The sequence below is a fragment of the Marmota monax genome, unplaced genomic scaffold (genome assembly GCF_021218885.2).
Source record: "Marmota monax isolate L192 unplaced genomic scaffold, Marmota_monax_Labrador192_F-V1.1 WCK01_AAM20220418_F8-fsc00040, whole genome shotgun sequence".
In the NCBI taxonomy this organism is placed as follows: domain Eukaryota; kingdom Metazoa; phylum Chordata; class Mammalia; order Rodentia; family Sciuridae; genus Marmota; species Marmota monax.
Window position 1 is genome coordinate 12543699 of NW_026692782.1, and position 71416 is coordinate 12615114.

General features: G+C 44.9%; 2 protein-coding genes and 1 non-coding gene across 3 annotated transcripts; 1 reads left to right on the plus strand and 2 right to left on the minus strand.

Annotated features, from left to right (window-relative positions):
• Positions 1–10629: 10629 nt before the first annotated feature.
• Nkx3-1 (NK3 homeobox 1) lies at positions 10630–14630 on the minus strand. Its single transcript, XM_046447860.2, has 2 exons — positions 14318–14630; positions 10630–13465 (listed from the first exon to the last, which is right to left on the minus strand). The coding sequence occupies exons 1-2, from the start codon at positions 14628–14630 to the stop codon at positions 13047–13049; spliced, it is 732 nt and encodes a 243-aa protein (XP_046303816.1). The 3' UTR covers positions 10630–13046.
• A 20096-nt stretch (positions 14631–34726) lies between these two features.
• Positions 34727–34830, plus strand: LOC124094889 (small nucleolar RNA U13). Its single transcript, XR_006852366.1, has one exon. It is a non-coding gene; the product is annotated as a small nucleolar RNA U13 (small nucleolar RNA).
• Positions 34831–35952: 1122 nt separating this feature from the next.
• Nkx2-6 (NK2 homeobox 6) lies at positions 35953–40851 on the minus strand. The gene is made up of 2 exons (XM_046447847.2): positions 40443–40851; positions 35953–38080 (listed from the first exon to the last, which is right to left on the minus strand). Exons 1-2 carry the CDS (start codon positions 40708–40710, stop codon positions 37476–37478), a joined length of 873 nt encoding a protein of 290 aa, XP_046303803.1. The 5' UTR covers positions 40711–40851; the 3' UTR covers positions 35953–37475.
• Between the last annotated feature and the right edge of the window lie 30565 nt (positions 40852–71416).

Here is a 71416-nt window from a genome sequence, read left to right on the forward strand (position 1 = left end):
GTCTGTTTAGTTTGGTATTAGAATAGCCACCCTTACTCTCTTGATTACTCTTATTACTCTTTGTATTTGATGTCTTTTCCATCCATTCACTTTTAACCTGTTAGTGTCTCTGGATCTAAAATGAGTCTTATAAACATCACCTTGTTGGATCATGTCTTTTTTTTAAAAATCCATTTGATCAATCTCTGCTTTTTTTTTTAAAGAGAAAGAGAGAGAGAGAGAGAGAATTTTAATATTTATTTTTTTTTTAGTTTTCCGCGGACACAACATCTTTGTTTGTATGTGGTGCTGAGGATTGAACCCGGGCCGCACGCATGCCAGGCGAGGGCGCTACCGCTTGAGCCACATCCCCAGCCCCAATCTCTGCTTTTGATTAGAAAATTCAATCCATTTACATTAAAAGTAATTACTGATCATTTATTTTAACTGTCATTTCCTGTGTTTTCTATGTGCTTCATTTCTTGCATTACTTTCTGCTTTTGTGTTTGGTTGATTTTTTTTTGTACTAAAATTTTAATTCCCTTATTGCCTCTTGTATATTTTTATAACTATTTTCTTTGTAGTCACCGGGGGATTATGATTAACATCCTAAAGTTATAATACTCTAATTTAATTTTAATATCAGATTAACTTTAATAACAAACAAAAATGCTGCTCCTTTTTTAAAAATATTTTTTAGTTATACATGGGCACAATATCTTTATGTTGTTTATTCATTTTTTTATGTGGTGCTGAGGTTAGAACCCAGGGTCTCACACGTGCCAGGCGAGAGCTCTGCTGCTGAGCCACAATCCCAGCCCAGAAACGCTGCTCCTTTACAGCTCCTCCTCCACCCCAATTTTAGCATCACCCAGTCTCTACCCAGTTCCACAATTACTTAGATCACCACCTCCCCTTCTCCTTTACTGCAGTTGTTTTATACATTATTGTGTAATGCAGGTAAGATTCTCCATTCCTTCTTGGATCCTGACCTTTTAAATATTTTTTTCACTCTTTGTGCTATATGGTTCTATGGGTTTTGTTAAATGCATAATATCATATAGCCACTATATCACAGTATCACAGAGAAGTTGCACTGTCCTAAAATTCCCCTGTGCTCCAACTATTCATTCTTTCCTCCCCCAAATCACTGGCAACCACTGATTTATTTTTATTTTATTTTTTTTATTTGTTTGTTTTTAACTGCTACTTTAGTTATGACTTTTCCAGAATATTGTGTAGCTGAAATCACACAGTATGTGCCCTTTGCATTCTGGTTTCTTCACTTAGCGATATGCATTTAGGTTGTATCTCTGTCTTTTCAAGGATTGCTAGCTCATTTCTTTTACTTTTAAATAATACTGAAGACCCTGGCCAAGCCAGCATCTGCAACACCCTAGTAAGGACACCCCTATAGTCACCTAGTTATTCTGACAGCATTGTTTCCTTTGATTCTAACAGTCATGTGAAACAAACCCTTTGTTTAGATTATACAAATTAACTCAACCTACACTGGGCTGGACGTTGTCACAAATTACTGGGCATCTGCTTGAACGATGACTTCCATGCAAATGTTGTTCTTAAATTTTAATGGTTTTGAATTTGGACAGCTACGGAAAGGGTCTGACAGCTCCAAAAACAGACATTGTTAAATATAGACTGGTAGGAGCCGGAAGAGACCCTAGAGATGACTTTATAGACGAGGAAACAAAGACATAGAAAAATGGATCATTTCCCAAGGTTATCAGACCTTTGGACAATAGTCTCATTGAATCAACTAATAGGGGAGGTCTTCTCCTCTGACTTCTCCCTCCGTCCCTCCTAACTCAAGGATCTAACCTGGCCATGAAAAGTCTCTAGTCTTTGGATCCTTTCCTTTCTTTTATAAAGAATGTTGGAATTTGGGTACAGGGGCACACCCCTTAATCCCAGCTATGCTGGAGACTGAGGCAGGAGGATCACAAGGTTGAAGCCTACCTCAGCAACTTAATGAGACCTTGTCTCAAGATAGATTTTAAAAATAGCTGAAGGTGTAACTTAATGGTATAGCATTTGTCTAACATGTTCGAGGCCCTGGGTTCAAATCCTAGTACTGAAAAAATAAAGTTGGGGAAAAAGATATGGTCCACGTGGTCATAAGACACTGAACTTCAGCTTCTGAATTCCTCCCTCTAGTCCAACTTAAGTGGATGAGGCAGTGGCCAAGTGTAAACTGCTTAGGCAGGCTTTTTCCTGCTCCATACCTCTCCCAGGGCTGGGAGAGTCAATGAAAAACCAATCAATATATGTTTCATTTTTGTTTTCTGTATAAATAGTTGTCTTATCTGAAATGACCTTTCTCCAAGAACTAATGGTCATAAATATTTGCGGCTGGGCATGTTTAGAAATGCCTCTTAGCTATTTTTGTTGATTTATTTTCTTTGTACTTGAGCAATCCAGTTTTGGGCAGGGAAGCAAACAGCCCTGTTCTGTGGTCTAGCTCTAAAGATTTAATTCAGAGGACATAGTCCTTCCCCTATAGGAAGCATCTCATATGTATTCTGTGGGATTATAGCTCAGCCCAGGAGAAATTACCGTATCTTGAAGACATAAGTCTTTAATTCTCTTTGTAGTAAGTTTTTCTGCACTTCTCTTTGAGTCTGTTTTCAATCTATTTACCTACTTCAAACTTTTGTGTCCAGTAATATGGTGGTTTATATTATGGAATATTAACCTACTGGCATATTAAGTGGTCACAAAAATGCTAATGCAAATACCGCTTGTGATGTTGCTTCATGGAAAAGCATGTATATATTGAGTGAGTGTTCTGAATATGTATATATTTAATTATAGTTTGTAATTTTATGCATACATTTGGATAAAGTTTAGACAGTTTCTCAAAAAGAGTAAAGTGAACTGGAAATTCTTGATGACCTATTATGGGCTAGATTTATCTCATTTGATTCTTAGAACAACTCTGTAAATAAGGCCTTAATTCGAAGATTATGAATTTGAGTTTCAGTTTTGTCAAATAACTTGTCTAAGGTCTCACAGAACCAACCTGAAGGGACAATCAGGATAACACGTTACACCTGAAGCTAGAATCCATCCTCTTCATCATTGATATCATGCTGCATTTAGAGAATCCTGTGTGATTATTGACTTAGGAGGCAAAGGGCTTAGAACTATGGCATTTTTCAGTTAACAATAAAAATAAGCATGAAGACCTTTTTGTCACCTTCCATATTCCCTAATTTCTGAGTTGAAGGAAAAGAGGCATAAATAATGCACTAGAGAGAAGTCATCAGATATTTATTTCAGGCAATGATGTGCATATTCTGAGATCTAAAGTTGAAAGGGCTCCAAGAGAAGAATGTAATAGCTTAGAATATACGACTAAGCAATAAGACAATCAAAATTATTTGGCTTATAGGCAGGACTAAACTCAAATGATATTTAGCAATAGAAATGTATTTATTTTTCTTCTCAAGCTCCAGCCTTCTTTTGTGTATGTGTGTGTTGGGGGGAGGTGGGGGTGTTCATGCACGCTTCACCCTGATCCATTTTCTGTCTCTACTGAAATCAATAAACTTACTCATATCAGGGATAAATTATTCATTATACTTAGTTCATTACTTCTCCCAGGAATATTCAACTGGAGAGGAATTCTTAAGATTCAAGAATGAATCTCTATGGATGGTATTTCAGATATCAGTCATCAAATATCAATCAATCAATCAAAAAGTCTCCTTTTTTTCCCTTTACACAATGGTTTCCCTTAGGAGTCAGAGACAGGACCTATAGGAATGATTTGATTCCATTTACCACCTAAAGGATTAATTTCCTCATTTAACAAAGAAGTAGCTGAAACTCAGGTGAGCTGGGATGATTTGCTCCCATCTCACAATTAGCAGGTGTTAGCCCAGTCAGAGCCCGATACTTCTCTTTTGAATGGTAGGACCGGAGGGCTGGCAAGGATCTTGGAGTTGAACCATGCACCTCCACCTTCTTCTGACCTCTTTACCAAAGAGTTGTCAGTTTCGAGGAATCTTCCCCATGGCAGAGAACCCGCATCAGAACCCTCCCAATTATGATGCTTAGAACTGAGCCTAGTACTTCTGGTGCAGCCTGGATTCGTTCATTTGTTTGTTTATTCATAATTCACCAGACACAGAGCTGCTCAGTGCCCAACTTCTGTCTGCTCAGTGCAGAGGAAGGAGGGGCTGCTTAGCTCTGCTGCTCAGGACATCATACCCTTCTGGTTGCTGCCCAAGGTCAAATCAGATCTGGGTATTAGGATTCATGATTAATTGTGTCTTCTGAGTCCTTTCTCTCGGCCTCCTGGAGTAAACGGCACCTTGTTCTCCAACACGGCTGCTTCTCTGTGTGTGAAGTGTCCTATCTGTGCAAACCCATCCTGCTCCTCTGGGATGTGTGCCTGAACAGGATCTTATAAAAACTATTTGGGTTGTAATGTGAACACCTTTCCTCAGATCCTGGTCCAGCTTTTGTTCCTTCCTGAAGCCAAAGTTGACATGCCCCCAGTCTGTCTCTCTAATAAAACTTAATTTCCAGGATATTGAGCCATCTCTCCACTCAGGGGTCAATCGGAAGCCATTGAGGGGAGTCGTGAGCTCACGTGCACACAAGGATGCCTCCACAGCCCCTGGGAAACCATCTATCCAGAGTTCTTCCCCTTGAAACTCGTCGTTCCTCCTCTCCCTCTCTCTCTCTCCTTTGTTCTTCCTTTGCAGGTGAACTATCTCCCAAGAAACATCACGACCCTGTGACCGAGAACTCAACTGAGATCCAGGCCTGAAAAGCATTTCTGGAGTCAGGATTCTGGAGCTACAAGGGTGCAGAACTCTGAACTCTACACTACTGCTGTCTTTAATGCGTCTTCCTTGCCAGTGCCACTAGCTCTCACTCCATTCCCTCTCTCTCTCTCTCTCTCTCTCTCTCTCTCTCTCTCTTTTTTTCCTGTTTAAAAACTCTTGGGACCGGGCTTGTGGCTCAGTGGTGGAATTCTTGCCTAGCATGCACGAGGCACTGGGTTGGATCCTCAGCACCACATAAAAATAACTAAACAAAACAAAAAAAAACTCCTTCCAATCCTGGCATGGTGGTGCATGTTCGTAATCCCAGTGACTCGGGAGGCTGAGGCAGGGGGATGGCAGTCCAAGGCCAGCCTCAGTAATGTAGTGAGGCTCTAAGCAATTTAGCAAGACACTGTCTCAAAATAAAAAAATTTAAAAAGGCTGGGGATGTGGCTTAGGGGTGAAGCACCCCTGGGTTCCATCCCCAGTAACATAAATAAATAAACAACTCCTTCCACCAGAATTTCTCGATGCAATTTGCATATTTACGTAGGATCTTGTCTATTCATTTAGCAGATAAGGAAAATGAAAAACCCAGAGTGGTTTTAATTTGCAGGAATCACACTGAGGACCCTGGAACCTTGTCCAATCTTCCATCCTTAATTCACCCTGCCAGTTTGTGCATTTCACTAAAGGGCAACCGGAGAGAATTCTGCAGGCTCTGGAAGTGTCTCACTTCTCTAGTGCAATTCAAAAGTCTGTCCTACTGATGTCTCCATTATTTGTTATGTTATCGCAGGAAGGAGATGTAGGCAGTCTAGCCAGAGCTCTGCTAAAGCTAAATAAGTACCTTGCCTGCATCTTTACCCATGGCAATCCTTGGAATACATGCCACACTCACCACTGTCCATCTTGGCAAGACATGAGAACCTGCAGGAATGGCCTTTGGTGCTTTGGATCTTCCTCAGAGCGGGAAATACCATGAAAGACCTAAGTAGTAGCAAGTTCCCAGCATGGAGTGGGGGAGAGATTCCAAACTTTTCCATGAGAGAATCCCATCCCTTCCTGCCCCCGGGTTCCTGCTGTGACATTCCTCTCCATGGAAGAACTGGGCAGAGGGAACTCCCTTCCATCACCCCATTTCCAAATATTGGTTGGGTCACATGGAAGCTTTTCGGTCATTGGAGTTCTAATGCCAACTCTGAATTTACTGCATGCAAATTTTAGTCAAAAACCTTGTTGCCACAAGGCTTATTCTTTCCCCTCCTTGAATGACTTCCACTCTTATCCATCGCTTCACCCAAGTTTAAAAAAAAAAAAAAGTTTAATATAGCGATTTGGCAGAAGGAAGTGTAAATGTTATGTCAGCGGTAAGACACCATTTAATCCTGACGGATGGTTTGTCAGGGAAGCGTGACGCTAGCCGACAGACGTTAAATAGCACCAGCTGTTCCTAGCGATGCGCAAACAGGACTCTGTGGTTCCAGGCAGGTGAATATCTTCGGCAACTCTAGGATGCCATTTTATTTCCTTTCTTCGTGGGACAGAATATATTGCCAGCCCTGGGGGGTACGGGTTGGAGATGGGTAGTGATTGCTTCTGGATTACCAGGTAAGCAGAACACCTATGCAGGTTGGGTTCCGTAAGCATTGAGTGAGGGATTTGCTGGGATAGGCTGGGTTTTCCCCGATTACAGAGGGCCTTTTGGTGGTGTCAGAAATTCCAAAAAGGGGATGCTTGGGAAGAAAGTAAGAAACGATCGGAAGAGCAAACCAAAGGAGGGGGATGATGGGAAATTCCCAATGCCTCTCTTCCTGGCTGGCACCTCCAGGTGACTCTCTCCTGTCCTGACACCATTGAGGCTGAGATACTAAGGAGGACAACCCCTTGTAAAGAGGCTTAGTGAGTGAATTGCAACCTTGGACATTAGCATTAAAAAATACTGATGTTGGGCTGGGGTTGTGGCTCAGCGGTAGAGCGCTCACCTACCACATGCTAGGCCCTGGGTTCGATCCTCAGCACCACATAAACATATATAAGTAAAATAAAGGTATTGTATCCAACAACAACTAAAAAAATTAAATATTAAAAAAATATATATGCTGATGTCTGAGATTCCCAAGATCTTCATCCAAGGAAATGTTAATGTGTTAAAGTAGACTCAGGGTCATCTTGCAGGTGCTCCTGAGAATGTGGGCACTACTGGTATTTGAGACTAAATGCTGCTGGAATTTCACCTTTAAGAAAGCAAAATCAACATTTTTTTTGTTATTGTTGTTTTTTTCTCCCATGCATCACCACACATTCTAGGCTTTTAAAAAATATATCATGGTTTTTGTCTATATATATATATAACAAAGTACCTGTGGCTGGGTATTTTTATTTTGTCTTATGGTTTTGAAGGCCTAAGAGTATGGCACCAATCTTGGCTGCTGGTGAGGGACTCATGGTAGATGGTATCGCATCGCATGGGAGGAGCACATGTAAGATGTCACATGGCAAAACAGAAAGGAAGAGACTAGGGAGGGGCGGGGCTTGCTCTTCAATAACAACCCGTGAGACACATTAATTGAGTCATGAGAGGGAAGCCCCCGAGACTTAATGACTTCTACCAGGTCCCACTTTTTAATGGCTCCACCACCGTGACACTGCAACACAAGGAAACAGATTTCTAGCACGCTAGCCTTTGGGGGACAAACCTCTTCCAAATGACAGCAGTCATTCCAGTGAGAAAATGGGACTAGTCCCTGTCACTCTTTTCTCTGTCCCCCATCGCCTCTGGTATGGGCTCTCCTGTGACTGAACAGGCTGGCAACTGGAGACTGCCCCATTAAAGGAGGCTACGTCTCTGTCCTAAACCCAAATCTGACCCAGTGACTCTCAGGAAATAAGTCCAGGCCACATCTGGAGGCCCTGAAGAGGTGAGGGAAGGACACTCATGCAAGCTGGGATTCTTTCGCTCTCCCTGCAGACTTAGAGCTGCCTTTTCACAGGCTGCTCTGCCTGGGAAAGTCTGCAGGGAGGCCAAGTCCACGGTTAAACTAGGAGCCCTTCGTGTTCCAGGACTCTCGTTCCTGCCCTTTCTCTTGAGCAGTAAATAACTCAGCTTTGAAAAACATGCCTTGGTGACACGTTCATGATGGCCAAGGGAACGGCAGAGCCTGGATGCCTGAGAGTAGAGCTCAGAGCTCCAGCCCTGGTCTCACTGGCTCACACAGATTTCCTCAGTGCAGAAAATGGTGGTGACCATGGCCCCGAGGGCCACCAAGGAAGGGGTCCTATGTCTTATAGTGGTGTCCACCAAGTCCCCCTGAACAGAGTGGACATAATCCCACCAGCTGGTGGCAATACTGGTGCAAAGACTTGTCACTGTATTCCTTGATGGCCACAGCCCTACACCCAAAGAAACTGCAATTCCCAAGTTTCCTTCCACTTTCAAGAGGCAGTTAATGCTGGAATTAAATGCCCATCTCACTTCTCTCGGTGTGGGACATCTTGGTTTTGCAGCTTCAAGTACTGGGTGAGGCCTCAGTCACAGCTGTGTTATTGGTCGATTATGCCCTCTCCTCAAACCTGCCTTCCTCACGGCCTTCCAGGTGTGTTTCTCTCAAAAAGGTTTTGCATGCCGCTCTTCATCACATGGTCTATTTCCAGGACACCTAAGTTATGTGACTTTCTCTTCTTGGTCACTGTTCCCTCTGAGGGCAGTTTCAAGATGCATGATATTAACATCATCCTAGAAAAATGATTTGCTAAAATTACACTAAGATTTAATCTCACTCTGGTTAGAATGGCAGTCATGAAGAACACAAATAATAATAAATTCTGGTAAGAATGTAGGGGAGGGAAGTATACTTACACACCATTGGTGAGAATGTGAATTAGTACAAACGCTATGGGAAATCAGACTGGAGGTTTCTCAAAAGACTAGAAACGGATCCACCATAAGACCCAGCTATACTGTTCCTCAGTATTTCTCCCAAAAAAATTAAAGTCAGAATACTGTTGTGCTACCTGCATACCTATTTATAGACTTAATAGTCAGGTTATGAAACCAGACTAAGTGTCCACCAACAGATAACTGGATAAAGAAAATGTGGGGGGCTGGGGATGTGGCTCAAGCGGTAGCGTGCTCGCCTGGTGTGCCTGCGGCCCGGGTTCAATCCTCAGCGCCACATACAAACAAAGATGTTGTGTCCGCCAAAAACTAAAATAAATAAATAAATATTTAAAAAAAAAAAAAAAAAAAAAAAAAAGAAAATGTGGTATATATACACACCGGAGTTTGTTATAAAGCACAAAAAAATTATGTCATTGCAGGAAAAGTGGATGGAACTGGAGAACATCGTGCCAAATGAAATAAGCCAGACTCCGAAGTCAGGGGTCATGTGTTTTCTTTCATATGTAGAAATTAGAGAGAAAAGGTTGGGCCCTTCATGAAAATAGAAGGGAGACCAGAGGGGATAAAGGAGGGGAGGGAAGGGGACAGTACGAAGCGGGTGGGGGACAAATTAGACCAAATTATGCTGTGTGCAGATACAAATACATCACATTGGAGCCTGCTGTTGTGTATAATTATAATTTACCAATAAAAATATTTTTTAAAAGGAAAATGATTTGCTTCGTGGTTAGAAGAAAAACATTTTTGTTAGGTGTAAATCCCTGACATTTACTTCCCCTCTGATGGCTATCGGCTTGCTAAGGAGGCCTGGGGAAAACCGGCAGGACCAGAAGTGACAAAACTCTGGCTCTAGAGACTTACAGGGGAAGTCACTGAAAGGCAGACTGAAAAGCAGTTCTAAAGTGCAGGGACATGGGACATGCCAAGGGGAGCTGCTGAAAGGAGCCGGGTCTGAGATTAGAAGAGATAGCAGGGAAAGTTGGAAAGGGGACAGAAAAGAAGAGGCAGAGAGGACTACTTGAAAGATAAGATACTTTTGTTTAATTTCCTGGATTAGTTGCTTTTAAATGGTTTACCAGAAAGGAAAAAAAAACTGCTCTGTTAATTTACTGCAGGAGCTTTGTAATTGGAGAGCTAATGGCCTTCCAGGGGAAGGGAGGAAGGCAGGATGGCTGTAGATTTGTGCAGAGTTAACGCTCAGAGGTGAGCATGCTACAAGAAGCCCCACCTGTGTGTACAATGTACTTAAGGGATTAGAGCATACTTTGAAATTATGATATGTTTTACCTAAAGTAAGCACCTCACTTTTTAAGCTTCTATTTCCTTGAAGGAGGAGGGAAGAAAACCATCCATTCTCCCAGGTAATCAGGTGCATAAGACTTTCTGCTTGTGGGATTTAATAAAGTTTAGTGCAGGGGGATGAAGGGTGTGTTATTAATCTTTTAGCATGATAAAACTTATTGTCAACACTTGTGATTCCGATTCAAAGGTCTGGCTTGCAAGAGGTCCATCAGCTCTGGTTACAGGTGAAATTTTTAGGAAGACTCAGGAGTGAGAGGGCCAGGGAAGCTGTAGTATGAGGGGTGAGGGGAGATGAAAAAAGACTTTTTAAAGCAGAATTGCTGTGGTCTCCATGTTTCCTTCAGGGTCTTCCGGAAATGCAAGTAAATACTTGATGGTCTTTATTTAAATATAAAGTGTCCTGGAGCTGAAGTGGGGTGATTATTAAAGACAGAAACTTCATCTCCCTTTCCTCTGTTTACCAGGAAGGGAGGCAGGGCCCGTTTGTAAATGAATAATGCTCGTCCACTACCGACTAAGCTGCTGTTTTGGATGATTTTGTAGCAAAAGGTTTGTCAGCAAGGCAGAGGGCCAGAGGATATGGTAACCAGAAATACCTACATTAAACAGCATGCAGTTTTTAGGGGACTGAGACTCATACACAGATATGTCTAATAAAGACATAGAGACTTTATTTTTAAAACACTCATGTTGCAAAAAAAATACATAGAAAAATAAAGTTCAACTGGGGTACTTTACTAAACTTCAAGTCACAGACCTTTATGTTACATATTGAAGCAGTGTTCGTGAACTAATTTATTAAACAGGATAGAAACAGACTGTCCTTGTCACCCGTCAGGCTCAGAAACTATTTCTTCAAATATTTTTCTACCAGTTCAGGTGTGGGTGAATGACTAGTTCCAGTGGGGATTGATAAACAAAATAATTTGAAACAAACTTTCTTTTTGCAACACAATACACATCACAGGTAAATGTTTAATCCTCGTAGAACTGCAGGTTGAAAGAATTCAGAGAGGGAAGAAAGAGTACGGAGTGGAGAAGCAGCACTAAATGCTTAAGAGACTGTCCAAAGCAGACAGCAATTGGGGCTCCTCTGCATTTGGAGCCATCTAGTAGTACTGTGGAGGAGGGGGGGGCGGCAGCACATGGCACTGGACATTTCAACTTGGAGCACAAGCCTTGGAAAAATGGGATGAAACTGGCTAACTTTCTATCAACTCACTTTAGGAGTTTGGCCACCAACAGTAAACTGGCCCTTTTAATAGGAGGAAATTGAAACGTTTCTCACTGCACAGAATTAAGTAGTGGGAGCAAGAGACTTCCCAGCCTCAGGGTACCTCATGGGCAATGTTTTTGGGTTATTCCCCCCGAATGGCTCCTCTAGTACAACAGAAACAGGAGGGCAGCCAACCTTCTTTTTTGCTTGTTGCTAGTTTTCGCTGAAGTCATTCTGGGGATCTGTTATAGTACTGAGCACAGGTCCTAAGCATGTGGATAGTTTATTTGGTGATGGAAGCCACGACCATGTTGTTTTGAACATGGTTTCCTTTTTCTTAGCCTCTTCCTGCAAAGCATATCAGCTCCTTCTCCTGGTCAATGGATGGGGCTACCTACAGCCCAGGTACGTTTCTTCCCTGCTCTCTCTGGGAGCCCTTCATTTCTACTGGACGGACCCTTCAATGATATTGGACCCTGGGCACTACATTCTTGTTTCCATACAAAAATGCATTAGCCCTCACCTTCTCTGCCTACAGGGATTTCCAAAGAGGGTCAGACTCTGAAGTGTAACAACGGAGCCACAGTGTCCTATAAATGTAGCAGTGACCTTCTCAAGCTGTCAGGTCTTTAAATAGGATTTGGGATTTAATGCTGTATATTTTTAAAGGAAATAAATAGGCATTGCTACTTTAGAAAATGTATGTCTTTTGGCTGGCTCAGAATCTGCCCCCCTCCCCCTTTTTTTCCAAGGCTGGGTGTGATAAGAGAAAAAAAAAGACCAGATCTTGGGCTAAATAAGAAAGGCCTATTAGGTGTAGCCAAACTAAAAGCCTGGACTAAAAAGAAGGCCCTTCAGAGGGTAATTGCTTCAGAAAAGAAAAGAAAAAATAAAATAAAATAAAAGGAGGGAAGAAAGGACCTTACCCTAAAAAAAAAAAAAAAAAAAAAAAAAAGGTGTCACCTCTGTTACAATGGAGAACAAATTCTACCCTGAAAACCCCAGGAACCTCTCATTCTAAATTTTCCAGCTAGGGCAGATGGGGTTGGAAGACTCCTGTCCACTTTTTGCCAATAAAACAGGCAACAGGACCCTCCTCAGGCCCCTGCTTGGACACGCGGAGGTTCTTCTGGCACAGTCCCACTCCTTCTGGTCCAGTTCTGTTTATACAGCTTGTCTTAAAAACCACAGCGAGTGCATCTTGTTCCACTCAGGCCACCCTGTAAATACTTAAATTGGCATACTACTGAAAAAAGGAATAAGAAGCTCAGATTTTCACCTCCCCACCCCTGTCCCATGCCAACCTGCCCAGAGCATGAGGGCTTTTCATTGAGGCCTTCCTCACTTTTACAGGAATAGAGAGAAACCTTGGCCATATTCCAAGGCCAATAGGAGTTTTCTGAACCTAAGTTTACTTCGATAGGTGACATCCTCATCTTGGCTGTCTTTCTCTCCTTAGGTTGGCTCTTTCAGAGTTGATATCAATTACCCAGGAGGATGGAGCCACAGCAACAGAATCCTCAGGAGCAAGGCACACAGCTCATCCAAAGTCAAGCAAAGTGCTGGAAACAGCACTTGGTTTTTCTCTTCCTCTCCTCAAACAGTAAGCTAAAAGCAACAGTGATCTATGGCAGGCACTGGGGGAACTATTTAGATAGTGAAATAGTCACTGCCCTGGTCTTTCATTGGCCCACCAGTGAAGAATCTGGGATTTCCACAGAAACCTCCAACAGTTTTGGTCTGCACACCTCCTGGGCCCCAGCCCTTCCTGACCTCAGCCCCTTCAGTTTTCCACAGAGACTCTCCAGGGAAGGCAGTTTCTGATGGCACATAGTTGTCCTCTGAGCTGGCGTTACCAGAGAGCAGGGCTCCAGCTGCCCAGGCAATAAAGGTAGGGGTAGTAAGGGTAGCTGTTATACATGGAGATCAGGGAGGCCCTGGAGAAGCCCCCCTCCTTCAGGACTGGTAAGGAGGAGGGCTTCTCTAAGTCGCCCAGATCTGAAGACAGCTGCTTTCGTTTAGTCTTATAGCGTCTGTTCTGGAACCATATTTTCACTTGGGTCTCAGTGAGCTTGAGGTTCTTGGCCAGGTGAGCCCTTTCGGGGGCAGACAGGTACTTCTGATGGCTGAACTTCCTCTCTAACTCAATGACCTGAGTGTGGGAGAAGGCAGCTCGGGAGCGCTTCTGAGGCTGCTTGGGGGTCTGGGAAAGGCTTGGTAAGGCGCCTGAAGTGTGCTCACAGTCCAAGAGATAAGTCTCAAAGTGACTATCTGGAAAAGAGGAGGATTAGAAGAAAAAAGTTACATGTTAGCACAGAATTCAATCCACCCTTATCTCGTCCCTGAGTGAACAAAACAGCCCACTGTTATCTTGGAAACATTTCACTTTTTTCGCATGATTAAGGAACTCTCTGGAAAGGAGAATGAATAAATTTGTATATTATGTATTAGTTTTCTAATAATCAGCAAGAATCCGAAGTTACAGGCGCTTAGTGGTTGCACTTTCTGCCATATTGTTGAGTACAATTAAATGGGGGATTCTGGATATGTTTGTTAAAGATATGTGGGAGCAGGCAGGCAGGAAAACACCCCAGAAGTAAGACACCAGGTAAAGGGAGACCAAATGGTATCCGGAGTTAGCATCCGGGTGGGCAAGAGAGGGCTTGTGCGATGGGAGAGGCGGCAAGGGCTAATGGCAAGTTCATTCTCGGGCTTTAATCCTCTTTACCCTAAATGAGGCGTTAGGTTGGTGCAGAAGAAGTGATGGGAAAGAAAATGAGTCTACTCTATAAATATTCCAACGGTGTTATTTCTCCTTAAGACCAAAAGGAACAGTCCAAAGTACTGTGTTACGGCCCACGAGACTGAGAAGCAAAGGGACTTCTGCTGATCAAACAATAATATTAATACATTCTTATTAGTTCTAATCGCCAGAGCAGGTGCCACTGACTTTTGCGGGTCAAGCGGTGTCAAAATAGGGCACCACCCTGCACAGGGGCTCAGGTTTTAACCTCGAGGCTCGTCCGTGGCCAGGGGATAGCGAGGACAGTGATGCCGCACCCCAGCATCCCGAGCTCCGGGAGGTCCTCCTGGGACCAGGCCTCCCCGGTCTCGCCGTCTTACCTGGCTCGGACTCCGCCAGCGTCTCGGCCTCCCCCGGAGCGGCGCAGGGCCCGGCGCACAGCGGCTCCGCAGGCGCCCGGGCGCGGCCTCCTTCTCCTCCAGCCTCGGGCTCAGGCTCAGGGTCGCGCCTTGGGTCCGGCCCGGACGGTGGCTGCGGGTGACCGGCTTGGCCGCGGCGCCGCTCGGGGCAGTCCCGCAGGATGTCCTGGATGAGGAAGGAGGTTAGCGGCTTGGACTGCGTGGGCGGCGCGGCCCGCGGACTGCAGCCGGCCGCCTCCGCCTCGCCCGGCCGCGGCTCGGGAGCCCGGAGCATCCCCGCGGCTGGCTGGGGCCCGGCCCACGGCGCTCCACCACTTTCGCTTTCCGCCGCCCCGCGCGCACTTATAGCCCCCGGGGGAGCGCGCCGCGCCGCCTTCCCATTGGCCGCGGGGGCACGGGCCGCGCCGCGGATTGGCTGCCCGGCGCGCCAGGTGACCCGGAGGTGGTGGGGGTCCTTCGCACGGTCGCGCTCCGCTCTTCCCCGATCTCTTCCCCGATCTGTTCCCCGACTCGCCTCCCTCCGCTCCAACCCGTTTCCCAGGCTGGGCGCGAAAACCAAAGCGGTCTCCCTTGCTGCCAGCCACTCGCAGGCGTCTTCCCGGGATAACGATGCCCAAGAGTCACTCCGTTTAGCTCTTACAGACCGTCGCCTTTGCTCACAGGGATAAGGCGGTCAGTCGCGACGACTCTGCTTTACCAATGAGAATCCTGGGTACCCCGTGACGGGGAGGGGTGGGGTGGGGGGATTGGTGGTAAAGCCAGATCTTCTGAATCTCAGGTTCTCCAAGTGGTGTTTTATGACCACTGTGCAGTGCCTGACCTCGGGCTGGATTCCATACCAGACGTTATTTCACAACAGTGAAACAGGAAAGATGACAGTATTATCAGCATTAAATTTACTGAAGTTGAGCTCTGTGCTTTAATTGTATAAGAGAGTATTCTTAGGAAATAAAGCGTGAAGTTGTAGGGACAGAGGCACTCAATGTAACTTGCGCTGGAATGGTTCAGAAACAATGATGTAGATTGATCAATAAATCCAACGTCAGAAAACAAATGGCTTAGAATATCCACAATTGATGAATCTGGATAACTGCATGCTGGTATTCTTTTTAACCAACTTTTATGTGGTTAAACACACTCTTTTTGTGTGTGTTTGTCTTGGTTTAAGTCGCCCTCCATTCAACTGGAATCTTTTCAAAAGGGTACCTTGTGTGTCTGGGAGAAGGGAAGGGGAATAGGTTATTGAGGATCCAACATCCGCCAAACAGAACTATCCTGTGAAACGGGAAGGCCTTAGAAAAACTGAATTTCTTCTTTCATAAATTTTAGGCCTCCTGTCCTTTAAATTTTTGTAAATGTTTCCTTTTGAAGTAGTTATAGATTCACAGGAAATTGCAAAGTAATACCTGCAGTGTTGGCCATAATGGCATCTTAAAAAACAGAAAGTGGACTTTAGTACATTGCTTTTGACTGGATTACAGATTTCATTTTATTTTTGCCATTTAAAAATCTGCATTAATTTGAGTGTGTGTGTGTGTGTGTATGTGTGTGTGTATGTGTGTGTATTTTTCTGTACAATTGTGTTACGGTTTTAGGTTCATGTAATCATCAATCACAATCAAGATAGAGAATTCTTTGCTCACTGCAAAAGAACTCTGCAGTACTGCCTGTTTGTGTCCCTGGCCCCTTATCTCCTGCCCAACCCCTGACAACCACTACCCTGTGCTGCATATCAACAATTTTACCATTCAGAGAATGATGTATAAACCCTACCCTGTAGGGTTTGTAGCCTTTAGAGATTGGCTTTTTTCACAAAACTACAGTACTCCTGAAGTCCACTTTGATTATTGCATGTATTAATGGTTCATTTTTTTTCATTGATGAATGATACTGTGTTGTATGGATCTATTTAACTGTTCTTATCAAAAGACACTAGAGTTGTTTACAGTTTTTTGCTATGATGCACAAAAGTGCTGTGAGCACTCATGCAAATCATTTTTTTGTGGTTTGGGTGGGTGTTCCCCCAAAGGCCCACAGAATGGCACTTCTGGGAGATGCATGGATCTTTAAGAGGTGGGACCTAATTGGGAGGTCCTTATGCCATTGAGGATGTACACTATTTTTATTTTAGCCATTAATAGGTATAGACTGCTATCTTGTTTATTCTAGCTTTAGTTTTGATTTGCACTTGACAAATGGCTAATGATGTTGAACATGTTTTCATATGGTTGGCCTATTTGCCAACCCTCTCTCTTCTATGGCAAAATATCTGTTCAAGTCTTTTGCCCATGTTATCATTGTATTTTCTGAGTTTTAAAAATTTACTATTGAGTTTTTTAAGATTCTTTTTTATACCTTTATTTTATTTATTTAATTTTATGTGGTGCTGAGGATCTACCACTGAACTACAACTCCAGCCCCTACTATTGAGTTTTGATAGTTTTCTATACATTATATAAACAAGCCATTGTTGGATGCGTGGGTTTGACGATATTTGCTCCAATTTGTAGCTGTGTTTTCATCCCCTTAATAGAATTGTTTACAGAGCAAATGTGTTTGGTGAGGTCCAGTTGATTAATTTTTTTTTTATCTTACAGATTGTGATTTTTGTGTCATGCTCAAGACCTTTGCCTAGCCCTAGTACTAAAGAAGGCCTCCTATAATCTCCTCTAATTTCATACTTTACTCTTAAATCTATGCTCCATTCTGAATTAATTTTGTGTATGGTGTGAGGTTTAGAGTGAAGTGGACTCTTTTCATTTTTAAAATTTAGAACTGGTGGTATTTCAAATCTGTGGGGAAATGTGAATAATTTAATAAGCCAGTGCCACTCTATGGAACTTATAACACTATTTGTTATAAGTCCTATTCTTATAACAAAATAAATCCCAGATGACTTAAAGGTGTAAAACAAAATGGCACATTGGGGAAACACCACACTCATCATTTGAGAAACACAAATCAAAACCACATTGACACACCCCTTTCCACCTCTCAAAATGGCAAAGGTTTTATAAAAAATGAATGCTGTCTGGCAGTGGTGGGCCTATGGAAGAATAGCTGCTCATAGCAAGTTTGGTGGAGAGTAAACCAGTTTTGCCTCTTGGATGCCAACTTGACAATGTCTATCAACATTAAAACTAGGCATATCCTTTGACCAGCTATTCCATGCTTAAGAGATTTGCCCCTGAAACTCATGAATGTACCTACTTGGGAGTATCTTCAACTTGGCCTGAGACTAGTTCAAGTTGCAAAATGTATAGAAAATGAAATTATTGTACTAAAAGGTGGCAACAAATTATCTATATGCTATTCTGAATATTTGGAAGAATATATAAATATACATTTCTTTTTTCAATAGAGACGTTGTCTCAGTTCAGTAAGATGAAGATAGGTTGGGAGAAGGAAGGAGAGTGGAACAGGATGCTTATCCTGTACTCATTTCTAATTGCCATAAATTACAAATCCAGAGCTAGAATTGAGCTGGGCCACCTCCTTCCCCATGACCTCCTCAGGTCTCAGATCTCCCTTTAGAATGGGGACACTGTTCATGACACTTGACCTCACTTGCTTTACGTCTCCTCCCCTTCGTGCTTTGCACTTGGTTTATATGACCAGGTCATTTCCTTTATCAGACTACAAGCTTCATGGGAAGGGACTCGGTACACAGCAGACACTTAATAAATGTTTGCTAGCTGAATGTCTTACTAAGAGGCATCTCACTGACTAGCAGAATTATCCATATGTTACCACAGGGTCCCAAGGCAAGTCACAGAGGAAGACAGGTGGCCCTGTCTCCTTGCTGTGTTTATGCAGCTTAAGCTGGATGCAAATGACCAAGGGTCATCAGGAGGATACACAGTGCTGTGGAGGCAGAATAACAACCCCTCAAAGATGCCCACTCCCTAACCCCCAGAATCAGCGAGTATGTTCTGCAGATGGCAAGGGATAGTTCAGGTTTCAGTTGTAATTAAAGTTGCTCACGAGCTGACCTTGAGGTGGGAAGATTGTTCTGGATTATTTAGGTGGCCAGAGATCCAGAGTGAGAGGAACTGGTATCTGAGGAAATCTTGGGAATGGCATGTGAGAAAGACTCAGCTGGCCACGGCTAGCTTCGAGGCTCAACGGAAGCCATGAGCCGAGGACTGCAGGTGGCCCCTAGGAGCAGGAAAAGGAACGATTGATTCCCTGTGGGTCTCCAGGAGGAATTCCGCTCTGCCTGCACTCCACATTAGCCCAAAGGGGCACAGTTTGAACTTCTGACCTCCAAAACTGTAGGGTAATGGATTTGTGTTATTTAAAACCACCATTTTTTGTGATAATTTGTCACAGTAGCTTTAAGAAGCTAATATAGTGGCCTAATAAAAGTAGCAGAGTGATGAGGGAGAACCAACCAGTTCTGCATTGATTGCACAAATGGGAACCTTGGGTCCTTTTTTTTAAGTTATTTTTTATTAAATTTTATTTTATTTTTTACACAACGGAGCACAACTTTTCATTTCTCTGGTTGTACTTGATGTAGAATCACACCATTCATGCAATCATACCAGTACATAGGGTCATAATTTCGTCTCATTGCACCATCTCCCCCCACACTTCCTTCTCTCCCCTTCCCCCATACAAAATTTCTCCATTTTTCCTTGCCGCCCCACCCCCCATTATGGATCAGCATCCACTTATCAGATAAAACATTTGGCTCTTGGTTTTTTGGGATTGGCTTACTTTGCTTAGCATGATAGTCTGCAACTCCATCCATTTACCTGTAAATGTTGGGTCCTTTTTTTTTTAAAGTTGAATTTTACATTTAGACGCATGATCCCATCTCTTCTCTAAAACTGTCTCCTTTGTATATTTCCTTCCAGACTTTCACCATATTAATTGTTGGAGAAGTGCAATATGGTATGCTTATCTTTTTCTGAACTTCACATTATAAATAAGCATTTATACTACATTCCATCATTCCAGAAAACATCTAAGTCCAAAGACATTTAGAGCTACGAGGGACCCAGGATCACCTAATAAAATATCTTGCTTTTCTGAGACAGAACCTCAGGTTCTCAGAGACTGCTGAAGTAGAGTGGGAAGCCGAGTCTCCTAGCCCTAGCCCAATGCACTTCTCCCCTTCCACCCCTCCTCTCACCCTCCCCTGTGGACCCCAGTGCTGCCCTCCACTGGAAGAAGCAGGAGCAGACTGACAGAATTGTCCAGTGGACATTTGTTATAAATGTACCCCGCGCTGGTTTTTATCAGGTAGGGCAAGGCACGAAGACACAGGAAAGAATTTATGTGCTCACAGACGTAGAACCTGGAGGCAGCACACACACCGTCCAGGGCCACATGGGGAAGCACCAGGCTGGGGAGCAGGCATCGGGGTGAGGGGCAGCATGAGTCACAGACCTTAATGTGGAAAGGAAGGGGCAGGACATATAAGAAGCTGGGCACACACTTAGGGCTGAAGAGTTGGGATCATTTTGGTGTGGCCTGGGCTAAAGGCTCTGGGTGACTTGAGGTAGGGGGAATGTTGGAGTAGTGGGTCAGAGTTAAAGAAAGGATGTGTCTGGGAGCATGGACCCCAGGTTGGTTGGCTTGCTCTCTCTGGGGTTTGACTAACCCTAGGAGAGCCCTATCCTTCTCAACTCCATAGGCCCCCAGATGTCGAACCATCATAAAATGCAGAAAATGTCAAAGTTGCTTCATTAGCATACATCTCTTTCCTTCTTTTAAAGTATGTTTTCCAAGGCCTTCTGGGGTAGCCACCCCAAATTGTACCTGACCTGCTCACACCACGATTCTCTCTTCCGTGGAGGCCCTTTGCATTGCCTTCACTAATGCAGATAGGCAAAAAGAAAAAGAAAGGAGAGGAATTGATGAGCACCCCCACCCCAACAAGAGGCCACATGCAATATGCAACACGGCTTGCTGGGACTTCCCAGAGGTGGGGGTCCCAGTTAAGAGTGTCCGGATGGAAGCAGGAGAGGAGGGGGAGCAACCCCAAGGTCCCCCCTCACTCAAGGCAGAGCTGCAGGATAAATATCCAGGTGCCATCTGAGTGCCCTGGAGGCTCCTGCTTATGGCATAGAGAGCTCCTTTCTCTTTCGTCTTCCTCACCTCAGCCCTGGTCCAGTTCCCAGTCCTAGCTGGAACTGGATGGGACTCAGAGAAAGAGGACGCCCTGAGTTTCTGACTGCAGAGACCCTGCCATCCGCGTTGTGAAACACTTCTCCTTGGCGCTGTGCCAGGCCTCCGGGACTCTGAGCTTTGGCGTTGGGGTGGGAGAACATTGTCCTAGTGTTCTTGGAAGTTCAGTGATATTGGAGTTCAGACTTGTCCCTTGGTTATCTTTTGGAGCTGGACTGGAACATTCAAGTTCATGGTTTGCACCTTATAGAAAAGGTCCCGTTTGTTTTCCCATCCTCCCTCCCTCCAGTGAAGCTGAAGACATTGTAGTCATGTGGAGACAAGAATCACTTGGAAGGAGCTTCTGGGAGTTCACCGTGTCTCGGAATCCCCAGGGACCTTGTGAAGAGACAAGACAAAGAGAGCCCTGAACCCAGGAGTCCCTGATACAGCCAGAGTACAGAGTGCGCTGCGGCCACGAGCCTGCCTGGGCCCCACGTGGGGGTGCTGCACCACACTCTCCACTCCGTGAAAACTCAGCCTCTCAGGGTGCTCCAGGCCCTCCCACCTGAAGGCCGCAGTTTCTCGCCTCCCCTTCCTTCCCTGCTGATGTTCCCCTGCCTCTACGGCCTGGTCATCGTTTGCACTCACGTCCTGCTCCATCCTAACCTCGAGCCCTTTGGCGGGCTGTGTGTGCATCTGCAGTCTCTTGTGTGTCTTCATGGGTTCAATTTCCACCCAAGAGACTTTGTGGGCCTCTCCAGTCTTCTCTTCTCATTGGCCCTTGGTCTCAGTTGCCAGAAGGCCTTGGAAAAACACACTTTAAAAGAAGGAAACATGGTTCATCATCTCAGCTCACTAGTTGTCATAGTACATTTTGTGCTGCTATAAGAAGATATTATAGACTGGCTATTTGTAAAGAACAGAAATTTCTTTTCCTCACAGTTCTGAAGACTGTAAAGTCCAAGATCAAGGTGCTGGCAGGATTGGTGTCTGGAGAGGGGTGCTCTCCCCTTCCGAGATGGTGCCTCGTGGCTGTGTCCTCCAGAGAGAAGGAGTGCCGTGTTCTCTCACATGGCAGAAGGCGGACAGCCAAGCCTGGAGAACCCTGCGTAAGACTTCAGGGCTGTGACTCAGCTTCTCCTTTTCTGCACAACACCAGGAAAGGGGAGAGGAGACTGACACAGATCAAAAGTCCCATGCTAGGCTCACTACCATGAGTCTATAGCTCACTATAGACATTTGATCCACTCTACAACCCATTGGGGATCATTCTATACAGACAAAGAGACTGAGTCTTGGAGATTGAAGGCAACATGCTCAAGTTTGCACAGCTAAGAGGTGGTTCTGCCTCCAAAGCCCATGCTGGCCCCACTGAGTCATGCACTAGGCACGTCAGGTGTTCAATGAGCACCTACCTATTTGGCTTTTCAGAGATGGCTTTGGAAGCAAATCAGGCTCATTAAGCCCTGGGTTCAGTTGATTCGGTTGACACAGGGGAGAGAGAAAATAGAGTTGCCTGGTTGTGGAGGGCAGGCAGGACTATGGACCTCCCTTAGGATCACAGCTGTTTCCCACTGCTTTTCCAGAATTCCTTGCTTAGCCAACCTATTTTCCCTCCTCCCATTTCCTCTCCCAAGGGAGCATGACAGCAGAACCATCAAAAGCAGGGACAAGGGCTGAATAAAACCACCTTCTACAAGATTAGCCCAGATCATGGGCAACTGCCCACCTGGAGTGGTTCAAGGGCATTGTTTCCCCACCGATCTCACTCTGTGTCCTGTATTTTTTCCATGTGGCATTTGGGTTATTGTCATGTGTTAATATGAAATGCTGTATAGGCTTGGGGAATGTCACATTTCCCTCACTCATTTATCCAGTGGCATGAATTGGTGGAATTAGTGTGACCTTTATTTTCCATCTGGAGGCTGACAGAGTTCAGGGCCACAGGACACAGAGATGTGGTACAAGGGGGGAGAGGGGACATAGAGCAACCCAGAGCACAGGGAAACTAGCCTGGTGTCTGTGTGCATTTTCAGTTGCTGTACCAGAATACCACCGACCAGCTAAACTACAACCAGTAGAAGTTTATTTGGCTCATGGTATAGAGGTCAGGAAGCGCAAGATTGGGGGAATGTATCTGCTGGAACTCCTTGGTTACTCATAACAAGGCAGGGGGCATCAGGTGGCGAGGGGGGTGGAATATGAATGAGTCAGCCCAAGCTCATTCTTTTCTCAGGAACCTGCTCCTGCAATACCAGCATTAATCCATTCCTCTGAAGAGTTTCACTACCGAGCATGTTTCAATGGTAATTAAATTTGAACTTGAGTTTTGGAGGGACATTCAGACCAGAGCACCTGGGGAGAGGAGGTGGGGGCAAGGGGACAGGACTCTGGCAGGCTGCAGCAGCTCTTCTCAGACCTTGAGGACCTTGCTAGAATGCAGATTCTGCTTCTGTGGGTCTGGGTGAGCCCTAAGATTCTGCACGGCTTGCAAACTCCCAAGGGATCCCAATACTACTGGTTTGGGGACACCTACCTTTGAGAGCGGGGAGCTGAGTGAGGGCACTGTGTGGCTCAATGAGTGACAGGAGGACATGACATGGAGGGGATGGAGGCCTCTGTGTACTCGTGACAGGTTCCTTTCTTAGGAGGTCCAGACCTTCTGTGTTCCTGAGCCCTGAATCTCACTCTGAAACCGTTCATGCTTCATATCCCAAACCTGTCCAAAGGCCTCTCTCCCTGTGTCCTAAGACCCTTGAAGACAACAAGGTCTGATTCTCCAGCTCTGGGGCTGGGTATAGCCCAGCTTTCCCTTCCCTGAAGGCCACTCTGTAGGTCCCAGGGGATTGGCAAACTTTGGCAGCAGAAAATACCTTGGGCTCATGATGTCCCTCATCTGTGCTTATTGCCTGAGAAAAGCCATCAGGAAGATTTATGGGGCAATAGGAGCCCCAAACTATTTTGCTAACGGTGCCCCTGGTCACTTCACTCACTCCCCTCCACAGCTGCAGGGCCACGTCTGCAGAAGAGTCCCTGCCCTCTAACTGGGTGGCCGCAGTCCTTCCTTGCCTGGTCTGCTCAACAGCTTAGCAGAGGCCCTCACCTGGGAGACACATTGGGGATGTTTGTCTAGAGGAGGGGGCTCTGACCTTCCCCCTGCACTGGCCGCCACTGGCAATTTGAGACCTTTCTCTCCCCAATCCCTCTGGCTCTCAATGCCCCCATGAAACTGAGATGGTTGTCATAGTCTTGTGGTGCCCCCCAAGTGATGGTGTCCAGGGTGGATGAGCATCTGAGAGGATACAGAGCTGGTTTCTGGCATGGGATGGGTGCAGATCCCTTCCAGGGGCCAGGGCAGGGACTGGGACGCTGTTTGGCTCCCCAGAGAGATCTGCTGACTGTTCAGCTAGCCAGGGTCGGGGACCCAAAGAGCTTGTTCCAAAAGAAAACTGCTTTCTTCCAGGGCTGCTGGCTCAGGCCTCTCTGGCAGACATATTTCTGAAAACCATTTCAGCAGCACAGCCTGGGTAGGTCTGAGTTGCTGGGCCAGGGGTTTGTTTGGCCAGAGGCAGGTCCTGCCCCTGAAGTTCCCAGGGATGAGGGTGAGGCGGGCCAGGTCCTGCTGGTGTTTTCACAGTTCACAGGGGACCTGGTCACCCCAGGTGCAGGGGGAAGGAAGGAAGGGCCAGTCCTCCAGACCACCCAGCAGCCCGCCTGATGCCTGAATGCTGGGGGCATGGGAGAGGCCTCTGTCCCCTGCAGGTATCTACCCAGGCCTCTGTCCCCTCTGATGGGAGAGGAAAGAAAGAAGATGGGATAGTCCAGCAGGAATGAAAATGGTGTGCAGGAGAGAAGGACGTCAGAAACAGGCAGGGCAGGGTGTCTACTTAAAAACACAGGATTACACAGGGCCTGGGGCTCCATCCCTAGCACCACAGCAGACAAGGAACCCCCAGAATAAGATACTGAGGAACCTTAGGCGTCAAAAGGTCAGAGCCTCGAAATGACTCACCAAGACTTACGCATCAGTGGCCAAGTGGGAACTTGGATCTACGTCTCACAATGTGGAGGCCAGGTTCATTCTTATCTCCTGAAACGTGATTTATTTTTTTGTTTTGTTTTACTATGAAATGTTTTAAACAGAAAAAGCAAAGTAAAATGCAGAGATAATTGCTATCACCTGATTTGTTTCATGTATTTTGTGAGAAGAAGTGAAATGTCATGGTCACAGCCAAAGCTCCCTGCCAGGGCTGTAGTTCCACGGCAAGCAGCCATCATTAGGATCTGGTCCAGGTTTGTCCCCTGAGGGTTCATAAGTTGGAAGCTTGTGGGAGGTGGTGGACCTTTAAGAGGTGGGCCATTTAGTAGTGGTTAGGTCACTGGGCTGTGCCTTCAGAAGGATCTGGAGAGGAGCTTGCTATGGAAGAGCACTCAGCCCCTCTCTGGCTTCCTGTCCTGCTATGTGAGCTCTCCCTCTTGCACAGACTCCCACCACGATGCCATCAGCCATTGTGACCACTGTCAATATTGTCAACGTTGTTGTCAACTTTGTGAACATTGTCAGCCATGGTCAATGTAACCAATGGGACCCTCACCAGAGTCTGCACAAATGGGGCATCCCTGATTTTGGACTTTTCGTCTTCAAAACTGTGAACTTTTCTTTATACAGTTTATAGCCTCAGGCATCTTGTTAGCAGCAATGGAAAATAGACGAATACACATGTCAACAGAAAGAAAAGGCCTTTCAATAAGAACCCATTGCTGGTTCTCATGTCAAAGCTAGCAAGTAGCTGATCGATAAACAGGAACACTGACAGACCAGATCATGCAGACACCTCCCTCAGAGGCCTCTGGAGAGAGTCAAGGCCAACTAAAGGAAGCATGGGGGAAGCAGAGGGCAAGATAAGGTGGCTGGGAGGGTCCAATTACTGAGAAAATCTTGGACACCCTGATTAGTGAGCTCTGCTGAAGAACTCAAGAAACATGGCTCATGGGCATGGAGGGCCAGCCCTTCCCGATGGCCATCTCCCTCAAGAAGAGGTAAAAACTGTTTGGTGCCATCTGAGGTCTGAACTGGAGGAAAAGTGTTGGGAGAGTTCTGTGGATGCAGAAGCCTAGAATGCAAGAAAGGAGAAGGCCAGATAGGCACTTGCTCCTGAGGGGCAGACTTACCCACCGCTGCCATGAGAATTCAGTGCGAGGCCAGGAAGCCGGTCCATTTCACAGGCAGGGAACCTAGCTTTGCACGAAGAGTGCATGAGAAAGCATTTTCTAAACCTTTTCTTCCTTTTTTTTTTTTAATTTTTATTATTTTTTTTTAGTTTTCAGTGGACACAACATCTTTGTTTGTATGTGGTGCTGAGGATCGAACCCGGGCCACACACATTCCAGGCGAGCGCGCTACCACTTGAGCCACATCCCCAGCCCTCTAAACCTTTTCTAAACTAGTGAAATTCAGCAATACAGAAATCTTTGGCTTGTCACTAAAACAATGGTCGCAATTCTTTTTTTTTTTTTTAATATCTTTAGTTGTAGATGGCCACAATACCTTTATTTCATTCATTTATTTTTACGTGGTACTGGGGATCGAACCCAGTGCCTCGTGTGTGCTAGGCAACACTTTACCACTGAGCCACAACCGCAGCCCACAATTCTTAACTAATGCTTAGAACATGCTGTTCAAAGCCCTGTGCTTATATTAACTCAGTCCTGTAACAGCCCCAGGCCTGAGCACCATTACAGCCCCATCCACAGAAAAGGAGACAAAGGCAGGAAGAAGCTGACTGGCTTCTTGTGGCACTCAGCTAGCAAATGGCAAAGCCCAGACACACACCCTCTGGCCCTGGATTTATTTATTTTTTATTGGTTGTTCAAAACATTGCAAAGCTCTTGACATATCACATTTCATACATTTGCTTCAAGTGGGTTTTGAACTCCCGATTTTACCCCAAATACAGATTGCAGAATCACATCGGTTACACATCCACATTTTTACATAATGCCCTATTAGTAACTGTTGTATTCTGCTACCTTTCCTATGCTGTACTCTCTCCCCTCCCCTCCCCTCCCCTCCCCTCCCATCTTCTCTCTCTACCCCCTCTACTGTCATTCATTTCTCTCCTTGTTTATTTTCCCATTCCCCTCACAACCTCTTATATGTAATGTTGTATAACCATGCGGGTCTCCCTCCATTACCATGCAATTTCCCTTTTCTCTCCCTTTCCCTCCCACCTCATGTATCTGTTTAATGTTAATTTTTTCTTCCTGCTCTTCCTCCCTGCTTTGTTCTTAGTTGCTCTCATTATATCAAAGAAGACATTTGGTATTTGTTTTTTAGGGATTGGCTAGCTTCACTAAGCATAATCTGCTCTAGTGCCATCCATTTCCCTGCAAATTCCATGATTTTGTCATTTTTTAGTGCTGTGTAATACTCCATTGTGTATAAATGCCACATTTTTTTTTTATCCATTCATCTATTGAAGGGCATCTGGGTTGGTTCCACAGTCTAGCAATTGTGAATTGTGCTGCTATGAACATTGATGTAGCAGTAGCCCTGTAGTACGCTCTTTTAAGGTCTTCAGGGAATAGTCCGAGAAGGGCAATAGCTGGGTCAAATGGAGGTTCCATTCCCAGCTTTCCCAGGAATCTCCATACTGCTTTCCAAATTGGCCGCACCAGTTTGCAGTCCCACCAGCAATGTACAGGAGTACCCTTTTCCCCACATCCTCTCCAGCACTTGTTGTTGTTTGACTTCATAATGGCTGCCAATCTTACTGGAGTGAGATGGTATCTTAGGGTGGTTTTGATTTGCATTTCTCTGACTGCTAGAGATGGTGAGCATTTTTTCATGTACTTGTTGATTGATTGTATGTCCTCCTCTGAGAAGTGTCTGTTCAGGTCCTTGGCCCATTTGTTGATTGGGTTATTTGTTTTCTTATTGTTTAATTTTTTGAGTTCTTTGTATACTCTGTATATTAGGGCTCTATCTGAAGTGTGAGGAGTAAAAATTTGTTCCCATGATGTAGGCTCCCTATTTACCTCTCTTATTGTTTCTCTTGCTGAGAAAAAACTTTTCAGTTTAAGTAAGTCCCATTTGTTGATTCTTGTTATTAACTTTTGTGCTGTGGGTGTCCTATTAAGGAATTTGGAGCCCGACCCCACAATATGCAGATTGGAGCCAACTTTTTCTTCTATTAGACGCAGAGTCTCTGATTTGATATCTAGCTCCTTGATCCACTTTGAGTTAACTTTTGTGCATGGCGAGAGGAGGGGATTCAGTTTCATTTTGTTGCATATGGATTTCCAGTTTTCTCTGGCCCTGGATTTAGCAGGTTTGACCACCAGGCAGTGGCCATGACCCAAGGGATGAGTAGAAATGAGGGGAATTATCCCTAGACTCAGCACGTAACTTAAATTTGGGAAGTCGGATGTCAGGATAATACACGCTGTCTGCCCTCAAGGAGCTTGCGGTCCAAACGGGATACAAGATAGTTATGGAAGAGCAGCATTTGTCCCATGTCTCCAAGGTCACTCAAGCTGCAGAAGGATGAGTGTGCTATCCCAGACACAAAGCAATAGTCTGCACAACATGAGAATACACTGGTGTGACATCACGAGGGGGCCTTATGCCATCCGGCTGATCCCGCTGCCCATTCTCCACTTGTTGCCTCAGAGATGATGTGAATCCCAGACAGGAAGAGAGGATGCTTGGTGACATCTGTCCCAAGGGAATCAATTGCTGGCTCACTTCCTTTCGATTTATGGACTGTTGGACACAGGGAGGCACTGCTTCCTCTTAGGAAGGCATGCTGTGCGAACGTTGCGCTGCAGCCCCCGGCCCCTCCCTCACGGTAAGCCTCTGTAAGCCTCCGCGAAGGCCATGCATTTGAGATTTGCAAGTGAGCGCATTGCCCTGGGTCAGCATAACCCCTGGGAAGAAGGTAAGGAGGTTTTCAGCCTCGGAGGCTGACTTTCCAAAACCACTCTCACCTTCCTTTGTTATTTTGCCCCCAGGATGGAGGGGAGCCTTCCACCCTGGTGTTGGCAGGGGACTGGAGCTGTAAGGTGCAGCTCTGAGCTGACAGTAGCTGTGTGTCTGGCAGTCGGTTCAGCCAGCCTGTGATGCTGAAGCTGCCCGTGCAGAGAGTGGAGGCGAGGGGTGGGTGGGGAGCCACTCCAGGACTTGGGTCTGGTGCTAGGCACCCCTAGGTCCAGCTCAACCTTCTTTGCCATTCAGCTATGTGGAACAACAAATTGCCTTGATTTTTTTACTCATGTAAGTGTGAATTGGGTCTCTGTCACTTAAATAGTCTCCTTGGTCTCAGCTCTTTTAACGTTATTCTGTTTTACCCAAGAGGAAAACTAGAGTGGTGAAGTACCTCAGCAGCCATCACCAAGCTGGTTAGCACAGAGCTAAGCCAGAGCCCACAAGGTTCAGTGACATCAGTTCTCCAAAGTGTCCTCAATTCAGGAAAATTAGGGACCTCTGCTCTGAGTCAAGGACAGTTCAAGGACCATCTAGATCATATTCCCTGCAAGGTCTTAGAACCTGGGCAGCAGGAGAAAAGGAAGGCAGTTGTAGGAGAATCTATTGGCAATATTTGCTTTGCAAACCCTTTAGAGTTCGTGTCTGAACACAGTTGAATTTTAGATATACAAGGTTAACCTTGGACAGAGGACCTGTGAACAAGAATAATGGCTTTTATATTCTGACTGATTTACAAGTTGGGTGACCTCGGATAGGTCCCTCACTTTCCTCAATTTTACCAATGGTCTGAGAACGGGAACTTCTCATGTGGCAATTAAATGAGCTGGTGCTATGGAGGACGTTTGAGCACTGTAAAGCCCCCCCACGGATTGCATAGCCACCTGCACCTCCACATTGAAACCATTGCCAGCAATAGCTGGTGTCTGCGGAGCCCTTATCCACAGGCTCATTGTCTCCTGTTCATGCCCAACTGTCAGTATCCAGAAAGGAAGGCAAAGGGCTTGACCTGAGATAGAAACCTGAAACATTACCCAGAGGCAAATGCAGAGGTGTTGGGTGGAGGCCCAAGGAACGAGGGGAATTCCCTTTCTCAAGGAAACCGGAGGCGATGGCGTCCCCTGGTGGGAAGTTTAGGTTTTGCAAGCAGTGTCTTTAGTCTCCCCCAGAAAGGCAAAGTGTACCAGACTGATTCTTAGAGTCCCACGGACATCTTGAGATCTCACTATACATCTCAAACATCTGAAGGGGTTCCTTTCACTCTGATCTACTCTCTGTGAACTTGGGATGAAAACTTCAAGATCAAAAAGCACCACTTTTAGTTAGAATACAGGTGTTGGGTGCAAATTGGCAAGGACCACTGTGTGTCTTGTTAGTTAAATAACAGTAAGAAGCAGTACCTTGGAACAATTATCAAAGGTGACAAAATATAATAGAAATAGACTTTGGAGGCTCAACTTCTATCTCTTAGTGGTGTTGATTTGGGCTAAATTTTTTTAAAACAATTTTTAGTTGTAGATGGACACAATATCTATTTATTTTTATGTGTTGCTGAGGGTCAAACCCAGTGCCTCACACATGCTAGGCAGGCGCTAGACCACTGAGCTACAGCCGCAGCCTGATGAGATAAATTTTTTAATCACATGGAGCCTCCATCTGCTAATTTGGGAGCTAAGGCTACCTCCCCAAAGTCTTTGGTTCCCGTGCACCTTGTGCTCTTTGTTCTTCTCTGCATCTCTTTATGTAGACTTCCTGTCCTTCCCTGCACCCATCCAAAGTATATCCTTCCAAGGGGCTTGTCTCAAGTCCCTTTTCTTTGATGGCGCTCTCTGGACCACTCTGACTTGCTGGATCTCTCTTGTAAACATCTACTGTTGCTCTTCTAACTACCCATCTATCTTCTTTGTCAGTTGAGATACATGTTTAGCTACTGTAACAAAGGCCAAGAAGTCAGTGGCTTTAAAACAGACAAAAGTCAACTTTTCCCTCATCTTAAAGTTGGACTATAAGCAGAACAAAGTTGATGTTCTGGTGTCAGAAGCTGAGAATCTAGGCTTCTTCCATCTTGTTTCCTTTATCATCTAAAACAGCTGCTGCTGCTCCACCATTTCACCTGCAGGAAGAGAGAGGAGGGAGAAAGCCCCTCCCACTGAGGGCTACGCCTAACATCATTACTTGACCACTCCCAACTGCAAAGGCGTTTGGGAAACACAATCTTCTGCCAAGAAGCTTTGTGCTTAGCTGAAACTTGGGGTTGAATTACTAAGGAAGGAAGGGGTTAAGGATTGTGAGGTGACAGTTGGACGTCTTCAGATAGGAGCCACAGCATAGGTGTTCCACTTACTCCATTCAGAACTGGGGCTCCCTGGGGGTGCTCCTGTGTGGGGCAATGATGCCCTCTTTCTCCTGGCCACGTTATGCCAACGAGTCTCTCAGTGAAGGGGAAACGGCTTTACACTTAGTAGAAGTTCCCTTGTGATGAGACTGGTCTTGTATTCTCCTGAAATGCTCAGTCAAATGTTCCTGACACTTGTTAATCAAAGTTGAAAAGCACGGGGATTTCTTTCTCCTTTTCTTTATGCTTTGATTGGAAATACATAAGGACCTTTGTAGTCACCCCGCTTGTGGGAACCTGAACAGGACCAGGGCCATGGTCCCTGTTATGGAGGCTCAGACACCCCTGCCAGGAGCCAGGGCCTCTCCACACAGGGAAGGGGCCTCTTCCGGAGGATTCCGGCTGCCAAGGGGAGAGCCTGGGTCTTCACCTCAGACACTGTGCAGCTGTGCCAGGGAATCAAACAGCGACATTCTCTTGTTTGATCATGTGATCAGTCAGCAAATGGCACCAGCCCCTTCTCTGGGACCTGCGCAGGTCTGTTGGAAGCACACAGACACAAGGCTGGTTGTTTAGAGAGGGCAGCAGGCCTGAGGGGTCAGTGCACTGAGATGGGGACCACCAAGGTGCTCCAGCACCAGGGGACTCAGTCCAATTTGGGCACTAAGACAGGCTTCCCACGGAGAGTGACCAGGACCTGCGGAGGAAGGCGAGACAGGAGCCATGAAAGGAAAGGTCCCTCTGGCCCACTCAGGTCTCCGCTGAGGATCCCAATTTCCTGGGCCCATGGGCTTCAGGGGATTAGGCTGGGCTGGTGACAGGAGGGGGCAGGAGTCAAGGAGGCAGAGATGGGGAGGAGACAGGTTTGACTGAAGCCAGCTTATGAGCCGGGCCCCAAGGGGACTTAGAAAGCGCTCTGAGATTTGTGGTGGGGGCCGCAGGCATGTCTTTGCTTTTCCTATGGCAGAGTCTGGACTGTGTCACTGAGACCACATCTCTCTCAGGGTGAAATGGGGGTGGGGTTTGGAGGAGCCTAAACAGTCTGAGAGGAAGGCGGAGTGTTTCTAGGAAGCTCTGTCCCGCTGCATGGGGGGCTGGGGGGCGGGGGCTGGAGCTGAGGAAGAGAAACAGCTCAGGGCTGAATGTGCCCCCCCAAGGGCTGGCCACCCTGATACATGAGTCGGTGTCCCTGGAGGTTCCACGTGAAGCAGAAAACGTGCACAGAAATGGGAACAGGAACGCAGAGCCAGAGCCCACAGGCACAGTGTGCCCAGGGCACAGGGGTGCAGTGCACCTTCACCCCTCCCACCCTCCTGCTCTTGCTCTCTATTTACCACCCCACCTTTTCTTTGTTTGGTGCTGGGGAGGGAACCCAGGGCCTCTCCCATGCTAAGCATACGCTCTACCACCCAGCTGCACCCCCAGCCCCAATTTATCTCTTTTAATCTTTCCAAAAAGACTTCTACTCCATTTATGGAGCTTTCGCTGAAGACATAAAGAAAATGGAGGTACTTCATAGTAACCTGATCTAAGAACCTAAACTGTCTGCCAAGTATTCGGGGGTGGAAACCCAGGGCCAGAGGACAGAAGAGGCTCAGGGGTTGGTTCCAATTCCACCACTAACTCACAGTGTGGCTGTCATTGTTTTGGCCCTTGGAGGCTTCCTCTGTGGATGGGAGGCATCTTGCTGGTCCCCGGTATCCTCAGGGGATTGGTTGCAGGACATCCTCCCACTTTGGATACCAGGATCCTCTGATGCTCAAGTCCCAGGGGCTGGAGGGCTTGACCTGTACACACCTCCCATGTGCTTTAACTCACCTTGGACTTGACACACTTCATGCCCACACATCCTTCATTCTCATGGGTTCAACAGAGGACTCAAGGTGAGAGATATTCAAGTTTTGCTTTTTGGTACTTTCTGAATCAAAAAATAGACACACACACACACACACACACAAAGTTAACTGGATCAGAGGGCCAACTACTCTGCTCCGAGGGAGGTGGTGAGTCCCGAGTGAAACTGTGCAGCGGTTGCCAGGGTCAGGGATACCGCTGGAAGGCTGCAGAAATAGCAGAAGAGCCCAGGACAAATTCCAGCTGTGGCACAGCTGCCCTCTGAGAAAGGTCACTGACCACATTTTTCAGTTAACACATACATTGACGTACATGCATTTCATGCCATAGAATCGGCAATGGAAACCAGCTCACAATGAAAGCTACACACAACGGTATGGAGAAATCACACAAAGATCAATTGAACCAAGGAAGCAAATCACAAAAGAATGTGTGCAGGATGATTCTATCAGGGTAACATTTGAAACCAGGAGAAATGGAACCATGTTGCTAAGGGGTGTGTCTGTATGAGCACATCTATAAAGAGAAGCCTGAAAATGATCATCTCAGAAGTCAGAACAGCTGATACCTCCTCTGGGAAAGGAGAGGGAAAGGGGGTTGCAATCTGGGGGTGTGTGTGGAGAAGGCAGCTGGGAAGATGGAAGCCCATTTCTTGCTTTGCATGGAAATCCCATCTGTGTTCACTTTACAGCTGTTCTCTAGACTGTAGATCAATACTTTGTGTACTCTATTGAATATATGATTAGGGCATGTGACATCAAGAGTGAGCCACCTCAAGTCAGAGTACTAGCCTCAAAGATCCTCAATTTTATAGATGTGGAGGCAAGCCCAGAGAGGTTAGGAGGCTGATTCAAGGTCACAGAGCATGTTTCTGGTTGAACTGAGAAAACTCTGAAACTGCCACCACTATCTCTTTTGTAAGACTGCTTCTTCAGGGGAAGAGGAGGAAGGAACACAGCCTTTATTCCTGGGAGTTCTCTTGTTTTGTAAAAAAGAAAAGGGGCTAGTTGGGGAGCTGATAATAATAGAGTTGGCATAAACACCGAACATCACAGCAATAAGAGAATAAAATTATGGCATTTGCAGGTAAATGGATGGAGTTGCAGAATATCATGCTAAAAGTTAGACAATTCCCCCAAATCAAAGGCTGATTGTTTACTCTGATAAGTGGATGCCAATCTATAATGGGGGTGGGGCATGGGATGAGTGGAGGAATTTTGGATTGGGTAAAGGGGAGGGAGGGGAAGGGAGGAGGCATGTGGATAGGAAAAAATATATAGCGAGCATCATAAATTATTTTCAAATGGAATTTCCAAAAGATTTGAGTATGCTCCCTAAATCATATGCTTAATCATAATAATGATAACATTATGAAAGAAATACCCACACCCCAGGCAACTCTGTGAGCTGGGTAGACTCGTGCCCCGCCCGATTTGCAGATGGGATCAGAGGAGCTGGTTTGCAGGGGGGCTGGGACCAGAGAGGAAGGACAGGGAGCCAGGAAGTCTGCAGATTTATTGACTTATCCACCTGGCCTAGGTGAGAACCCCTAGCCCTGGGACAGCCAGGAAAGGAACCTCTGCTATCTCTCTGAGAGCTTTTTTGTTTTGTTTAGAGGTCAATTACTTCCCATTTGGGGAACTTGTGAACATTAAGAGGTGGCTGGAGTGATGGGACTGAAGGCAGCCGAAGATAAGAGGCTGATTGCTTACAGAGCGCTCCCCGGTAAAAGCCCTGGGAGGATAAGCAGTCGTCGGTAGGAGGCACACAAAAAGGGGCAGCTTTCAGTGTGGAGGAGAGATTACAGAGATGGAAGGCTGGCAGCTGGGGGTGGAGGAGCTGGGCCAGGGGAGGGACGTGTTTTAAAGCGCTCCTGCTGGGCAGAGAGTGAGAGATGGGAGAGTTTTTCTTCACTCTCCTTTAGGAATCTCTGGTGACGCTCAGACTTCCTTGTCTGAAAGGAAAGCCACATGGACTGCACGAGGAGTAGGTTTTGCTGTTTTCCTTTTGTTTGTTTTTAAGGCCAGCCAAATATAGATGCGACAGCAATGGGGGTGGGGCGGAACACAGATGTGGGCTCCTGCTGTGGTCCTCGAGCCTGAGGATTGGGTCCTCCTGCTATTGGGGGAGATGGACCTCTCTGGAGCCTGGTTGTGACTTTGGCCCATTGCCCCTCTGGTGTGAAAACAAACAAACAAACAAAAAAAACCCTGAGGCCAGCCAATGGATCTAAGGTAAGGATCCTAGGTACAGATGTAAGCAGCCCCCTCACCCCACACCCCTTTCTCACCTGAATGCAGTTCCCCAATTCCCCCATACTAACTTTGATTTGTAAAATATGACTCTGGCCCTAGATATGCTCCTTTGTTTCTCTGCATTCCAAAGTCCCAGGCCTCTCTTGAAACCTCCCGAAGTGAACAGTGGAGCTGGGGTGACCCACACTGGCCAGGCTCAGTCCCCTCTTCTGCAGAGCCTGGCCCAAGCCCGCCAGCTCCCACCCTGTTTTCTGTCTCTAGAGAAGGCTTATCCTCTCTGTCCTATTTGGCATTCAGAATATACTACCTTGTGTTTTTGAATACCTCTCTCTCATTGGTCTTTACTACCCCACTCAGGGAATAAATTCCGTAAAGCCGGCAGCAGAATCTTATTTTCTCTCGTGTCCCTGGCAGGAATGTGCAGCGGTGGGGTTACTGGCGAATGGCCTGCGCCTTCTTCTTCACTCAGACCCTTGCCCAGGGCTTTTATTCTCATGCTTTCCCCAGGTAGGATGCAAAGTCGAGGAGAGGGCTTGGGCATCTTTCTAATTCACAAGCAAGGCCTATTCAGAACAGGTCTGTGAACTGCTTCTGTTACTTATCTACGTTGGAAGGAGGCACAGAAGATGAAGAGGATCAATCTGTTAATTTCCTGCTCCGTGTCAAGGATCCACACCCTGGGGGACTGGACCTTACCCAAAGGATTTTTTTTTTTAATGAACACAGATTTTTCAAATCTGATCTTGGAAAAATTAAATACAATTCATACAGCAACTGAGGACCAAACAGATTGCAACTCAGAGGCAACACTGGCCTGAGACTCACCTGTCATGAATCTAAGGCTGGTGTCCAAGATTAACTTCTCTTCTGAGGAATAGCCCCAAAGTGAAAGAGGAAGGGATAACAGGGTAAGGCGATTTTCACATTTTGGAGATCTTTTGTAATCTCTTTTTTTTCTCTTAGTTTTCTTAGTTTCCTTGATATGTGAAGATACATTCTGCACTCTTTAATCCCAGGGACACGATACTCATTGAAAGCCATCATGATGTGTTTCTAAATATACTTTTATTAGCGGTGAAAGTGGAGAAAATAAGAGCAAGGAGTGATGAAAACAGAAAGGAAAGACAATGTAATGAAGTAGTAGAAAGAAAAATAAGGAACAATTAATTACTTTTTGTTTCATTGGTTTAAGCATGTAACCTTTAAGGGCTATAAGCCATTGATAGCCAGGTACCATTTTCACAGAACCAAGCAGTCTCAGTTTCATATTCAGGAAAACATGCAGGGCTGGTACATTTTAATGAAACACAATTATTTATTAAATAATAGAATTTAAACTTTGATGAGTTAGTGAACCAGGGGAATAGAGAACTAGAACTTTCATTGTCTAAAAATGTAATCCGAGTTAGATTCTTTCTACTAAATTTCCTTCTAAATTGGTCCTGCCAAAGACAACTTCTCATTTGTGGTTCCGGTGACTGAACTGGGGCCTCATGCATGCTGGGCCCTGCCACTGAGCTACATCGAAGCCCAACAATTTCCTATTTAATACCGTGTTCTCCTTCACAAATGGAATTTCTTTTCAATCTTCAGTTGTATGACCTCAGGATATGCAGGGGGGGGTGGGAAGGGGATGTCAAGAATTCATCATTTTAGGAAGCCTAAATTTAGGCTTTCCTCTTTTTAGGGTGTAGGTCCACCTGTGGGGCCTTCCTGTTCAGATTCAGAATTTAGGAACTGATTACATTTCAAAAGAAAACCTGTGAGGAGGGAAAAGGGGGACTGTAAGAGAAGAATCAGAACTACTTTAATTCCCTGTTGTTCAGAGGTGACCAAGACAATGGGTTCTCATGGTCTACAAACAATCATGCAAACACACCAAGTATACGAGGGAGGGTCACTCGAGTTGCTGTGCTGTACATATGACACAAAATGTAGTGACTGCAAGGCGAGACCTAGAAATGTAGAGGCTCCTTCTGGGGCACAAAAGTGGCCAGAGAGTGCTCTCCACTGGATTACCTGCGTCCCAGAGCATGGCTTAGGCTGGATATTTAAACCTGCAGGAGGACTTGACTTGTGGCAATAGTCTCTCTTCTGGAACCTCCTGGACCCTCCTCTTAGGCGATCTTCATTCCCTTGCCGCACTCCTCTTCTCAGTCCCCCCACCCACACCACAACACACCCGTTCCTTTAATTGGAGGATAGAGTCCTCCACGTCTCCCACGCCTCCAGGCTGTCTACACAACATACAAGACCATCTTGGATCCCCCAGGATTGAGGCCCTTAAAAGCCACCTGCCTAGGGACTGCTCCAAAGCCCGCAACTGCGGCGGTCCTTGGTTTTCTGAGCTCTGGGTGCAGCTTCATGGGCGGCTGAAGAAAGCCTGGCGTTATGTCTCCTTTCCAGCGCCCCAGCGCAGTGGCTCGTCACCAGTTCGCAGTACCAGAGATCGATCCCAGCAGAAGGGCCCCTTCCCTCCTCCACTGTGGCCCTCAATCCGGCGCGACCTTCAGCCCGGAGAGGAGGTGACCCAGCACCTGGCCCTGGTGGGCATAGCGGAGCAGAGGAGCCTCACCAGGCCCTGACGCCCTGCATCGTGGAGGGCAGATGGCCCTGCGGCGTGGCGCTCGGGCCGCCAGGGCTGAAACCCGAGTTGGCCAGCGGCGTGGGTGGCGCGGGTACTTCACCGGCATAGCCGACGTTGTAGCCTGCGCTATAGGGGGCGCTCGCGTAACCACCATAGCAGGAAAAGGGCGTCGCGGCAGCAGCGTACGGGCCGGTGAAGGGTGGCTGGCCCAGGCCCAGACAGGGCTTGCCATCACGCACCAGCACCGGTACTGCCACTCGGCGAGGCGCTAGTGGGTGGCCAGCCAGTTCCAGTGACTTGTCCTGGCGCTGCCTCTTGCACTTGTAGCGGCGGTTCTGGAACCAGATCTTGACCTGTGTGGACGTGAGCTGCAGCGCGTTGGCCAGGTGGTCGCGTTCAGGCGCCGACAGGTACCGCTGCTGCTTGAAGCGCCGCTCCAGGGCCAGCACCTGTGCCTGTGAGAACAGAACACGTGGCTTCCGCCGCTGTCGCGTCTTGGGCTGTTGCGTGCTGCCACCGCTGTTCCCAACGCTGCGCTCCAGCACCCTTTTCCCACCTCGGAGGAGCGAGGCGGCACCCAGGCCCGGCTCTAAAAAGCACAGGAAGGAACACCATCAACTCAGGTCCCTGAGCACTTCTTACATTGTCTTCTAGAGAGGTCCCCCTCCCTAGTAGCCCTCTCTAATGCGTCCCTTCCCCGCCATCCCCGTTCTGAGCCAGTCCAAGTGTTCCTTTTCTCTAAAGTCTATCACTTTTGAACCCTCCAGGACATAAATTATGACAGTCTTTGGTCCCCGGTATACATGTCACTTTCCAGAAGATAAACTCGATTAAATGTGATCATTTTCTTAAGATGTGTACGATGGTCGGGTTTGAGGAGACATTCGCTTGGAGGATCAAGTGTGAGTGTGCGGTGCCTCTCAAATTGGCGCTGGCTTCATCAAGCATTTGGCGGTCACCAGAGGAGAGTCCCATGAATGCGTTGCTCTAATTCGAACTGACAAAATGAAACCAAATATTTCTTAGAACCTACTACCCCTTAACTTTGAAACAGAAGCTTCCTTTGAGGGAAATATGCTGCTGAGATCCACATTTGACTTCTTTCAGAAGCATCAGATTCCTCCTTTGGGGTTTTTCTGGCAGGCGGGTGGCACTGGCCTTACCCCAAATTTTCTTTCCTGGAGACTCCACACTGTGCCACTGTGCCCGAACTCTGCCACAATGCAGCCCTTTCTTCCTTCTTCCCACCTTTCTCCCGTCTTGGTTTAAGCCCTGTCTTACCCCAGGGTGGGTGCAAGCTCACCCACAGAAACTCATCCAGGAGAAATCAGGGCTCATGAAGGGGGTGCAAGTTTGTGGGAGGCTGGCAGGACATGCCTAATTAGAGCCAGGCGGGTTGGAACAGGGCCCTCAATCCTGCAATACCCTGCATCTTGTGGGGGATAAGGTTGTTTGGTATTTAAAAGTTGGAGGAAAGAAAAACTTTCTTCATGTGCCTGGCTCTCGGAAAAACTAAGCACATGGAAAAGAAGAATACCCGGGAATTTTTTTTTTCCCTTAACAAATCAAAATGCAATTGACCTTCAGCGATGCTGTACATCAAACAAGACCCCCTTTAATAGTCGCAGACTATACAGGCCAAGATGCTGCCGGCCACCCCAGGCGCCTGCCAGCACCCTCTGCCCACCTAGTCACAAACCCGAGCCTCTCCTGTCTTCTGTCTCTGGACATTAGATGACACTGGTGCAGACGCATGAGGCCATGAAGCCCATCAGCACAGTCCCTTCACCGGATCGATAGGCGCCCGGGCCACAGGCTCAGTTTTTGGACCCCAGACCGTGTTTTTCAATTAAGGAACGCACCCTGTGAACCCGCAGCTGGGAGGACACAGTGGTGAACTCAGTAGCTCGATCTTTTTCCAGCAAAACGGAAGCGAAAGTCAATTTGGCAGAACAGCAGAGAGGGAGTTTAGAATTTACAGTCTACAGCAGAAAAACCACCAGCTTCTTCTCGAACACGACAACGTTTAACAATCCTCAGGCTCCTGGAATCAGTGAATAACCAGCTTGAGAGTCTGTGGCTAGTTTGTGCCTTAACAGAAGGTGTCGGTTCACAACGTGTAGTGGGCGCTACCCAGTGTCCCAGATCTGTGAACGGGAATGCCGACCGCGGTACACAGGATTGGCGAGAGGAAGGAGGCTTTTTCACTCCTTGGAATATCGAGCCTAAGCCTCTCGGGTCGTTAAAGCCACCGCAACCCTATTCTCCGCCAGCTCCTTCCTGTCTTGCAAGCGGCTTGCAGGCGCAGGGTCCTCACTGCCAGGCGCAGCGGCACCTTCAGACACCAAAGCGCCAGGGCTGGGCAGGCAAGAGCCGTCTCCCAGGACAGTGTAAGTCTGAGCTGCTCTCAGTCTGCCCCCTGATGCGCCAGCGCCCTTGGGACCTTCCATTTCGTTGGACGCAGACACCGCTGGTCCTCACCTCCCGTTTCCCGTGTGGAGGAGTGGGGACTGGCCAGGCCATCAGCAAGCCTCTAGAAAGAACTGGGTAGGGTTGGCCCCAGAGCTGTGGGGGTCCCACTGCTTTGTTGGCTACAGGGATTTTTGTTTGTTTTTCTCAGACGATTTAGGACAGGCAGGGATTTTGCCTGGTGACCGCGCTGGAAGTTGTGGGAACTGTGGCTCTGTGAGTGATACGTGTGTGGGCACCATCGGGGCTGCTGTGGGCATCCTTAGGGTTCAGGGCCTTATTTTCATAGGGCTCGTGAAACACAGCGGGTGTCCGAAAGAGGCAGGAGTGGGGACAGAGGAGCCTGTCTTTTGGACTCCCCAATTGAGGGGGAAATGGGGGTGAGATTCTCGGACCCAGAAGATAGGAGATAAGTTTTCTCGGATCGGTAACGAACCCCTCCCTCAATATCCCCGGGGTAGAAGACCTGAGCGCTTACTCACGTGGCTCCTCCACTTGTTCCGCGTCTTTCTCCATGACTGCCTCACAAGGTCCCCCAGAAGGTTCCCGTTCTTTATCGCAGCTGCCCCCATCACTGGCGTTGTTAACCTCTAATCCTCGCGGTTCCGAGTCCATTCCCAGGTACTGAGAGTTTTCCAGGCTCCTCCGCATCCCCCATTGTGGCAAGGCTTCATGATCGCTCTGCTCTTGCTCCAGCCGCAGGATGTCATTGACGGAGAAGGGGGTGGAGGTGACCCGGCCCAGCAGCATCCTGAAGATGGAAGAGGCGGAGTCGAAGATTTCCGGGTCCCCGCAGGGCACTGCGCCCTAAGCTTCCCGTCTTGTCTCAGCAGGCCCCAGAGACAGACCCATGCTCTGGGACTTGCACCCTGTGTCCCACACTGAGGCTTCCTCTTGGCCATCTCTGGAAGCTGGGAACCAGGACCGGGTGAGAAGACTGCGGTCCTTCATTGGTTCCCGCCGAAACCACGTGGTTAACCCTGCACCTTCCCTCCCCAAGCGCAGTGTTTCCGCGCCCTTCTAAACCTCCCCCATCCCCAGTCGCCGTCCTGGGAGGTTTAGTTCGTACGGATGGTTCTCAAAAGCAAAGAACGTGGGGGAGATGGTGCTGCGCACAGATCAGGTCTCGGTCAATATGTTACAAGCCGAAGCTTCCGAAGTCAACCCTGGGTGCGCAGGGACCTTCCTACAGGGTGCACAGATGTGGGAGGTGGCGTTCTTTTCGTGCAACCCGAGCGGGTCAGTCCGCCTTGGCTTTATCTGTATTCTCCAGTCTTCACTCTTATGGTGGTGGAAAACTGAGGTAAAAAAAAGAGAGGCACCTGCGGGATTTGAGGTGCGCAATGGGGCCTTGTCCGGAGCAGGGAGGGGGTCCAGCGGCGGGTTGCTTGCCCTAGAGCGCAGAGCGGGAGTGAGCCTTGACCTGTGGGCGCCTGTACTGAGCTGGGAACGTCTCGCTTAGATGTGAGTTCAGGTCTACGGAGCTCAGACACACCACTACTCCGGGAGTGTAAAAGGAGTGTGGGTTCTACAACCGAGGGAGGCCCGGTGCTCTTGGAGGACTCCTCGAGTAGTTGGAAAAGAAGGAAGACAATAGCCTCCGCCCGCGAGAAGGCTAGGGAGAGCAGTTCACCTCGTCTTTCCTTTCGTGGCCGGGGTTCTTTTCTTCCTCCTCTTTCTCTTCCCTAAGGCTGGTTGCTCCGTGCGTGTTTTGAGCAGTATTCCATTTCCAGAAAAGCTCTTTGGACACGCTGGCATTGAGTAAAGTAGACAGTGTGGGGCAGTGGTTATGAATATGGAGACAGTGCTAGTCCTTGATCTGGAACGTAACTATGGGTTTCCGGGCAAAGAATTAACCTCTTTAAGCTTTGTCTCCATTAAAAATAATAATAATAATAATGGAGAGGACTGGGAGAATTTAGTAAGATGTCCACCTGCTGCTCTTAATCATGTTACCTGTGTCAAGTAATGAGGGGTCAGCAATCTCAGGAGTATTTATTGAAGGCTGTGATCTTAATAGAGTGTTTTTTGGGATTTTGAATCAATGTTTCTTAAACCTTCTTATGCAAAATCAGTGCTGCAAGAGCGTTCGATATTATTTCCTAAAATACAAATAAACTCTCCCCTCCAGCTAGCCGCCCCCAAAAAAATTCACTTAAAAATTCATACAGAATTTCAGCAAATTTAATCGTGTATGCAAAAATACATGATACCATGTAATATTTATCTTGAAGCTGTGCCCTGAATGTTTCCAAAACAATTAAAAAAAAAAAAAAAAAACTTCCTTCCTCCTCCTTCCTTCTTTCCTCTCAATAGATTTTTATTTTTTTTTTGGTCCTAAGAGAGCTTCAATTTTTTTTTTTTTTTTTGACGGGGGTGGTGGTGGGAGGGGGTACCGAGGATTGAACTGAGCCACATCCCCAGCCCTATTTTGTATTTTATGTAGTTGCTTAGTTGAAAAGTACTTTAGCGCCTTGCGGTTGGTGAGGCTGTCTGCGTCTTCCCGAGCGCTGGGATTACAGGCATGCGCCACCACGCCGGCGAGAGCTTGAAATGTTATGATAGTTACTTAAATCCTACTTTATGTTTCTGATTACTTTCCATCATTTTCGGCTTGTGCATGATGACCTTTATAGAGAAAAGTTGAAAATAAAATAAAATCTATGCAGAGATAACATTTAAGAACAATTTCTTCTGTACTTTTGCATATATAAGCTCACAGGGTATGTGCGAGTTTGTATATGTTTAAATTGACATCATAAGCACGTCCAGTACTTCATTCGTTTTTTCGAGTATGATTTAAAATAACAATCTAATATTCTATTTTAAGGATGGTCATAACAGACTGTGTTTATACTTTTAGGAAATACCTATAATTTTTTGCTGCTGTAAATAAGGTCTTATTCCTTGCCTTCTTGTTTGTGCCCTTTTTCTTTGTCCCTTTATGTCCCTGCATCTTTTAGATTATTTTCTCAGGATACATATGTAGAAGGAATATTAGTGAATCAAGTACTTCAATGCTCATTAAAGCATTATCTCAAGACTTCCTAGATCATTTACGCTTTCCCACCCTCCCCAAGAAAGGTGCTGGCTACTGTCTGATTGATGTGTATTTACATCCACCAACCACCCAACACCACAGAGATCCCGAGGACTTGGAAATACCCGGTTGAGTGAGGACTGTGCGCAGGCGCTCTACCCTCTCCATCCAGTGGCCGCTGGACAAGAAGGGTTAGGTCCCCGCCTTCCAAAGGCTGTGGACGGGGGCGGGGCCATTCCAGATAAAAACCTAAAACCGAAACCTGCCAGAGCCTTATCACTTGGAATTCTCTCCGCCAACGGTCACTGTCTTGAAAAAAAGGACATTCTGGGAGGGACTTGACGTCAAAAAACCGAGTTCGAATCCTAGCCTTAAGTTCCGGCTTTGCCTTCCTGGTTTACTGTGACCATCACCGAGACACAGGACATTCAAAGGCTTTCTCGCCTTCTCGAGCTGTGCAAACACAAATTCTTGTTATGGAAAGACACAGGCACACCTGGTGCTAACCTCGGGAGAAGTGTCCCTATCTCACCTGCCAAACTCTGGCGGGGAGAGAGACCGTCTTTCCCTCAAGCCTTGGGACAGGACCTTGAAACACGGGTACTGCGACTCAACTTCTGGCGCTCCCTGTTTCCCGGGTTTCTTCGTCCTCCGGGAGTCACCTCCCGCGGCCTGGGGTTCTTGGATCCAGTCCTCCTCCCTCCACTATCAGGGCGCTTAGAGGGCATCTGGCCTCAGAGTAAAACCAAAACCTCTTTTCTCTCCCATTCTGAGTCAGTTAGGGTCGCATTAGCTGTTGCCCACGCCAGGTCCGCAGGGCAGCTAGACCAGAAAAGCCATTGAGTTCTAGGCTCTTTTGAGTTCTATGGACCTGGTGCAGCCCCAGCAATGTAGTACAGCTTGGAGTGTGTGTGTGTGTGTGTGTGTGTGTCCCTTGCTCATGAGTGGAGTCACACACCTCTGTCCTTAAATGTTCTTAAAATGAGAGTGAATGTACCCTTTCTGCACCCAGGTCACACAATATAACGCTCAAACTCATGTTAAGGTCCATGTTTTGAGCACCTATCAAGGGCCGGCTGGGAGGCCTTCATCTGAACTTGAACTGCAGTAAAAAGACAGAATTTTGAGTTCCATACAGTGTATATCTTACACAATCATATTGGATTTGTACCTGATATTTATTGAATCCCTTATTATAACAAAAATATTTTTCTCCTATTGTGTTCAAACTTTGGGGGGCAGTGGTGCTGGGGACTGAACCCAGAGACTCACCAGAGCTAACACCTACTGTACCACTGGAGCTACATCCTTTTCAATGTACCATACTGAAGAGGAGATTGCTATTGAAGTCTGGGTAATACTCCATGGCTTTACAGGAAATAAGCGTCTGGAATGTGCAGCCATATCTGCATTGGACTAGCTAGACTTGGGCTCTGGGTCTGGTCACAGGTGTGTTTCCAGAGTCTAGAATAGCAGCTGGCTAACAATAGGATTCCAGTAAAAATTTATTAAATAAAGACACCTGTCTTGTTGAACTGGTGATAATTCCTAGGATGCCCTGGGGAGGGGCCCAGTGGGTATTTGGCAAACCCGGGTCCAGGGGAGACTATGTGTTCACAGGTATCCCTTCCTGCTTTCCTCTGCAAGGTTCCTCTGGCTGGAGTCCACTTTCTAATATTATAGTAACATGTTATTTTTGAGTTTGTGAAACATTCATATGGTTCTAAGCCAAAATTTTGCAAAAAGATGTACTTAAAGAAATGGGCTATGGGTATAACTCAGTGGTAGACACTTGCCTTGCATGTGCTCTAGGTTAGATTCCCAGAAAGTGTGTGTGGGGGTGGTGGTATGTGTGTGACACTCTACTTTTATCCTTTCTGTTCTTATTGCCATTCTCCTTCTTTCCTGGTTAGTATACGTTCCCAATCTTTTTACTTTATCCATTCTGGGCTTGTTTTCTTTTAAACAAACAAATAAATGCATGTTTTTTTTTTTATAAACAAAATAACAGATGCATCCATCTTTTCGCACTTCTCCTTTTTTTACATGGCGGGGTAACTCAACATGGATCTCTTATTGTAAAGCAGTGCCGCTGCTGATGGTGGTTTTTGTATGGGTATCAAGCTTCTGGTTGAGAACACAGGATGACAGCTGTAGCAGCAATGCCAGTGCCCTCTGCACCTGCCTCTCCTTTGCAATAAGTTTCTCGTGACTCAGGACACGGAGAGATTCCCACACCTGGTGACTGTTAGTACAGATTTTCATAACCTTATGAAGCAGGAGTTCGACTGAATCCAGCTTCTTCCCTTCAGCTGGAAGGTGGGGGCTGCATAAGTGGCTGGCCTCTGAAGCCCAGAAAGCCTGTTTTGGTGTTAGCAGTTATCAGAGTGGGGGAATTGCCTGCTGGTGTCAGTGCTCAGGGTACAGCTAGAAAGCTGGAGTCTTCTACACTGCTACCTTGTGGAGTGTCGCAGCTATCAATAGCAGGCCATGCCCCCCAGTGTCTCGGCAGATCCCAGCTGCCTGCCAGTGGCTTCTTTCCATGTTCTTGTCTCATGAATTTGAAGGATTAAATCCTGGGATGAGGAAGAGTGAGAAGAAAAGAGTAGCATGTATTCAAGTGAGAAGAAAAGACACAGCTCCTGCAGGGTGAAGACGGATCCCATAGGTGTTGCCGTTTAAGTGGATTAGTCTAAGGGTTTATGTAGCTACTGGGTAGGGGCATTGATCAATGTTAATGCTGATCAGGTCTTGGAAAAGTATCAAGGCTATTGGTCAAATCTGTGCTAAACAGGTATTGGAAAAGTGTTAAGGCTATTGGTTAATCTTTGAGTCTGTAGACTTCACTCAGGTTTGCCTGACACTCCCCCACCCCCAACCCCAGGACAAAGAAGTTGGTTGGAATGTTTGGAATGTTTCTACATGTTAACTTCATAGAGTGGCCTTTGCATTAAAAACAAAAACACAAACGAACAAAACAAAACAAATCTTAATCTGGGCCCATTACCTATCCTATGTTATTTCTAGTGCATATTATAATCTATAAGTAAATCATCCTAGAACAACTTGGTGATGGCTTAGCTTACCTTGTTTTGCAGGTAAAGAACACAGAGGTTACTATGGCTCAAGATCACACAGCTACTGCTGCCTTGTGCAGGCGAGGCAAGAGCTCCAGCACTGAGCTAACATCCCAATCTTTTTACTTTATCCAGCCCTCTTTCAAAAATTTAAATGCACATTTTACATTCCATCTCCCCTAGTTCTCAAAATAACTCAGAGAGATCTGTGACCAAAAAGTGAGGAAACCAAGACAGAGAAAGGCCAAGGACACCTGGGTGGGCCACATCTGCCTCCTTATTTCCGTATGGTGCTTTTTCACAGATCAGATTAAGGCACTTGTTTAATGACCATCTTTTGTTCCTTCCTAACTTTTTGTTCAGTACCTTGTTTTTAAAAAAAATCATTTAATATTGTTAAATTTCCATGAAACTAGCAAGTCAATGTGTTCCATATTATTCTATTCTACCCAGTAGATATTTCCTGACTCTGTCCATATGGAAAAGGTAATCCTATATAATCTAACATGCAAACTGAGACACATGCCTTCCTTTTCCCCCTTCTTTTCTTCCTTTCTTCCTCTCTTTTTCAGTGCTGGGGATCAAACCCAGGGTCTAGTGCAGATTAGGCAAATGCTCTGGTCTGGCACTGAGTTGCACCACAGGCTTTTATTGTGAGACAGAGTCCCACCAACTTGCCCAGTCTGGCCTTGAATTTGCAATTCTCTTGCCTCAGCCTCATAAGAATCTGGGAATACAGGTCTGTGACAACACATCCCATGAACTGGGACACTTTCAAGATGAAAGGAAATACTAACTGGGTGGAATATTGGGCATAAACCACAACTAATCCAGACAAATGAGAATATATGACCACCCTATTTTTTTTTTAGCACCAAATGATTTATTCCTTAGAAGAATAGTTTATATTAATTTGCAACAATAGAATTTATTGTCACATTCAGTATGAGATAGACATTGCTACACACATAGAGATTTATAATATTTTTCTTAGCCTTACTGCAATGTGTAAATTTATTTATTTGTTTGTTTGTTTATTTATTTATTTATTTATTTTGGGGGTACTGGGGATTGAACTTAGGGACCCTCTACCACTGAGACCCATCCCCAGCCCTATTTTGTATTTTATTAGAGACAGCATCTCACTGAGTTGCTTAGTGCCTTGCTAAATTGCTGAGGCTGGCTTTGAACTCGCAATCCTCCTGCTTCAGCCTCCCAAGTCGCTGGGATTATAGATGTGTGTCACCACACCCCGCTAAATTTATTTTTTTAATTAAATACATTATGTTCTATTATGGTATTATAAATTTCATGTCACATTTGGTACTGAAATACTAATAGTATCCTGTTCATTAAAAAATCCTCAAATTTATATTATAGAATATAAATGTAATGGTTCTAAGTTTTAGGCAAGTAATCCTTTCTAATATAATGGCTAATGGTTATAATTCAATAGAATATCTATCTGAAGATATCTGTACAATAATCAGGGTGAAATCAATATTAAAGTGAAAATGAAGAAGACAGGGTTCTAAGTATGGAGAGATATTCATAATGATACACTTGTTATAAATTTTAAAAGACATATTTCATGTAACTGTAATGTGCTGGTTATCAATTAGTTGAATCACAAGTCCATACTCATGCCACACAGCTTACAGTGCAATAATGGAACTCAGCTCTCTGGACATTGTTTTTCCTGAGTTACTTGGCACACTGTTAAACTTTATTAATAAAAGATTTTGGAGTGTTATTAAAAAAGAGGAAAGGGCTCTTTTTTGGTGCTTCTGTTTTTCTTCTTTCTTGCTTGTAATAACCTCCATTGCTATCAAATGTCGATTTTGCAGTTACATATAAATGTTAGCATATTAGTAAATTTGCAAATACACAATCTATGAATACTAAAGATATTTTTAACATATACATATTACTTACTCTGTCAAATGAGAACAGTGCTTAATCTTAAACACTGATGTATCCACCTGATGGACTAGTAAAACCTTTTGGTGATTTAATTTGCATGAACATAAGAAGTTTCACATCTATTTTTGGATACCTTCATTCCTTAAAAAGGATCTGAATTAATTAGTGAAAGTTGTTCTATTTTATATATGTGTCAAGATATTTGTTACAAATTAGCTAAGTTTGGCTAATTTGCTGAAAATGTTGAATCAGTTTTCATGTGAACACCCTATATTTTAGACACTTTGCAAGGCACTCAAGACATGAAGATAAATAGCACAAATTCCAAGACTCTCCAGGGCTATCCAGTCGATGGACTTCTATTGTGACATGTTGCCAGCAAACCTTTACTCACTGGACTTGCCTAATTTCACTCATGTGATGAAGGATAATATTTGTATCTGTAGTGACACTTTCATTATTAAAACCTATGATGTGAATCTGATTATCATGTGGACTGGTTGGCCACTTGTGCATCCTTTTTCTGCCCCAGGAGTTAGGTCCACCTGTCATCACTCACTCAGGTGAAATTCTGCCATTAGCACAGGCTGTACCCAGCGCCCATTCATTTGTATACATACTCTTTTATAATTTGCTTTTTTAATTTAGTACTATATCCTGAAAATCACACCATATTGCTTTAAAGAGTTTCCTTATTCTTTTCTACACTTGCCTAATAAATATTTCATTGTGTGAGTCTACCACAATATAGTCAACAACGCTCTTATGAAGGGTTTTTGTTTTGGGGTTCAAGGAGATCAAATCCAGGGCCTTGCACAGGCTAGGCAAGTGCTCTACCCCTGGGCTACATCCAGCTACACTCCTGTGAATGAGCATTTCAATTTCTCAGTATTTCAAAATTACAAACAAGGACATTGTGTGTCCCTTTGTGTTGTTAGAAGTGTATCTTCAGAGTATACTCTTAGAAGTGGGATGGTGGGTCAAAAGTAAATGCTTATATGAATTCTTTTGGGTATGTCGCCCGTAGAAAAGTTGCTTAGGTTTGTCTTCCACCAGAATTGTATGGCCTCCTGGGCAACAGGATGCATGATTGTTCCTCTTCACTCACACCAGTATGATAGGCAAGACATAATATCCCAGGGCTTTAGCTGTGAGTGAGGTGGAACATCTTTTTATATATGTTTGAGGAATATATATATATTTTTTTCTATACATATACATAATATATACATAAACAGAAAGCACATAATCGTACATACATAAATACATGCACATAAATTGTATCCTTTGTCCATTATTTGATCACTAAATTTACTCCAAATCAGTGATTTTGACTATCTGAAATATAAGAGGCATATTTTCTTCCTGTTTTGCTTCTATACAGGTTTCCATCATGCAATTTTTGAAGGTAGTCACCTGTATTATTTTCTTTTATTGCACTATGATTTGAATCTTGGTGAGAAACCTTTCCCTACACCGAAGATAAAGAGGAATTCACTTATATTTTTATAGCATTTATATGGTTTTGTTATTTATATTCTAGTGTATTCGAGTGTAAGCTGTGAATTAGGATTTAATATTATCGTTTTGTAAGTGACTTGCTGGGACCATTTTAACTGTTTGCCCAGAGGCGCACTCTGTCCACTCCTGAAAATCACTGAGAAATCTGGGATCTCGGGGAGGGACGTGGGTGGAGTGCAGCGGGAGGAGATTCTTTTATTGTTTGAAATAACGGCCCAGTTAAAAAAAAAAAATCTCGTGTTTTACCACTTGGCAAGCATCCCGATTTCCCCGCCCCACCTCCCACACCCCGCTTCCTGGCTGCACTGCTCCGCTCGCCGAGGCTGGGGCCAGACTCGTTCGCTGCCCTGGCGCGCCGTGCGCGGAGCCCGGCAATCTGCTCCCTAGAATACTCGATTTTTGGCGTGACAAAGGAAATCATCAGAGGCTTAGGAGCCGATTCGAAGGCAACAGGCTGGGGCGGGCTAGGACACTGCTCCGCGACGCTTATCTGCCCAGGCCCCGCAGCCCCATCTCAATTAACATTCCATCGCCCACGGTGATAGCGCAGGGCCACCAACCCGTGGCTGCAGAGTCCCAACTTCTGGAAAAATAAACCCTAGGATCGGCGTGTGTGTGTGTGTGTGTGTGTGTGTGTGTGTGTGTGTGTGTGTCTGTCTGTCTGTCTGGCAGAGATCAAGATCAAATGAACAGTGCGCCGCCCGGATCGCGGAGTGGGTGCAGAGGGTGGCGGCTCCTGGACCCTCTCCCATCTGGGTAAGGTGGAGTCGAGTCGCAGAAGAGCGGAATTGCGCTCCACGGCCGCAGAACTGCGGGATTACAGTTGCTCTTTTAATACGCTGGTCATGCCTGGTCTTGCTGAACCCCTGGGAATCCTCAAAGCCTGGAATGCGGGTCCAGTCCATCGCTGTGTCCCCAGAGCCCGTGAGAGGAGTTTCACACACACAGTCTGACCTGGAAGGTCAGACAGATCCTTTCTGGATGTTTTTAGTATCTGGTCTATCGCGCAGTGTGCACTTCCATGATCTCATCGATGTCCCAGGGAGATAAACAGGGCAGACGTCATTGTCTCCATTCTAGGATGGGGTGTGGAGGCGCAGAGGGGTCTAATAACTTGTTTCAACCATTCGCCGTCGCCTAGTGAGAGGGGGTATGACAGGTGTGGCGCTTTACTTGCAGGGATGAGTCCACCCATCCAGGTTGCACCACCTTAAGAGGTTACCAACCTGCACATTTTTGAAAAGGTGTCTCAACATTAGTGTTACTCTCTGAGAGTGTGAAAGACATCGCCGCCCCTGTGTACACACTGAATGTATGGTCACCTCTTAAATGGGCGTATGTGTGTAGTGTGTGGGGAAGGTGGGTTTTTTTAATGACATCTTCCTCCTCCCCACACACAAAAATTACCTGAGCGAAGCACAAAAAACCCTCTTTGATTTAGTTATTTAACAGAATTACAATTGTAGAAGAATTGTTCCAGGGCTGGGGATGTGGCTCAAGCGGTGGCGCGCTCGCCTGGCATGCGTGCGGCAGGGGTTCGATCCTCAGCACCACATACAAACAAAGATGTTGTGTCCGCCGAAAACTAAAAAATAAATATTAAAATTCTCTCTCTCTCTCTCTCTTCCTCTTTCTTAAAAAAAAAAAAAGATTTATTCCAGGTCTAGGGACCATCTATTGTCTGCTAGAGAAAGTGCGGGATTCTGAATTCGTTTTTTCTTATTAAAAACTTTAAAAATATATAGATAAATCAACTGTGCTTCATGAATTTAAATTTTTTTAAAAAAAATTTTAGCTGTAGATGGACACAATACCTCTATCTTATTTATTTTGATGTGGTGCTGAGGATCCAACCCAGTGCCTCATATTTGAGGGGCTGTGCCACTGAGCCACAATCTCAGCCCTGAGTTTAGATTTTTAAAAACAATTTAAGCATGACCCTTAGGAAAACTAGAGATATGCTAAGGTGATGTGGGTAGACTGGATCAGAAGCAGGGGTAGTAAGAGTTTGGGGCAATTTGAGCTTCCTACTTAAGCATCACTTGCTCCTGGGGCTTCCTTCAGAATGGAAGGTGAATGGGGTAGCAGGCCACCATTCAGAATGCTTTGCCTCTACACAGCCTCATTGGGTCCCTAAGACAACAACCATATCCATGGTTTGATGGATCCCTGAAGAGTGTGCTTTGCATATAAGGAATTTAATTTGTAATACAGTCTCGGGCTTCCCTGCTTCTTAACTCTGGATGTATGCTAGGGTAAGTGGGAGGATCTTCCGAGATCCCCCCAGAAAATTTGATCACTTTCCTCAGAACACAGGGAGAAGTGCAGGTGGGTTAGTGCACTGGGGAGAGTCCAAGGCTTAGGGAGATGTGGCAACACAGTCCATTACTCTGTCCTCAGTGGCCACTTGTGGCAATGACAGGTTGGGGGTGGGCAGCCCACACTGACAAAGACAGAGTAGGCAGGCACAGCTGTTGGTATTTGGTGCCATGTAGATAAATTATCCTGATAACCAAGTACATTTCTCTTTCCACCTCCTCCCCAGACAGTCTGACGCTGGGTAGAAGTGTTGGAGTGGTTTGGCCATCTAAGAGGTAGCCAGCCCAGGGGAGGCTCATGTTTTGAGGAGGAGCACTTATTTAGGAGAATTAGGTCCAGAGGCCCTCCCAGTGCCAGAGAGCCTGCCATCCAGCCTCTACCACAGGACATCTGTGGCCTCTCCTGTTGTTTCTTTCTCTCCAGGGCCTGGGTACATGCTTGGAGCAGGGCTGGAGTGGGCCTATGGCCAGAGAGCCCTGGGCATGCCTTGGGTAGGTTAGTGAGTTGGAGGGAAAAAATTCTACCCCAGGACAAGCTGCTAAGTGTGGGGGCGGGGAACAAGTTCCAAAATCAAATCTCAGGCAGCCCAAATGTTAAAAGGTCAGAAATCCAGGATGCGATATTCACAAGCCAACTCGTCTAAACTCTGCAAAAAAGTCAATGTCATTTAAGCAAATGTTGTGGGTTAGTTCTAGATTAAAAGGAAGCAAGGGAACACTAACCCCTAACAAATTTTTGTGAACTTGGATTGGGCGGAGGGGATTGAACTCAGAGGCACTCAACCACTGAGCCCCAGCCCCAGCCCTATTTTGTATTTTATTTAGAGTCAGGGTCTCACTGAGTTGCTTAGCACTTTGCTTTTGCTGAGGCTGGCTTTCAACTCTGCAATTCTCCTGCCTCTGGAGCGCTGGTATTACAGGCTTGCTGCACCGCACTGGTGACTAATTGCCTTTAACAAAGAAGCTACAAAAGACAATTTGGAACAATGGGGGAAATCTGAGTTTGAATGAGTGTCAGCTGACATAATAGCATTCATGTTAATTTTGTTGGATGTCTTGTTGGAAATGTTTGGGGACAAGAGGGCATGATGTGTGTGACTTGCAAATGGTTCGAGGAATCTGTATGAAGAGAGGATGCACGTGGGAAATGGCAATAGCTGCTGAGTGGCCACGTGAAGAGTAGATGGGCACTCATCACACTGTTATTTCATTGTTTTCTGTTTGAAAAATTTCAAAACAGAGGGGAAAAAAAGGTTTGGGTGAGAAAGATGGATCGATAAGAGAGATTCTAGAGAGGAGTGGAAAGGCCAGAGAGGTGTTTGGAACCCAAGTGAAGGAAGCATGTGAAGCAAGAGAGAATAAAAATGTGAAATGCCACTGGTAGGTCCAGTACTGAGAACTGGTGATCTTGGCAGGGCAGTTTGGCCATCGTGGTGCCATAGTCCCTTTGCTGGCTAAACCCAGAGGATGGGCATGTTGCTCAGAGACTAACCTCCAGGACCCAGTAGTGTATGTGTGTGTGTGTGTGTGTGTGTGTGACTATATATGACTCTGTGTGTGTGTGTGTTTGCTCATCTCCATGTGGGATGTTTTATGGCAAGTGAACTGGGTGGCTGTACTGGAACAGGAGAGGACCTAGGAGCCAGCACTCCCAGCTCTGCAGCTGGCTGGCACAGGTTGACATTGTTTCTCACAGTGCTTAGGGTGAGCCAAACAACCTGAGTACAGTAAACACCCTGGGTTGTCTTTTATCTTGCAGAGAGTGGATTTATTCAAATGGAGATGGATGAGCCAGGGGGGAAAAAATTACCTAGGATGAAGAGTACATTTATTTTGTTTCTTCATTTTGACTGTTCTCAGTAACACCAATTAGGATTAGAAAATCAAATTCTGGTCTTCCCAAAGTAGGAAGCAGTAGAGATTTTCTCCCTTTTTTTCTTTCCCCCTAACCCTACACCCCTGCACCTAATGTATGTTGCTTGAATTACCCCTGTAGTTGCCTTGGCTCTGAGTTTTCTAGGGATGTGGTTATGATCTGACAGTTGATTGCGTTGAAACCAGCCTTGCTGATAGTCCTCAACCCAATAAATGGCACGGGTTTGAGAAACATCTTGAATCAATCTTGACCCTTCTTTCTCCTTTTTTCAAAAGTAAACTAAATTCTTGGGCTGGGGATGTGGCTCAAGCGGTAACCCACTAGCCTGGCATGCGCGGGGCGCTGGGTTCGATCCTCAGCACCACATAAAATAAAATAAAAATGTTATGTCCACTGAAAACTGAAAAATAAATATTAAAAAAGTAAACTAGATTCTTAAAAAGCATCATACATTCATGGGGGTAGGAGAAGAATAAAGAAAAACAAAAAAATTTTAAAAGTTCTAATCCCGTCGCCTAGAGAAAATATCTTGATATCTGTTTATTTTTATGTATGTATAATTGAATCTTTGTAAAGAAACAAGCTCATGGAGGCTTACTGGGGGCTGGTGGCACACACCTGTAAATCCAGCAGCTGGGGAGGTTGAGGAGGAGGATCACAAGTTCAAAGCTAACCTCAGCAATTTTGCCAGGCCCTAAGCACTCAGTGAGAACCTGTCTCTAAATAAAACAAACAAACAAAAGGGCTGGGGATGTGTCTCTGTGGTTAACAACCCTGGGTTCAATCCCTGAAACAAAAAACAAACAAAAAACAAACCATTCCTCCCTAAGGTTTTATTTTGAATTTTTATTTTTATTTTTTGCATATTATCATTCTTGTAACACTACTTCGAGTAACTGTACATACTTTTTTTGGTAGTGCTAGAGCACCCTGGGCCTCACCGCAAGCTAGGAAAGGTTCTACCACTGAGCCGCGCCCCTTCCCCAGCCTGGACGTATTTTCTCCTATTCATAGGTACCTTTTCTAGTTTTCCATTTGGGGATGGAGCCTGCGCTCTACCACTGGGCTACATCCTCAGCCCCGCATATGTACTATTGAAGTTACTTTCTTTTGAGTGATCTTTAGATCTCTTCCCAATTTTCATTTGTATGTGTAACACCGCTGTTCACTTTCCTATAAGTGATATTTTCCTTGCTTCTCAGATTGTTTCCTCGAAGGGTGGAGGGAGAAGAGAGGGAGGAGAAGGGCATTCGTTTTTTGCAGAAAGGTGTGCTGGCAGAACCGGCTAGGGAAAAAAAAGCAAGAAACAAAGAAAAAAAGGAAAAGAGAAAAGAAAGAAAAGAAATCACCCGCAGATTCTCAGGTAGACACCTAGGGGTGCGCCCTGGGCATAAGGCCTAGCAGAGAGGGCCATCCAAAGCCGCCCCTTCCCTCCAGGGGTCTGTCCTTATCCCCTAGGAGATCTGCCGGAAGAAACAAAGGCACCACCAGACGCGGTTCCTGGTTGCTAGAGCATGCGTTCCCTGGACAAGGGATGGCTCAGCGAGGCACGGCCCGCAGCTGCAGCATGGACTCTCGCGCACCGCAGCCGGCTTCTTCCCTTTTGCGAATTGCTTTGGGGACATCAGAGGCAAATCAGGAGCTGGGCGGCGCCTTCTGGCTTTGAGAGCAGAGCTCGGCTTAGTTGCACTGGGAGCAGCTCGGAAAAGGAACTGGCTGCGTGGGGCTTCCTCTGTGCCGGCTGCCTCTGGCTTAATCTAGAGAAATTACTCTAGAGAAAGCGGTAGTTACGGAGGCCACACCCGAAATCCCGAGAGCATTTGCTTTGCACAGCAGAACATCTCCCGGTGGAGACTCAGAGCCTCGCTGTTATCCCTAAATGCGAAGAGCAAACTGTTAACATAAAAATAGAAGCATATTTTCATGAACTGGGGACAAGGAGGGATTTCTCACACTAAGTACAATCTATAAAGGAAAGGATCCGTTACCCGGCTGTATTTTGGTCATCAAAAGCATGGCTGATATCAATTAATTGAGTTTTTCAAGATTGCTGGAAGAGAGGATTTGGAATGTTTCCAACACAAATGATAAATGTTTGAGATGATAGACGTGCTGCTTGCCCTCATCGGATCATTACACATGGTCACAATGTATGTACAATTGCTATGTGTCAGTTAAATAAAAATATGTTTTTTTTTTTTTTTAAAGTTAAAGGTAATCTATTGAGCAAAGAGGCTGGCCAGAGTGGGAGACTTTTTTTTGGAGCACATCATGGCTAAAGCCTGGTATCCAAAACATAGGCCAAACTTTCCCAAATCAATATAAACACAGAAAAATGGGCAAATTATCTTCTTTTTACAAAGAAGAAATTTAAATGGACAATAAGCATAAGAAAGGATGCCCCCCAGTAGTCACGCTGAAATTTTGAAGCTTAACTACAGGAGTGAGGGCTAGGATGCCGGAAGTGGGGAATCTTGATACATTGCTCCTGGGAGTGAAAATTGGAAATCTGTATGGCCATATCTACTACTGCTGAAGATCCAATTATTCTGTGGCCTAGCAGTCCCACATGTACCCTAAACACCACTGAAGTGTGTGGGCAGGTGCTCTAGGCACATATACAGTGTAACATTCAGAGCAGCATTATTCATAATAGCTCAGAAGCAGAAACAATTCAAATGTTCACCAACAGTAAAATAGAATGGAATAAATTGTGTTATAGTCAATAGTGTGAAATGGTATAGAAGAGAGATATGCATGGCATAGTAATTAAATGAGAAGTACAAAATACTATATAACAGCAAAAAAAAAAAATGAACTACAGGTATATACAGCAAAGATGCATCTTAAAGGTACAATGTCAAGCAAATTAAGCCCGTACAGCAGAGCATGTACAAAATGATTTCTTTTGTATGAAGTTTTAAAGCAGGCAAAATTAAACTACTGTATATATTTTTAGGGGTGCCTAAGTAATGTAACTATTAAATAACAACAACAACAAGAAAATCATCAGAGAAATGAATACCATAAAAGTAAAAGTAATGGTAACTATTTAGTATTGAGGAAGAAGGAGAGGGAACTTCATATTCTTAAAGTGGTTTGTGAGAGTTTCTGGAATGTCCTGACCTGGTTGGGTGTTATCTCAATGTTAGTTTTAAGATAAATTCAAACAGTTCAACTGTTTGGCATTTAGGCATTATAATATTTTATACATTTGGGGGGGAGTTTGCTGTATTTGATACCCCTGCCCAGTTAAATAAAGTGGTAGAGATGATCTGGGTCAGGGGTTCTGAGAACCCTCACTGTTTTCTGATGAAAGGATGGAGAGATAGAAGAATAAAGTTTTGCTGTTTTCAGTTTTCAACTATGCACAATAAAATGGACTATGCTAAGAATTGTGGACATTGTATTTATTTCCTAGTGGAGATTATTCACTTCTGTAGCAGAAGGGATGAATTTTGATTTACTTGTCTGTAATGGAAGTATCAAGACTTAGCCTGAAATATTGCTTTGATTTATGACAGTTGCTTCACTGATTAAAAAAGCTAATCAGTCCCTTTGCATGGACTTCACAGGTTAATCGCTGCTGGTGATACATTATCTAGGTCCTTATTTTCTTTTGTTTGTTTTCGTAGGAAAACTTCTCTCAACTCAGTAAAAGACACTTCAAATGAGTCCCTCTCCCAAATCAGGCTTCCACCTTTGACCTTGTAGAACCCTGTGGAACCCTGAGGTGGAAGGTCCCAATCCACCTTCTTCCCCTTTCCTCTCCCAGAAGAGAGCTGCTGGCTGCTATACATATTACAGGGGAAATAATTCTGTAGCAAAATTAGGGAGGCACAGAAAATTAGAAAATGTAGGAGTTGGGCTCACAGGGAAGGCAGAACTTGCTGGGTGATTGGCATTTTGAAGTGTAAAGTGATAGGCAGTGGCTAGTTGGCTGTTCCAGCAAAAGTATGTGTGCAAAATTCATAGTTTGCATTTTCACATTTATAGATTCGTTATTTTAATATCAAGGCATACATTTAAATCTACATTTTGAAATAAACACCTTGAATTTCACATTGAAAAATGCACAAATACTTCGTATAAAAGCAACCTTTCCCCTTTCTAAATCTTAGCGAACTTTGTCCTTGAACCCCAGTAGTGTCTATGCAGTGCCAGGCGCTATTCTGAGAATGTTGGGAACAGTCCAAGCTGAGAACCTCACTACAGAGCGCAAACTAAGACCTGGGGACCCCAAGTGCCTTGTGGATTCTAAGGCGGGCGGGAGGCGAGTTTCTGAGGCTTCTTTGACAGCACAGGACATCGCTTCCTAATGGCCAAGATCCTGATCCCGGCTGAATCTGCGACGCCTCAGATTTCTAGAAGTGAGAGACGCTGAAAATTTGGGGTGGCTCAGGTGTGGGCCTTATAATTAATCACGGAGGGGCGGGTGCTCATTGCATGATGTCATGGGGCGAGCAATAAGGCCACTATCTGCAATGATGCATACAACAAATCTTGAAATCTTGGCCACCTCGCTCGGCGGGCGTTTCTTACAAGGGCGAGGCTGTGGCACCCGCTTTTCCCGCTGACTTTGGGACCCGCGGGGTCGGGTCCGGCTCCCTGCCTGCGCAGGGCCTCTGCTGCCACTCACTGGGCTCCGCGTCCCGTGGCGCCCCAGGGGGTGGGGTTGTTTTCTTTTGGCCTGGGGCCGTCATTGTCCTGCACTGGGCCTCCCAGTGTGGCCCAAACAACCGGCGCAACCCGACACCTCGCGCTGTTGACGGAGCCGGGCCGCCGGCGCCAGGGAGGTCGCCGAGGCTGCGCGGGCCAGAGGGGACCCGTGGGGAGCGGGGAGGGCGCTGGCCTCCGGCCAGGCAGGGGCGACGCGTGGAGCCCACGGGGAGCTTCCCGGAGGACATCACCTCTCGGAGTGGAGACTCCGCCACCAGACAGCCTGGGCGCCCTCGGCCACCTTCCCGACTCAGGAGGGAGCCAAGGTGGCGTTTACGGCTCAACCTCCCTGGACACTTGAGGGGCGCGCCTCTGGGTCAGGGCTTTCTTCCCGGATCCCGCTCCTCCGCCCCACTTCCCCCCGTGGATTTGACTCACTTTCCGAAAAGGTGAATCACTGGCGTCTGGATCCCCAGCGTGTCTGCGGCACGGCCTGAGGGTTGTTCTACCCACTCCCCACGTGGTGCCCCGGGCACCCGTCACACTGCAATTGAAAGAAATGTCCGTCCGTCCTTTCTCACCGTCTTCCACACCACCTAAGATCTGACCAAGGCCACGACCCCGGCTGGAGGTCCTGCTCCACCTTCTTTCAAGGGCGCCCTGTCCGTCCCCATTTCACAGACGAGGAAGGTGAGGTTTCCTAGGGCTGGCAACCGCGCGCCTGCCCCACCCCAGGCTCCCAGTGCGTTTCCTGCTTCCGTCTGTGACGCTGGGCTAGTCTGATCCTGGAGTGACAGGAGAAGTTTGTCCCGTTGGCGGCTTCCGAGTCCGGGCTCTGGAAGCACCTCTGCTCCACCAGCCTGGGAAAGGAGAGGAGAGGAAGGGATTCTTCGCCTCCCACATCCTGCACGAGCTAGGCCACGTGTAAAGTTTTGCAGATAAATTTAGGAGGCCCCTGTCTGCTGACAGTCACCCTTGGGCTACCCTCCCATCCAGGGGCTTCCCCACTTTGTGTTCCCTAAAGCCACCCTGCTGGCTTCGTGTACTCAAACTTACCTCCCCACTGAGATGCTTTACAAAGCAGCCTAACAAGCAAATGAGATGGCCTTGGCCATCTGGCTCAACGTGCTTCTCAATTTCCCTCCATGAAGGGCCATTCTTGAGGAGGGGCAGTTCTGTCTTACTCCAAAGGGCTGAGCGTGTACACCAGTACTCCAGATTTTTTTTTTTAAATATTTATTTTTTTAGTTGTAGTTGAGCACAATACCTTTGCTTTATTTATTTATTTTTATGGTGCTGAGGATGGTACCCAGGGCCTCTTCCGTCCTACCATCTACTGCTGAGCCACAACCCCAGCCCATTCCCAGATTTTAATGTGCCTACAAATTACACTTGACCTTATCAAATGCACATTCTGATTTAGTAGTGCAGGCCTGAGAGTCTGCATTTCCCACAGGCTGCTGGTCCTCAGGCCTCACATTGAGTAAGGAGGATGGAAAAAATTCAGAGTTTTGGTCTGGCTCAAGGGACAGAAAACTTGAGGCATATTAGAGTCTGTAAACAAGTCAAAATAACACCTGGCATTTTGCCAGGGGAATGTTAGAGTTCATAAACAAGTCTGGATGGTGCCTGGCAAAATGCCAGAGGGAGTGGTTTGAGAAGTAACAAAAGCGAGCCATTAAGTGTGGAGATTCCTTATTGGTTGACTGATGTATCTAGTTTATGCTAATTAGATAAGCTCTGTGGAATGTATAAATACTGCTCCTGTCCTGCAATAAAGGCTCCTACTCCTGCTGTATCAATGTACACAAGTTATTCGTCACCCCCCGGTTATTTTGCTGCAGCCGGACTCCGGCAGAGGCAGTTGCTCTTCATCACACACTCTGTTTGTATGACCTCCATTTTGCTCAGAAATGACTGGAAAGGCAAGGGGCATGTGATGAAGAGCAGAAGACTCGAAGACCAAGTTTTGTTTTATATTAGAACTGCATGAATTTATCTAAGTTACACATCTTCTCTGACTTTGTTTTCTCACCTGTAAAATGGGCATAGTAATTTTTATCACTGGGTTTATGGGAAGACTATGGGGAAAACCCCACATAAATGTGATGAATGTGTTTTTCAAGGTATAAAGAATTAACCATGGTATTACTTTGTTGTTGTCACTATAACAAAACACCAGGAGCTGGGTAACTTTATAAAGACAAGATATTAATTTAGCTCCCAGTAACATTCAAGGATATTCAAGGATATCAGTGTGGCTTTGGTGAGAACCTCCTGGCAGATGGTGTACAATGGTGAGAGTCAATGCAGGAGGGAGAGATGACATTACCAGACAGGAGCCAGAGAGAGATTTAGGGGTTGCACTCTTAACAACTGGTTCTACAGAACACTAACTCAGGGCCCCAAGAGCACTACCTTAATCCCTTCCAAAGGCAAGCCCCCAGGGACCTCTGGACAGCCTACTAAGCCCCACCTCTTAAAAGGCCACACCGCATCCCAACATTGACACACTGTTAATTTCTAGCACACAAACCCTTGGGGACAAACAGCATCCAAATCACAATAGTCACATACAAAGGATTAATATTCTGTTCTCCATAGGTTTGCAGTAAGTTTTCAAAAGATATATTGAGGTGATAAGCCACCTAAGTAAAAGGAGCATTAAAAACATTCACATTCACACAAAGCTATTTTATTCAAAAGCTAGAGTTATAACTTCTCTGCAAGAACTTTCAGATTAGGGTTTATTTTTATGAGTTGTACCAAGATTCTTAAGGAAAAGCATAAGGGGAAAATGACAGCTCATGTGGGCACTGCGTGCTGCATCTGTTTTCAGGGGGTCTGTGCACTAGGGTGCCAGCTCCAGGCAGAGGGTACTCGGTGGGTCTGGCCATTGCGAGGCCTTCTGATTGGATGCCACTGCATTTGATACTTTATTAAGACTTGTACCAGCTTGTTTTAAGTGATGACTATTTTTTTATTCAGTGGACTTTCCCCCTGTATTAACATTCAGCTCACTCCGAACAGAGACATGTTTGATCTGAGCCTTTTCTTATATAGGTTGACAGGTTAGGTAGGTTGACTTTAGGTGAGGACCCCAAAGTCACAGAAGACTCATCAACAAGAACTTGGAATTGGGTGGGAAACCTACATTCTAGTCTTGACTCATCCATTACTAACTGCCAGAGTCAGCCACTCAGTACATCTGTTTCTTTTTCTGAAAACACTTCTGGTGTATATGGTAATGATTATTTCCTTTCTCTTAAGAAGGGGTTGGTCCTGCAGAGAGGGTAGTTTTTTTTTTTTTTTTTTTTTTTTTTTAGTGCTGTTGTAGATTTTCAGAAAAATTAAGCTGGAAGTACGGACAGGTCTTGACAGGTCTCCTATGAACTCTTTTCCTTGTCAACATCTTACACATTAGTGTGGCACACTTGTTATAATGACAAACCCATGCTGACACCTTATTAAGGTTCATGCTTGGAGCTATACGTTCTATGGGTTTTGACAAATGCATGATGACATGTCTTCACATTTACAGTATCATATGGAATATGATTTTACTGTTCTAAAAATCCTCAGTGCCACACATTTGCTTCCTTCTAGAACTAGGTAAATTCCCCTGAATTTCTGGAGACCATTGATTTTTGTTGTTGTTGTTCTTGTTTGTTTGTTTTCTGTCTCTAGTTTTGCACATGGCTGGTTCATGGTAGGCAGCCTTTTCAGATTAGCTTCATTCACTTAGCAATATGCATTTTAGGTTCTTCCATATCTTTTCATGACTTGATAGTTCATTTAAAAAAAAAATTACTAAATAATACCATTGTACCACAGTTTGTCTACTCACCAACTGAAGGTCATCCTATTTGCTTCTAGTCTTTGAAAATTATGAATAAACTGATTATAAATATGAGCATGCAGGTTTTGTGTGCAAACAAGTTTTCAATGCATCTGGATAAATACCTAGGAGTGTGATTACTGGCTTGTATGGAGAGAGGTTTCATCTTTTTTAAGACACTGCTAATCGGTCTTCCAGAGTGACCATAGGATTTTGCATTCCCACCAGCAGCGAGAGAGAGAGTTTCTGTTGCTCCACAACCTCATCAGCACTTGGTGGTGTTGGTGTTCTGGATTTTGGCCATTCTAGTGGTAAGTCATTATCAGTTTAATTTGTGATTCACTAATAGCAAATGACTTGAGCACCTTTGTTTGCTTGTTTGTCACTTGTATAACTTCTTTAGTGATGTGTTCATCTAGATCTTTTCCTCATTTTAAAATTAGGTTTTATTTTCTTACTGAGAATGAACAGTTCTTTGAATAATTTGGATACAGTTTTTTTAATCTGATATGTATTTTGCAAGTATTTTCTTCCAGCCTGTAGCTTGTCTTTTCCTTTTCTCAACAATAACTTTCACAGAGCAGTTTTTAATTTTAATTAAATTCCTCTTAGTTTTTATTCCATGGATTGTGTTTTGGGTGTTGTATCTAAAAAGTCTTTGTCTGCAGAGTCCACATTTTAAAATGCTGGCATTGGAGCTGATATTTTAAAAAGTGGAAATTAGAAAAACAAAACATCTACAAAGCTGACATTGGACAAATACAAATTGAGGGATATTTTGTAAAATAACAGAGCTTGTTTTGGTTACTGTGGCTGTGTAACAAATAGCCCCAACATCTAGAGACATAAAATAATCACTTGTTACTCATGGCTCTGTGGTCTGGGAATTCAGAAGGTACATGGAAGGGTGGTTTTTCTCTGTTTCTCGGAGTCTGGGTCTCACTGGAAGGCACAGGGCCTGGGCCTGGAACTCTCTGGGGGCTCCTTCCTCATGTGCCTGGTGGTTGAGGTGGCTGTCAGCTGGGACCTTAGTTTGGGCTGTTGGCAAAAACCACCCAAATGTGGTTTTTCTCTGTGGCCTGCTGGGTTCATCACACATGGGACTGGGTCCCGTGTAAGTGGAAAGAGAGATAAAAAGAGGAAGGCAGAGAAAGATGGAGAACCAGGTGAAGTCATATCCTTTCTTCTGGCCTCAGAAGCCACAGAGCATCACACCTGCTGTCCCACTTAGGTTCCAGGGGAGGGGAACAGATTCCACTGCTTTAAGGGAGTGGCAAGAGGTTCCAGAAGATCATGTGGGGCTAGAAATAGGGCTGTGATCATTTTTGGAAAATGAAATCTACTGTGAGCTCATGACCATCAAAACTGTCAAGATCATGGAAATCAAGGCAAATATGAATGCTGTTTTGGAATCAAGGAGGCTAAAGGGACATGAAAACAGAAAGCAAATCATGATTGAAGATTTTTTTTTTTTTTGCAATAAAGGGCATTGTTATTATGAGAAAGGGTGAAAAAAAAAAACAAGAACAGGAAAAAAAACCCAAAACCCTGAATCTCAATTTTTGGTGTTTTTTGAAAACTGGAAATACTGGCAACACTGGTGTATGTTTCTGTTAGGAAAAAAAAATGGGGCTGAATAATGTCCCATCGTTAAACAATGTTTCCACTTATTTCAAATTAAAAAAAAATCAATTTGAAAATTTGAAATCAGTTGCTCAAAAATGTGCAAATTATACAGTAAAAAAATTTGTTTCCTCAAAAATCTAAACACCAAAAAAACAAATAACCCAATCAATAAATGGGCCAAGGACCTGAACAGATACTTCTCAGAAGATGATGTACAATCAATCAACAAATACATGAAAAAATGCTCATCATCTCTAGCAATTAAAGAAGTGCAAATCAAAACTACTTTAACATTTCATCTCACTCCAGTCAGAATGGCAACTTTTAAGAGTACAAACAACAATAAGTGTTGGTGAGAATGTGGGGAGAAAGGCACACTCATACATTGCTGGTGGGACTGCAAATTGTGCAGCTTATATGGAAAGCAGTGTGGAGATTCCTTGGAAATCTGGGAATTGAACCACCATTTGACCTTGCTGTCCCTCTCCTCGGTCTATACCCAAAGGACTTAAAAACAGCATACTACAGGGACACAGCCACATCAATGTTTAAGGCAGCACAATTCACAATAGCTAAACTGTGGAACCAACCTAGATGCCCTTCAGTAGATGAATGGATAAAAAAAATGTGGCATATATACACAATGGGATTTTACTCAGCAATAAAAGAGAATAAAATCATGGCATTTGCAGGTAAATGGATGGAGTTAGAGAAGATAATGCTAAGTGAAGGTAGCCAATCCCAAAACAACAAATGCTGAATGTTTTCTCTGATATAAGGAGGCTGACTCATGGTGGGGTAGGGAGCAGGATCATGGGAGGAATAGATGAACTCTAGATAGGGCAGAGGGGTGGGAGGGGAGGGGAGGGGGCATGGGAGTTAGAAATGATGGTGGGGGCTGGGGATGTGGCTCAAGCGGTAGCACGCTCGCCTGGCATGCGTGCGGCCCGGGTTCGATCCTCAGCACCACATATAGACAAAGATGTTGTGTCCGCCAAATACTAAAAAATAAATATTAAAATTCTCTCTCTCTCTCTCCCTCTTTCTCACTCTCTCTCACTCTTTCTAAAAAAAAAAAAAAGAAATGATGGTGGAATGTGATGATCATTATTATCCAAAGTACATGTATGAAGACAAGAATTGGTGTGAACATACTATGTATACAACCAGAGATATGAAAAATTGTGCTCTAAATGGATAACAAGAATTGTAATGCATTCTGCTGTCATACATAAATGAAAAAGTTTTGTTGGCCATTCCCAGTTCTTAGACCCTCCTTTCCGTCACCTTCTTTAATGTGTGGTCCTGTGTTGATTTCTTGGGCAGATTCAGCGTAAGTTTCCCTATAGGAGCACAAGCTACTCTGACTCCCTGGTCCTGCAACCCCCTTTACACAGAAGGAAGACTCTTGCACATGTAGTCACACTCTTCACATGACATCAGCCAGGTATTTATTCCCAATTTTGCCCCAATGCAAACATCGATCTGCATTTGTTCAGGAGCTTGAAAGATTTCATGGGCCCCGCACTTGTCATTCTTAGGACTTAAGGAAGAAAATAGAGTGGAATAATGTTGGCTTTGAACTAAAACACATTTCACGTCAGCCTAGTCCCACATGGGAATATAAATGAAGGTTTTATCTTGCATTTCTGAGACTAATTTCTCTCTCATGGAAGGAGTTTATTTTTTGTTTGTTTTGTTTTTGGTGCTAGGGATGGAACCCAGGGTCTTGTGCATGCAAGGCAAGCAGTCTACTAACTGAGCTATCCTCAGCCCCGGAAGGACCTTATTTTATAATTCTGGATTAACTATGTACTGGTTGTCTGTGAGAAAGATGTGTAATTCTCAGAAGTAAACTGTCATGAGCTGTATGTGGGTTGCAAGTGTGTTACCGCACATGGAAGCCTCATGGATAGAGACATCTGGTATCTGGGAATAACCAGTGGACATTTCCTCTGGTCAGTTACCCAGGGACAATGTGAATCTCTTTCCAGCTCTGCTGTGGCACAAACAGCACCTGAAATGGGTGTGACCTGCCAAGATGTCAATCAACCTGCTGACTGCAAGACATCAGGAAACAAGACTCCGCCCTTGAAACCTTACCCCTGACTTTGATGTACCCCCTTAAATAAACCACCGGAGCCATTTTTCATTTGTCTAGTTCCAGAACCCATGTGGACTAGATCTATCAGGGGCTTCATTTCCTGTAAATATATTTCGGAGTATCTGTGCTTTGTTATTTGCTAATTATCTGAGATTGTAAGTTTCAGGGTGTCTTGGATTCCTAGCAGAAAGAAGGGCCTCTTATTGAGACGCTGTCCGTTGTCCTTTTCCCCAAAAACTGGTTGTCTGTGAGAAAAAAGATATGTAATTCTCAGAAGTAAACAAACGAAACAAAGCCCATCAAAAAGTAACTAAAAAAGCAAAAGTAGGAACCCAGAGAGGAAAGTATAGCTTAGAGGTGGGTTTCACCCAGAAGTCATGGCAAAACCCTGGTGAACCAGAATTTCAGTTTTTATGGCACCAGAGACAGGAAATAAAACCTACTGCTCATTGAGGAAAAGTGAGACTTTCTACATGAAGCTGGGGCCCCGTGCAGTGGCATTCTGTATGCAAGGGTGAGATGCAAAGGAGACACAAAGAGGTAACTCTCCTCCCAAGTCACAGAGTAAAAGACACATGACCTGAAAACTCATTAGCACTTGCATTCACACGGGTTTGCAGCCCCTGTTCACACGGTTCAGATGATCTCAGTCAACTAATAATTAATTGAGTTTGGCTAAGCTTGCACATAGACTGGTGGTACCTTCAGAGTCCTGGGGGAAGCCAATGTAGATGCTAACCAGGGAGCCCACCCATTCACACAGGTAGCCCTCCAAGGAGATGAACCCAAAGGCAGAAGTTGACACACACACACACACACACACACACACACACTCCACAATATGCTAAATCAGTGGAGATAATACATAAGTAGAATTAGGTCCACAGAAATTCAGATATTGAAATGATCAGACTTGGAATGTAAAGTAAATATATTTAATGTGCATAACGAAATAAAAATGTATGCACAAGGCTCTGTGTCTAATCACTGACATTGCAAAAAAGAAAGAAAAAGAAAGAAAAAAAGAAAAGAAAATTAAAGGAGTGAGAGTCTATTGGGGATGTGAAAAGCGGCTCCCAACATCTGAAAGCTGGCCTGACACTCACCGAGAGGCCATGTTGTTCTTCAGTTTAGCATCAACACTTTCACAGAACATCAGCATCAGCTAAGGCCACTCTGTGACCATTCCAGATTCAGGCAAACACAAGACTGACCAGTCCATGGTTGTGTACAAAAAAACCGTGAATCAGTGGAAATAATACATAATAATACATACTGTCCTAATAGCAACAATGGCCAAACGTCTTCCTGTCTTGTCTAATATGAGTGACTGCAATGTGGCTGTAGTCTTGGTCACGTCTTTCTTCCTTTGGGGTTAGATTTATTGAAACCCAGTCATGGAATCATCCCTGCTTCCTGAAACCATCCAAACACAGAGGAAAGCCCTTCTTCCTTAAACCCTCTCCCAAATCACCCAGCCAAAGTTCAAATCTTACAAGAGACCTTTCCCTTCACTGCAATGAGTAGCAAACCCAACTTGTGCAACCACAGGTGTGTTCTCGGTGGTCTTTGCTTGGAGAGTAGAGATAATGTAAAAATCAAGCCAATTTGAAAAATAACCAAGTAATACTTATGCAAGTAAAAATACAAAGTTAGAAACTTGGTGGTCTTGTTTTTATAGCAGCTGGGAGGTACAGTTGCACAATGGCATGACACAGAGAGAGAAAATATGGAAGAGGGGATAGAGCCAAAGACCTAACATATATCTATCTCATCTCAGTTCCAGAAGTTCTCAAAGGTGAGGAGAGAGAGAATGAGATCAACACAATATTGAGGAGATAGGGCTGAGAATGTTCCTGAATGATGAAGATGTCAACTCCCAGATTCAATGTTTCAAAAAATCCCAATCATAAGTATAGAAACCTGTGCCTACATACATCAGGAGCAGAGAAAGAAAGCAAAATTCAGAGAAAATATTAAGGCAGACATGAGAGAAATGCGAGTTATCTAAAAAGGAAGAACAATGAAACGGATGGCTAATTTGTTGATAAAATTCTAACAATGAGAACTGAAGCCAGAAGATGGAACAATTCCCTGACAACTTAGGACTGTGTATCTCAGAAAAAGATGTTATCAGACTAACAAAGAGAATATTCTGAATCAGTGAACTTTGGACACAGTTAAGTAATCCCAGAAAGTAAGCTTGAGATACACAAAAGGATGATAAAGAAGGTGGTGAAATTGGTAGCTGTAATTAAAAAAAATCATGAACACATATGACAATCATAAATATGTTTTATGAGTTTTGAGGAAATATTAAAATAGAAAAGAGCAAAGGTAGTATGTTAAACAAGACTGGCATAGTTTCATGCACTTGAAATCCCAGCAATTCTGGAGGCTGAAGTAGGAGTAGGTTTGAGGCTAGCCTCAGGAACTTACAGAGACCCTATCTCAAAATAAAAAATAAAAAGATGTAGCTCAGTGGTGAAGTGTTCTTTGGTTTAATCCCTATTACTGAAAAAAAAAAGTGTGTTAAGAGGAATGACAGCCATAGTTAAGATCATGCTTATGTTGTTCAGAAGGATGATAATAAAAAAGTATCAGGCTGGGTCTGTGGCTCAGTGGTAGAGTACTTGCCTAGCATGCATGAGGCACTGGGTTCAATCCCCAGAACAACACAAACAAACAAACACTAAATAAACAACATAAAGGTATTGTGTCCATTTACAACTAAAAATATTAAAAAAAAATACTGACTTGGATAAACTTGGTATGCATGTTATAATTTCTTGGGAAGTGTTTTAGTTACCTAAGACTGCTCTCACAAAACACTAAAAACTGGGTGGCTTAAAACAATAGAAATTTATTTTCTCAGAATTCTGGAGAGTAGCAATCTAAAATGAAGGTGCTATCCTTCTTAGGGCAAGCCTCTTTCCTATCCTATTGCCAGGTGATACCTGGGATTTTTGGGGTATTTTTTTGGTGGGTATACAATGCAAGCCATTAGAGATGGCTGCTTAAAGAATAGAAATAGTAGAGGGCAAAAGTTGGAGTAAGAGAAAAAGAAAATTTTCATTATAAGAAAAGAGTGAAAGAAAGCAAACAAACAAAAGGTAGGATTGAACAAATAAGAAATATAAAGCAAGATAATAAAAATAAATGCAAATATATGAGCAATTACAATACATGTAAATGAACTAAATTCTGTAAAAGATGGTGTTTCAAACTTTCTAGAAAGAGTCCATTTTCTTTCTCTTGAATATATTTTTTGTATAAGAAATGTATTTAAAACATATGCACTTGAAAATACTTGAAATTAAAAAGGTAGAAAAAGGTAAAGTAAGCACTTAACTCACAACCATAGTTTACTTACAACCATACATTTTCTACAGAGAAAATAGAAAAAGAAGCATTTTTAGAAAAAAAAGAGAGTTGTCATATAATTGTAGAACAGTAAGTTTTCCAGGAAGAGATAATTTTATAAATTTGTATATACCTAACAACACAATTTTAAAACACGTAGAACAAAAGTTATCATTTCTATAAGGGGAACTGGATAAATAGATGTTCAGAGTGAAAATATTTTAACATATTTTAGTAATTGATTTCTTTAAGTAAACCTATATCAAAGTTTTTATTTAATTCATTTATTAATTCAAAAGGCCATTAAATTATTTGAAAGACAATTGAGGGAACAGCACCCACAAAGATAAGAAATGCTAAGATAAATTAAAAATAGATGCAAAATGGGTTGATAATCAATTGCATTCAACTTAACCAAAGTAATCTGCATTTCAGTGGACAAAATCATTTGCATCCTTATTAAATTTCTTCAATCTATAGAGTCATAAAACAAACCAAATATAATGGGAAGAAGATAAAACCTGGAAAGATGTCTTAGATAGAACACTCAGTATTTTTTGTGTACATTTCAAAATCATTCAAAATTGTTTGTGATGTTATTCTCCCTTATGAATAATAATCTCAAAGAAAGATAACTTTTCCTTACAAAGCAAGGCTGCTCCAATTAGATTTGACTTGACAAAGTGCAGCCAAATCACTAATTCATCATGTAGTTTGCTTTCCAATTTGGAGCTATCCAGTGTTAAGCTAAGTCCACAGTTGTATTTCACTGTCACTATTGTTCTTAAAGTAGTATTAGTCACATATACTCCTTATAGCTTATAAATGATAGCATAATTTATAGACTTATAGGTCAAAGAATAATTCAAGTAAAAATTACAAAATATTTCTGATTGAACTGTCACGAAAATATTACATATTAGAGTTTGCATAACACAGAAGAAAATTTATAGCCCTAAATGTTTATAATGGAAAAGAAGAAAGGCTGAGAACTAATGAGCTGAGTATTTATCTTAAGGAGTTGGATGTTTGCATGCAGCTGTAGTCCCAGTTACTCAGCAGGCTGGGGTGGGAGCCTGGCTCGAGTTCAGAAGTTCGAGACCAGCCTGGGCAACATAGTAAGGCTTTGTCTCAAGAAAAATAAAGCTAAGAAAAAGAGAATTCTAAATAAAGTGGAAAGGCAATAGAGGCAGGGAACTTAATGAAATAGAAACCAAACATACAAACATATAAAAGAAAAAAAAAAACTACAGGAAAGCAAAAATGTGTGTATAAAAGGCAAATGCAATTGAGCAATCTATGGCAGGAAATGGACCGAGACTCAGGGTGGAAGCCAAGAGTTCTTATTGACAGTTGTTGGAGAAGCTCAGAGCCTCAGGTGTGCCTGGCGTGAACTCTGCCTCTGTGCCCGTCAGAGCTGGGTTGTCTCTCACTTTTGAACTCCCTCTAGCTGCAGCCCAGTGGTGAAGGTGGCATCAGCTGCTGCAGGCCCCATCACTGTCCTGGGCCTCGCTGGGCAGGCAGTTCTGTGTTGGTGGTCAGGAGTGTCAACCAGAGAGTCACACCCACCATGTGACTTCCCTTTGTGGGCAGCTCTCACAAACTGTGTGCACAGGACCCTTAGCCCCTTCAAGTGTGAATTTTTTTTAAAATTTTTTTATTTGCTTTAATTAGTTACACATGACAGTACACATGACTTTGATATATCATACATTTGAATCAGATGGGATATAATTTCTCATTTTTCTGAGTGTACAGGTTGCAGAATCATATTGGTCATGCAGTCACATATATACACACTCAAGTGTGAAATTTAAGGATGTATTTACACCAAGTTTTTGCCGTTTTGTATCTTAAAAACTCACCGTTATTTAGTATGAGTTTCCACACAGTTTTCGGTAAGTGTGCTGGTGTTCTGCCAAACTAAATGGAATGCTCATTTGCCTTTGGGATGAATTCATTTTGGGTGAAGAAAATCCAACTATTGTGTCTTTTCTGCTCAAAAAATATCCCATCTAGCCAGGCGCAGTGGCACATGCCTGTAATCCCAGTGGCTTGGGAGGCTGAGGCAGGAGGATTGCAAATTCAAAGCCAGCCTCAGCAACAGCGAG

What these genes read in the sequence shown, in the direction of transcription:
- Nkx2-6 (XM_046447847.2), bottom strand. Translation starts at nt 40,710, where the DNA reads ATGCTGCTGGGCCGGGTCACCTCCACCCCCTTCTCCGTCAATGACATC. An exon ending in GGAACAAGTGGAGGAGCCAC is followed by an intron (nt 38,081 to 40,442) that starts GTGAGTAAGCGC and finishes TGTGCTTTTTAG; the next exon opens with AGCCGGGCCTGGGTGCCGCC.
- Nkx3-1 (XM_046447860.2), bottom strand. Translation starts at nt 14,630, where the DNA reads ATGCTCCGGGCTCCCGAGCCGCGGCCGGGCGAGGCGGAGGCGGCCGGC. An exon ending in GCTGGCGGAGTCCGAGCCAG is followed by an intron (nt 13,466 to 14,317) that starts GTAAGACGGCGA and finishes CCTCTTTTCCAG; the next exon opens with ATAGTCACTTTGAGACTTAT.